General features: G+C 41.1%; 16 non-coding genes across 16 annotated transcripts; all 16 read right to left on the bottom strand.

Moving 5' to 3' along the window:
* Positions 1–2091: 2091 nt before the first annotated feature.
* On the bottom strand, positions 2092–2156 carry LOC132647885 (small nucleolar RNA SNORD109A). Its single transcript, XR_009586226.1, has one exon. It is a non-coding gene; the product is annotated as a small nucleolar RNA SNORD109A (small nucleolar RNA).
* A 5311-nt stretch (positions 2157–7467) lies between these two features.
* Positions 7468–7532, bottom strand: LOC132647329 (small nucleolar RNA SNORD109A). The gene has a single exon (XR_009585697.1). It is a non-coding gene; the product is annotated as a small nucleolar RNA SNORD109A (small nucleolar RNA).
* A 3531-nt stretch (positions 7533–11063) lies between these two features.
* LOC132647644 (small nucleolar RNA SNORD109A) lies at positions 11064–11128 on the bottom strand. Its single transcript, XR_009585990.1, has one exon. It is a non-coding gene; the product is annotated as a small nucleolar RNA SNORD109A (small nucleolar RNA).
* A 3527-nt stretch (positions 11129–14655) lies between these two features.
* LOC132647366 (small nucleolar RNA SNORD109A) lies at positions 14656–14720 on the bottom strand. Its single transcript, XR_009585734.1, has one exon. It is a non-coding gene; the product is annotated as a small nucleolar RNA SNORD109A (small nucleolar RNA).
* Positions 14721–18229: 3509 nt separating this feature from the next.
* LOC132647432 (small nucleolar RNA SNORD109A) lies at positions 18230–18294 on the bottom strand. Its single transcript, XR_009585800.1, has one exon. It is a non-coding gene; the product is annotated as a small nucleolar RNA SNORD109A (small nucleolar RNA).
* A 3484-nt stretch (positions 18295–21778) lies between these two features.
* Positions 21779–21843, bottom strand: LOC132647886 (small nucleolar RNA SNORD109A). Its single transcript, XR_009586227.1, has one exon. It is a non-coding gene; the product is annotated as a small nucleolar RNA SNORD109A (small nucleolar RNA).
* Positions 21844–25357: 3514 nt separating this feature from the next.
* LOC132647887 (small nucleolar RNA SNORD109A) lies at positions 25358–25422 on the bottom strand. The gene has a single exon (XR_009586228.1). It is a non-coding gene; the product is annotated as a small nucleolar RNA SNORD109A (small nucleolar RNA).
* A 3523-nt stretch (positions 25423–28945) lies between these two features.
* Positions 28946–29010, bottom strand: LOC132647888 (small nucleolar RNA SNORD109A). The gene has a single exon (XR_009586229.1). It is a non-coding gene; the product is annotated as a small nucleolar RNA SNORD109A (small nucleolar RNA).
* Positions 29011–32527: 3517 nt separating this feature from the next.
* LOC132647889 (small nucleolar RNA SNORD109A) lies at positions 32528–32592 on the bottom strand. The gene has a single exon (XR_009586230.1). It is a non-coding gene; the product is annotated as a small nucleolar RNA SNORD109A (small nucleolar RNA).
* Positions 32593–36115: 3523 nt separating this feature from the next.
* LOC132647891 (small nucleolar RNA SNORD109A) lies at positions 36116–36180 on the bottom strand. Its single transcript, XR_009586232.1, has one exon. It is a non-coding gene; the product is annotated as a small nucleolar RNA SNORD109A (small nucleolar RNA).
* A 3489-nt stretch (positions 36181–39669) lies between these two features.
* LOC132647782 (small nucleolar RNA SNORD109A) lies at positions 39670–39734 on the bottom strand. Its single transcript, XR_009586125.1, has one exon. It is a non-coding gene; the product is annotated as a small nucleolar RNA SNORD109A (small nucleolar RNA).
* Positions 39735–43221: 3487 nt separating this feature from the next.
* LOC132647892 (small nucleolar RNA SNORD109A) lies at positions 43222–43286 on the bottom strand. Its single transcript, XR_009586233.1, has one exon. It is a non-coding gene; the product is annotated as a small nucleolar RNA SNORD109A (small nucleolar RNA).
* A 5327-nt stretch (positions 43287–48613) lies between these two features.
* On the bottom strand, positions 48614–48678 carry LOC132647715 (small nucleolar RNA SNORD109A). The gene has a single exon (XR_009586059.1). It is a non-coding gene; the product is annotated as a small nucleolar RNA SNORD109A (small nucleolar RNA).
* Positions 48679–52247: 3569 nt separating this feature from the next.
* On the bottom strand, positions 52248–52312 carry LOC132647764 (small nucleolar RNA SNORD109A). Its single transcript, XR_009586107.1, has one exon. It is a non-coding gene; the product is annotated as a small nucleolar RNA SNORD109A (small nucleolar RNA).
* Positions 52313–55846: 3534 nt separating this feature from the next.
* On the bottom strand, positions 55847–55911 carry LOC132647728 (small nucleolar RNA SNORD109A). Its single transcript, XR_009586071.1, has one exon. It is a non-coding gene; the product is annotated as a small nucleolar RNA SNORD109A (small nucleolar RNA).
* Positions 55912–59457: 3546 nt separating this feature from the next.
* On the bottom strand, positions 59458–59522 carry LOC132647645 (small nucleolar RNA SNORD109A). Its single transcript, XR_009585991.1, has one exon. It is a non-coding gene; the product is annotated as a small nucleolar RNA SNORD109A (small nucleolar RNA).
* Between the last annotated feature and the right edge of the window lie 1465 nt (positions 59523–60987).

The raw sequence follows: 60987 nt of genomic DNA on the forward strand, positions 1-60987 counted from the left end.
CGTTAAATAAATCTCATCTCTTGTGGTACACAGTAGGTAAATATTTAGTCAGGCGAGAATGCAGCCTGTCTACAAACAAAAGACACAATGGGAAGCAGCGTCACTTACCTGTCCTGCCAGAAGGGAAGCACCTCTCCAAGTTTTAGCCTGCAACATAATAAGTATGAAGGTTATCAGAAAAGGAAATGCGTCTAGGCAACCTTGACTTTCTAAAGTGTCCCGACCTTCAAGTCTGCCAGCAGTTGAGTCTTTCCCAGAACCCACTATTGAATTCATTTCCTCCCTTCCAATCCCCTCAGATTTTAGCCACTGTGGCAAGGATTTCACTTCTTCTGATGACTTCCTCAGAAGCTGTCTGTGAGAGCATCTTTGCCAGTGCCAGCAGGCACAGTGTGGACGCCTCTCAGTGGGCAGCGAGGAAGTTGGACAAAGCAAAGAAGAAGCAGTGAGTATAGCATTGCAGTATGGTCATTCTTAACTCCTCCTTTCTAAAAGTCAAAACGACCAAGTTGCACAGAGGTGAAAGTCAGTAAGCCCAATGGTATCTTTGAGATTTCAGGGTGTCATTGAAATTTGTCCTCTGTGCATGGAATTCTCTCCTTGTTTATTCAACAGAGTGTTCCATAATTGACTTTAGATTTCTTCCCTGCCATGCAACCTCATCTTGGAAGAGAGGGGAATCCAAAGGTACCTTTTTGTCTACATGTATGTTACCATGTCTCGATTCATGGAACTGAAGTCTTCCACTTGGAAGAGCGTTGGAATCATCAACCATGCTTCAGGTTAAATCTTATGAAAAGAAGATGTTTTCTACGCACTAACTGACTAGCCCGTGGTCAAATACAATGGGTTGCTTTTTATCGAGTATGTTGTACTACACATCTGATATTACATGATGTCCTTCATTGGATATTCAAGCTTCAACCATGGCTTTAGAAATTGTGTATCCAACAAGTGTTACCAAGAGTCCTATACTCCAGCTTCGTAAAAGTCTCTTAGTAGCAAGATATATATATATATATATATATATATATATATATATATATACATATATGTGTGTGTCAGTTCTGAATTAATTGTGTTCATCATGAGGATGTTAAGAATATTCAGGGTGTGGTTCTTTCTTGTTTCATTGGAGAGTTAGCACGTCTGATCCATTATCAGGATTGTGGGTCTACCAGCTAGCAACATGTTCTTTAGAAATATCTTTCCTTATTTCATAAAGGATTAGTTGTTTTCATAGATCTTGGGTAACACGCAAATTTTGTTAGAATAGATGATTTGCATCTGTGTGAGAGTGGCAATAAGAGGATGAATGTACCCAGGAGGAAAACAGAAACAACAACAACAAATAACAGAAAGCAAAGCCCAATTTTCATTTCTCATGATGGATCAACTGAGATGGTTTCCATGCGAGAGAGAGATAGGTAAACACAACATGCTCTGGAAGATTTTGGCAGCTAAGACATAAATGATGAACACCAATAAAACTAGGGAATGTCTCCAACAGGTGCCCTGGCTTCTCACCTAGCCATTATTATCTAGAATTTACCCAGCCTCCAACAGGAAAGACCATTTCAATTTTCCCTCTATATAAATTGAATGATCCTTTAATTATTAGTTATACGTCAGCCTTTACACAACTTTGGGTAAAGTTCGAGGGCAGTCATTGTCCTCCAATATTCTTGGGACTACTGGCATGAGCCCTAACCTCCCCTCCTGACACTTTACCACATATGTGCAAGGGTACATCGCCGGAGACTAGGAATGAGCAGCACGTTCTTACATATAATTCATCAGTTCTTACATATTTTTTGAGTACGTCATTTGCACCTACAGTCATCTCTACCTGATATATGTGCCTACTCCTATAGTAAAGGTTGTCTCCCTATCACTTGGAATCATTGCTATCTCTTTGAAAATAGAAAGCAATGAAGATTGTATCAAACCAAGTATGGGTACTGTTATGAGGCCTTTTTCGAAAAATCTCAGAATCTGATGCCATACTGCACAGTTCTCATCCTCTCTGAAGAGGGAAGAGTGCAAGGCAGGCTCTGAAATCCTCATGGGTATCACGAGGACCTCATATCTGGACCTCAGATCGCATCTGTTCAAGTCAGTCAACGTCCTCAGAGACCTGTTGTCATCATAGATCCAGAAAGGCCTTCGCTCAACACATGAGTTTTCACCTACCAAGTGAAACCCCAGAGAGCTAGACTCCCGGGCCTTGACAAGGAAGTTCAAAATGTACAGGAGGCATGTAGCTCATTCTGTCAAAGGTTCTGGGGAAACACAGAGGACAGGATTAAAGAGCCTTTCCCCTTTGACACCATATGAGAAAAATAGAGGTCAACACATTGCCTTTGGTGGGTGTCACTGGCCCCAAATCGGGTACCTGTGAATGTTCCCTGAACTTATGTATTTAATCTTTACAACAAAGATTTGGTAAGAATAGAGAAAACATTCAAGAAAGAAAAATGACTTTTTTTCCTATCTAGATAAGATTTTTTCAACATCCTAATTTGCGGTTTCGATTCTATGCTCCTCATGTTAACCCGCCTTTACACTTCCTCCTCCTGTTCCCTGTCTTCCATGTATGTTCCTCTCCATCTTTCAGTGCCCAGTATTGAGCCTTCCAGTTGTCCTGCAATTGTCAATGCTCTGGAGGATTTTGTGATGTATGTCGCATGACCACCAGCTCCTTCCATATTTCCTTGGACAACAAAAAGCAACACACAGGCCAAGCTACATTTTGGTCCATATACATCACCAGGTATCCCACAGGACATTGACAGGGACAGGAGTTGGGTTCTGTGTGCCTGATTCCTGAACCTTCTCTTCGTATCACCTCTCATGTCATGTTTCTTCAAATGAACTCAACCCCACCCAGTTTCCAAGATGAAGGAAGGCATTGCATTTAATACCAAAAATATTCTTAGTTTTGTTTTGTTCTGACAATGGACAGAACTAGATTTCTGGCTCAACATAATCCATAATCATTTATAAAAAGAATAAATATGGTTCATTGTCAGCTCTGTTTGGGTTTTCGAAAACTTTATGGCAATTCACCTGAATTTTAGAGGGCAAGATTGCATGTTTCCATGCTACTTACAAGGAAGTGAAAACGCATGGGTGGCTCTCTTAGTATCCACGCCAGAGGATCAAGGATAGATGAAATTTGTGAGGGTTATTGTTCTGTGCTCTAGGGGTCTAGACTCCTAACACCCTATCATCTTCCTTTGGGTTCCACACCTGTCAGGGCAGAAATAAGAGTTTAATTCTTTGAGCTTGAATGTCGATAAGGGAAGGAGCTGGGAGAAAGCTTTTCTTAGTCCTTCTGGATATATTTTTTAGAATTGGAAGCTTCAATGGTAGCTTCAAAAGAAAGTCAAATATGCCAATAACTTTACCCAACTGTTGGTTTTCCAAATGCACCTCAAAATACTAATGGTATTAGGTAATATCCTTGTCACTTGCTTGGGGTGGGACTACCTAGCTAAGTCCCCTACAATGCCAGGGCCATAGCCAGTGTTCCACCATCAAGAGGCAAGACGAAGCCTAGGTTGTTTAGCCATGAGAGGGACGTTAAATAATTCTCATCTCTTGTGGTACACAGTAGGTAAATATTTAGTCAGGCGAGAATGCAGCCTGCCTACAAACAAAAGACACAATGGGAAGCAGCGTCACTTACCTGTCCTGCCAGAAGGGAAGCACCTCTCCAAGTTTTAGCCTGCAACATAATAAGTATGAAGGTTATCAGAAAAGGAAATGCGTCTAGGCAACCTTGACTTTCTAAAGTGTCCCGACCTTCAAGTCTGCCAGCACTTCAGTCTTTCCCAGAACCCACTATTGAATTCATTTCCTCCCTTCCAATCCCCTCAGATTTTAGCCACTGTGGCAAGGATTTCTCTTCTTCTGATGACTTCCTCAGAAGCTGTCTGTGAGAGCAACTTTGCCAGTGCCAGCAGACACAGTGTGGACGCCTCTCAGTGGGCAGCAGGGAAGTTGGACAAAGCAAAGTAGAGGCACTGCCTATAGCATTGCAGTATGGTCATTCTTTTTTTTTTTTTTTTTTCAATGCTGTTTATTCAGGAACATTGAAGAATCCTCGGGCCCTGGGGAAAGTCAGCCCACAGCTTAAATAGCCTCTGGGTAGCCAACCCAGGCGTGCCACGTGGGCAATGCAGATAGGTCCACATACATGGAAGCAAGCCAGATCCTCGGCCTTAGCCAAATGTGGAGTTGTTCGTGACAGAGAGCACTCACCATCAGGAAGGTGAAAGGCGGAAACCAGCTCCATCTTTAAGGCATAGCATTCCGCAGCTCTCTACAGTTCCCCCTTTTTGTTTTAGACGCATCAGGCAAGAGTAGAGGTCTGATCTCTGATATTAGAAATAAATTGGGACTTTGTACAGATGTTCATTTAGGTGTCATCCACCCAAAGAGCATCAGACCCGTCCGATACCTTTTTCTCAGAGGCGGGACCTGGGGCATCAACCTGCATCCAATCAGACATGGTCTTCTCTGGGTCCAAAGCGGCTGACCCTGAGTGCAGTGCTTAGCCTCGCATCCTGAGCTTATCATTTTAGCTTTTTCTGGTATCCAACCATGCTTGGGGGAATGTCCTGCTTCATGGCTGTAAAGGCCTGAATGATCATGGCTGCAACACACTGTTGTGAGACTCTAATCTTGCATATATACCACAGGCAAACCAAGGAGACCAACACCAGAAGGCCTGCTAACACTCCCATGCCCGCCCATTCCTTCAGATGGTTCATTGCTGCAGCAATCCATGTTGATAATCCTGTGGCTAGTCCTGCGTCCACTCTGGTAGAATTTACTGTGACAATGGCCACTCTCAGCTGCTCCATCGTAGTATCGAATTCTCCAGTCCAATTATCTAAAATATAGCTCGACAATTGTTTAGACAGATTTGCAGCACAGGAAAAATTCTCATGTTGTATGCTAGTGACACAAAGTCCAGCATACTTTCATTGACAGCCAGGTTGAGCGATTTGCCATAGGGTATCTATTTGCTCCTACAAGAGGTCAATCCTCTGATTGAACACCATCAAGCTTCCTTTTAGTTGAGCATTAATTCCTTTATGTACAACAAAGGCATGAGCTACATTGGCTTAATGATTATTCAGGGTCTGAACTGACAGACTACAATAAGAAAGGAGAGGAGATCCTCCCCTATTAGTGGACTTGGGGAGTGGCATGCAAGCAGAGGGAGGAGGGAGGGTGGGATTGGGAGGAGAGGAGGGAGGGGCTAATGGGGGGATGCAGAATGAATAAAGTGTAATTGATGAAAAATTTAAGAAAAAAGGAAAAAAATAATTTAATAACCTTAAATGAATTTCAAAATTGGAGGAAAACATGGAGTTAGTCAATTGGCATGGAGCACGTCTCGCCCCTGGGGGCAATGGTCTCCTGAACTTACTCAGACCTCGGACACCACCACTGCTAGTTCTAGAACTGACGCAGGATGTTCCAACGAGGGGTTAAGGCTTCTCATAATATTTCCTATAAGCCCACACCTGTTTGTCTATATCCCCCATTTTTATTCATTATTAGCCAGATAGAGTCAAGTAATTGTGGTAATGATACTTGCTTTTTTGCCCAATGCTGGAATGCTAGTAAATTTAGGTATGCCCTGGTTACTCGCATGCCTCGCTGGGTGCCTGTGCCCATTGATGCCCCTCACGCTATGACTCTCTTCAGACAGAAAAGGGATCTTGGAACTACAGCCACCATTGTTACTACCATCTCACTGACAGCTGTTGGAGCTACCACCAGGGCATTAGCCATGAGTCATACTGTACAGTATGGTCATTCTTAACTCCTGGTTTCTCAAAGTCAAAATGAACAAGTTGCACAGAGGTGAAAGTCAGTAAGCCCTATGGTATCTTTGAGATTTCAGGGTGTCATTGAAATTTGTCCTCTGTGCATGGAATTCTCTCATGTTTATCCAACAGAGTGTTCCATAATTGACTTTAGATTTCTTCCCTGCCATGCAACCTCATCTTGGAAGAGAGGGGATTCCAAAGGTGCCTTTTTGTCTATATGTATGTTACCATGTATCGATTCATGGAACTCAAGTATTCCACTTGGAAGAGAGTTGGAATCATCTACCATGCTTCAGGTTAAATCTGATGAAAAGAAGATGTTTTCTACTCACTAACTGACTAGCCCGTGGTCAAATACTCATGGGTTGCTTTTTATCGAGTATGTTGTACTACAAATCTGAGATTACATGATGTCCTTGATTGGATATTCAAGCGTCCACCATGGCTTTAGAAATTGTGTATCCAGCAAGTGTTACCAAAAGTCCTATGCTCCTGCTTCCTAAAAGTCTGTTAGTAGTAAGATATATATATGTATATATATATATATATATATATATATATATATTTATATATATGTGTGTGTGTGTGTGTGTGTCAGTTCTGAATTAATTGTGTTCATCATGAGGATATTAAGAAGATTCAGTGTGTGGTTCTTTCTTGTTTCATTGGAGAGTTAGTGTGTCTGCTCCATTATCAGGACTGTGGGTCTACCAGCTAGCAACATGTTCTATAGACGTATCTTTCCTTTGTTTTTTAAAGGAATAGTTGTTTTCATAGATATTGGGTAACACGCAAATTTTGTTAAAAGAGATGATTTGCATCTGTGTGAGTGCAGCAATAAGAGGATGAATGTACCAAGGAGGAAAATAGAAACAAAAACAACGAATAACAGAAAGCAAAGCCCAATTGTCATTTCTCATGATGGATCAACTGAGAGGGTTTCCATGCGAGAGAGAGATAGGTAAACACAACATGCTCTGGAATATTTTGGCAGCTAAGACATACTTGATGAACACCATTAAAACTAGGGAATGTCTCAAACAGGTGCCCTGGCTTATCACCTAGCCATTATTATCTAGAATTTACCCAGGCTCCAACAGGAAAGATCATTTCAAATTTCCCTCTATATAAATTGAATGGTCCTGGAATTATTTGTTATACGTCAGCCTTTACACAACTTTGGGTAAAGGGCGAGGGAAGTCATTGTCCTCCAATATTCTTGGGACTACTGGCATGATCCATAACATCCCCTCCTGACACTTTACTACATATGTGCAAGGGTACATCGACCGAGACTAGGAATGAGCAGCACGTTCGAATTCATCAGTTCCTAGATAGTTGTTGAGTACGTCATTTCCACCTACAGTCATCTCTACCTGATATATGTGCCTACTCCTATAGTAAAGGCTCTCTCCCTATCACTTGAAATCATTTCAATCTCTTGGAAAATAGAACGCAATGAAGAATGTATCAAACCATGGATGGGTACTGTTATGAGGCCTTTTTCGAAAAATCTCAGAATCTGATGCCAAACTGCACAGTTCTCATCCTCTCTGAAGAGGGAAGAGTGCCAGGCAGACTCTGAAATCCTCATGGGTCTCACACGGACCTCATATCTGGACCTCATATCGCATCTGTTCTAGTCAGTCAACGTCCTCAGATACCTGTTGTCATCATAGATCCAGAAAGGCCTTTGATAAACACATGAGTTTTCACCTACCAAATGAAACCCCAGAGAGCTAGACTCCTGGGCCTTGACAAGGAATTTCAAAGCTGAGCAGGAGGCATGTAGCTCATTCTATCAAAGGTGGTGGGGAAACACAGAGGACAGGATTAAAGAGCCTTTCCCCTTTGACCCCATATGAGAAAAATAGAGGTCAAAACATTGCATTCGGTGGGTGTCACTGCCCCCAAATCGGGTGCCTCTCAATGTTCCCTGAACTTCTGTACTTAACCTTTACAACAGAGATTTTGGCAAGAATAGAGAAAACATTCAAGTAAGCAAAATGACTTTGTTCCTATCTAGATAAGATTTTTTCAACATCCTAATTTGCGGTTTTGATTCTATTCTCTTCCTCTTTACCCTCCTTTAGGATTCTTCCTCCTGTTCCCTGTCTTCCATGTATGTTCCTCTCTATCTTTCAGTGCCCAGTATTGAGCCTTCCAGTTGTCCTGCAATTGTCAATGCTCTGGAGGATTTTGTGATGTATGTCACATGACCACCAGCTCGTTCCATATTTCCTTGGACACAAACTGGAACAGAGAAACCAAGCTACATTTTGATCCATATATATCACCAGGTATCCCAAAGGACATTGACAGGGACAGGAGTTGGATTCTGTGTGCCTGATTCCTGAACCTGCTCTTCTTATCACCTCTCATGTCGTGTTTCTTCAAATGAACTCAAAACCACCCAGTTTCCAAGATGAAGGAAGGCATTGCATTTAATACCAAAAATATTCTTAGTTTTGTTTTGTTTTGTTTTTTTCTAACAATGGAAAACTAGATTTCTGGCTCAACATAATCCATAATCATTTATAAAAAGAATAATTATGGTTCATTATCAGCTCTGTTTGGGGCTACGAAAACTTTACGGCAATTCACCTGAATTTTGGAGGGCAGATTGCAAGTTTCCATGCTACTTACAAGGACTTGAAAATACATTGGTCGCTCTCTTAGTATCCACGCCAGAGGTACAAAGATAGATGAAATTTGTGAGGGTTATTGTTCTGTGCTCTAGGGGGCTAGACTCCTAACACCCTATCATCTTCCTTTGAGTTCCAACCTGCCAGGGCAGAAATAAGAGTTTAATTCTTTGAGCTTGAATGTCGATAAGGGAAGGAGCTGGGAAAAGACTTATCTTAGTATTTCTGGATATATTATTTAGAATTGGAAGCTTCAATGGTAGCTTCAAAAGAAAGTCAAATATGCCAATAACTTCACCCAACTGTTGGTTTTCCAAATGCACCTCAACATGCTAATGGTAATAGGTAGTATCCTTGCTTGGGTTGGGACTACCTAGCTAAGTCCCCTACAATGCAAAGGCCATAACAAGTGTTCCACCAGCAAGAGGCAAGATGAAGCCTAGGTTGTTTAGCCATAAGCGGGAAGTCAAATGATTCTCATCTCTAGAGGTACACAGTAGGTAAATATTTAGTCAGCCGAGACTGCAGCCTGCCTACAAACAAAAGACACCATGGGAAGCAGCGTCACTGCTTACCTGTCCTGCCAGAAGGGAAGCACCTCTCCAAGTTTTAACCTGCAACATAATAAGTATGAAGGTTATCAGAAAAGGAAATGCGTCTAGGCAACCTTGACTTTCTAAAGTTTCCCGACCTTCAAGTCTGCCAGCCGTTCAGTATTTCCCAGAACCAACTATTGAATTCATTTCCTCCCTTCCAATCCCCTCAGATTTTAGCCACTGTGGCAAAAATTTCTCTTCTTCTGATGGCTTCCTCAAAAGCTGTCTGTGAGAGCATCTTTGCGAGTGCCAGCAGACACAGTATGGATGCCTCTCAGTGGGCAGCAAGGAAGTTCAACAAAGCAAAGAAGAGGCACTGCCTATAGCATTGCAGTATGGTCATTCTTAACTCCTCCTCGTTTCTCAAAGTCAAAACGAACAAGTTGCACAGAGGTGAAAGTCAGTAAGCCCTATGGTATCTTTGAGATTTCAGGGTGTCATTGAAATTTATCCTCTGTGCATGGAATTCTTTCATTGTTTATCCAACAGAGTATTCCATAATTTACTATAGATTTCTTCCATGCCATGCAACCTCATCTTGGATGAGAGGGGAATCCAAAGGTGCCTTTTTGTCTACATGTATGTTACCATGTCTCAATTCACGGAACTCAAGTCTTCCACTTGGAAGAGCGTTGGAATCATCTACCATGCTTCAGGTTAAAACTGATGAAAAGAAGATGTTTTGTATGCACTAACTGACTAGCCTGTGGTCAAATACTCATGGGTTGCTTTTTAATAGAATATGTTGTACTACACATCTGAGATTACATGATTTCCTTGATTGGATATTCAAGTTTCAACCATGGTTGTAGAAATTGTGTATCCAGCAAGAGTTACCAAGAGTCCTATCCTCCTGCTTCCTAAAAGTCTGTTAGTAGTAAGATATATATATATATATATATATATATATATATATATATATATATATATCTGTGTGTGTGTGTGTGTGTCAGTTCTGAATTAATTATGTTCATCATGAGGATATTAAGAAGATTCAGTGTGTAGTTCTTTCTTGTTTCATTGGAGAGTTAGCGTGTCTGCTCCATTATCAGGACTGTGGGTCTACCAGCTAGCAACATGTTCTTTAGAAATATCTTTCCTTGTTTTTTAAAGGAATAGTTGTTTTCATAGATCTTGGGTAACACGCAAATTTTGTTAGAAGAGATGATGTGCATCTGTGTGAGAGCTGCAATAAGAGGAAGAATGTACACAGGTGGAAAACAGAAACAACAACAAGAAATAACAGAAAGCAAAGCCCAATTGTCATTTCCATGATGGATCAACTGAGATGGTTTCCATGCGAGAGAGAGAGATAGGTAAACACAACATGCTCTGGAAGATTTTGGCAGCTAAGACAGAATTGAAGAACAACAATAAAACTATTGAATGTCTCAAACAGGTGCCCTGGCTTATCACCTAGCCATTATTATCTAGAATTTACCCAGCCTCCAACAGGAAAGACCATTTCAATTTTCCCTCTATCTAAATTGAATGATCCTGGAATTATTTGTTATACGTCAGCCTTTACACAACTTTGGGTAAAGGGCGAGGGCAGTCATTGTCCTCCAATATTCTTGGGACTACTGGCATGAGCCATAAAATCCGCTCCTGACACTTTACCACATATGTGCAAGGGTACATCGACCGAGACTAGGAATGAGCACCACGTTCGAATTCATCAGTTCTTAGATATTTTTTGAGTATATCATTTGCACCTACAGTCATCTCTACCTGATATATGTGCCTACTCCTATAGTAAAGGCTGTCTCCCTATCACTTGGAATCATTTCAATCTTTTTGAAAATAGAAAGCAATGAAGAAAGTATCAAACCAAGTATGGGTACTGTTATGAGGCCTTTTTCGAAAAATCTCAGAATCTGATGCCAAACTGCACAGTTCTCATCCTCTCTGAAGAGGGAAGAGTGCCAGGCAGGCTCTGAAATCCTCATGGGTCTCACGAGGTCCTCATATCTGGACCTCAGATTACATCTGCTCAAGTCAGTCAACGTCCTCAGATACCTGTTGTCATCATAGATCCAGAAAGGCCTTCGCTCAACACATGAGTTTTCACCTACCAAGTGAAACCCCAGAGAGCTAGACTCCTGGGCCTTGACAAGAAAGTTCAAAACTATGCAGGAGGCATGTAGCTCATTCTGTCAAAGGTGGTGGGTAAACACAGTGACAGGATTGAAGAGCCTTTCCCCTCTGACACCTTATGAGAAAAATAGAGGTCAAAACATTGCATTTGGTCGGTGTCACTGGCCCCAAGTCGGGTAGCTGTGAATGTTCCCTGAAATTATGTACTTAATCTTTACAACAGAGATTTTGGTAAGAATAGAGAAAACATTCAAGTAAGCAAAATGACTTTGTTCCTATCTAGATAAGATTTTGTCAACATCCTAATTTGCGGTTTTGATTCTATGCTCTTCCTCTTAACCCTACTTTAGGATTCCTCCTCCTGTTCCTTTCTTCCATGTATGTTCCTCTCCATCTTACAGTGCCCAGTATTGAGCCTTCCAGTTGTCCTGCAATTGTCAATGCTCTGGAGGATTTTGTGATGTATGTCACATGACCACCAGCTCGTTCCATATTTCCTTGGACAACAAATTGGAACACACAAGCCAAGCTACATTTTGGTCCATTTACATTTCCAGGTATCCCACAGGACATTGACAGGGACAGGAGTTGGGTTCTGTGTTCCTGATTCCTGAACCTTCTCTTCTTATCACCTCTCATGTCATGTTTCTTCAAATGAACTCAAATCCACCCAGTTTCCAAGATGAAGGAAGGCATTGCATTTAATACCAAAAATATTCTTCGTTTTGTTTTGTTTTGTTCTGACAATGGACAACTAGATTTCTGGCTCAACATAATCCATAATCATTTATAAAAAGAATAATTATGGTTCATTGTCAGCTCTGTTTGGGGCTGCGAAAACTTTATGGCAATTCACCTGAATTTTAGAGGGCAAGATTGCAAGTTTCCATGCTACTTACAAGGACGTGAAAACGCATGGGTTGCTCTCTTAGTATCCACGCCAGAGGATCAAGGATAGATGAAATTTGTGAGGGTTATTGTTTTGTGCTCTAGGGGTCTAGACTCCTAACACCCTATCATCTTCCTTTGGGTTCCACACCTGTCAGGGCAGAAAGAAGAGTTTAATTCTTTGAGCTTGAATGTCCATAAGGGAAGGAGCTGGGAGAAGGCTTTTCTTAGTACTTCTGGATATATTATTTAGAATTGGAAGCTTCAAGGGTAGCTACAAAAGAAAGTCACATAGTCCAATAACTTCACCCAACTAATGGTTTTCCAAATGCACATCAACATACTAATGGTATTAGGTAGTATCCTTGTCACTTGCTTGGGTTGGGACTACCTAGCTAAGTCCCCTACAATGCCAGGGCCATAACAAGTGTTCCACCAGCAAGAGGCAAGATGAAGCCTAGGTTGTTTAGCCATAAGAGGGACGTCAAATGATTCTCATCTCTAGAGGTACACAGTAGGTAAATATTTAGTCAGCCGAGACTGCAGCCTGCCTACAAACAAAAGACACCATGGGAAGCAGCGTCACTGCTTACCTGTCCTGCCAGAAGGGAAGCACCTCTCCAAGTTTTAGCCTGCAACATAATAAGTATGAAGGTTATCAGAAAAGGAAATGCGTCTAGGCAACCTTGACTTTCTAAAGTGTCCCGACCTTCAAGTCTACCAGCTGTTCAGTATTTCCCAGAACCAACTATTGAATTCATTTCCTCCCTTCCAATCCCCTCAGATTTTAGCCACTGTGGCAAAAATTTTCTTCTTCTGATGGCTTCCTCAAAAGCTGTCTGTGAGAGCATCTTTGCCAGTGCCAGCAGACACAGTGTGGACGCCTCTCAGTGGGCAGCAAGGAAGTTCAACAAAGCAAAGAAGAGGCACTGCCTATAGCATTGCAGTATGGTCATTCTTAACTCCTCCTCGTTTCTCAAAGTAAAAACGAACAAGTAGCAAAGAGGTGAAAGTCAGTAAGCCCTATGGTATCTTTGAGATTTCAGGGTGTCATTGAAATTTATGCTCTGTGCATGGAATTCTTTCCTTGTTTATCCAACAGAGTATTCCATAATTGACTTTAGATTTCTTCCATGCCATGCAACCTCATCTTGGAAGAGAGGGGAATCCAAAGGTGCCTTTTTGTCTACATGTATGTTACCATGTCTCGATTCATGGAACTCAAGTTTTCCACTTGGAAGAGCGTTGGAATCATCTACCATGCTTCAGGTTAAATCTCATGAAAAGAAGATGTTTTGTACGCACTAACTGACTAGCCTGTTGTCAAATACTCATGGGTTGCTTTTTAATAGAGTATGTTGTACTACACATCTTAGATTACATGATGTCCTTGATTGGATATTCAAGTTTCAACCATGGTTGTAGAAATTGTGTATCCAGCAAGAGTTACCAAGAGTCCTATCCTCCTGCTTCCTAAATGTCTGTTAGTAGTAAGATATATATATGTATATATATATATATATATTTATATATATGTGTGTGTGTGTGTGTGTGTCAGTTCTGAATTAATTATGTTCATCATGAGGATATTAAGAAGATTCAGTGTGTGGTTCGTTCTTGTTTCATTGGAGAGTTAGCGTGTCTGCTCCATTATCAGGACTGTGGGTCTACCAGCTAGCAACATGTTCTTTAGAAATATCTTTCCTCTTTTTTTAAAGGAATAGTTGTTTTCATAGATCTTGGGTAACACGCAAATTTTGTTAGAAGAGATGATGTGCATCTGTGTGAGAGCTGCAATAAGAGGAAGAATGTACGCAGGTGGAAAACAGAAACAACAACAAGAAATAACAGAAAGCAAAGCCCAGTTGTCATTTCCATGATGGATCAACTGAGATGGTTTCCATGCGAGAGAGAGAGAGATAGGTAAACACAACATGCTCTGGAAGATTTTGGCAGCTAAGACATAATTGAAGAACACCAATAAAACTAGGGAATGTCTCAAACAGGTGCCCTAGCTTATCACCTAGCCATTATTATCTAGAATTTACCCAGCCTCCAACAGGAAAGACCATTTCAATTTTCCCTCTATCTAAATTGAATAATCCTGGAATTATTTGTTATACGTCAGCCTTTACACAACTTTGGGTAAAGGGCGAGGGAAGTCATTGTCCTCCAATATTCTTGGGACTACTGGCATGAGCCATAAAAGCCGCTCCTGACACTTTACCACATATGTGCAAGGGTACATCGACCGAGACTAGGAATGAGCACCACGTTCGAATTCATCAGTTCTTAGATATTTTTTGAGTATATCATTTGCACCTACAGTCATCTCTACCTGATATATGTGCCTACTCCTATAGTAAAGGCTGTCTCCCTATCAATTGGAATCATTTCTATCTCTTTGAAAATAGAAAGCAATGAAGAAAGTATCAAACCAAGTATGGGTACTGTTATGAGGCCTTTTTCGAAAAATCTCAGAATCTGATGCCAAACTGCACAGTTCTCATCCTCTCTGAAGAGGGAAGAGTGCCAGGCAGGCTCTGAAATCCTCATGGGTCTCACGAGGTCCTCATATCTGGACCTCAGATCACATCTGCTCAAGTCAGTCAACGTCCTCAGATACCTGTTGTCATCAGAGATCCAGAAAGGCCTTCGCTCAACACATGAGTTTTCACCTACCAAGTGAAACCCCAGAGAGCTAGACTCCTGGGCCTTGACAAGGAAGTTCAAAACTGTGCAGGAGGCATGTAGCTCATTCTGTCAAAGGTTGTGGGGAAACACAGTGACAGGATTGAAGAGCCTTTCCCCTCTGACACCATATGAGAAAAATAGAGGTCAAAACATTGCATTTGGTGGGTGTCACTGGCCCCAAATCGGGTAGCTGTGAATGTTCCCTGAAATTATGTACTTAATCTTTACAACAGAGATTTTGGTAAGAATAGAGAAAACATTCAAGTAAGCAAAATGACTTTATTCCTATCTAGATAAGATTTTTTCAACATCCTAATTTGCGGTTTTGATTCTATGCTCTTCCTCTTAACCCTACTTTAGGATTCCTCCTCCTGTTCCTTTCTTCCATGTATGTTCCTCTCCATCTTACAGTGCCCAGTATTGAGCCTTCCAGTTGTCCTGCAATTGTCAATGCTCTGGAGGATTTTGTGATGTATGTCACATGACCACCAGCTCGTTCCATATTTCCTTGGACAACAAATTGGAACACACAAGCCAAGCTAAATTTTGGTCCATATACATTTCCAGGTATCCCACAGGACATTGACAGGGACAGGAGCTGGGTTCTGTGTTCCTGATTCCTGAACCTGCTCTTCTTATCACCTCTCATGTCATGTTTCTTCAAATGAACTCAAATCCACCCAGTTTCCAAGATGAAGGAAGGCATTGCATTTAATACCAAAAATATTCTTCGTTTTGTTTTGTTTTGTTTTGATTTTTCCAACAATGGACAACTAGATTTCTGGCTCAACATAATCCATAATCATTTATAAAAAGAATAATTATGGTTCATTGTCAGCTCTGTTTGGGGCTGCGAAAACTTTATGGCCATTCACCTGAATTTTAGAGGGCAAGATTGCAAGTTTCCATGCTACTTACAAGGACGTGAAAACGCATGGGTGGCTCTCTTAGTATCCACGCCAGAGGATCAAGGATAGATGAAATTTGTGAGGGTTATTGTTCTGTGCTCTAGGGGTCTAGACTCCTAACACCCTATCATATTCCTTTGGGTTCCACACCTGTTAGGGCAGAAAGAAGAGTTTAATTCTTTGAGCTTGAATGTCCATAAGGGAAGGAGCTGGGAGAAGGCTTTTCTTAGTACTTCTGGATATATTATTTAGAATTGGAAGCTTCAAGGGTAGCTACAAAAGAAAGTCACATAGTCCAATAACTTCACCCAACTAATGGTTTTCCAAATGCACATCAACATACTAATGGTATTAGTTAGTATCCTTGTCACTTGCTTGGGTTGGGACTACCTAGCTAAGTCCCCTACAATGCCAGGGCCATAACAAGTGTTCCACCAGCAAGAGGCAAGATGAAGCCTAGGTTGTTTAGCCATAAGAGGGACGTCAAATGATTCTCATCTCTAGAGGTACACAGTAGGTAAATATTTAGTCAGCGGAGACTGCAGCCTGCCTACAAACAAAAGACACCATGGGAAGCAGCGTCACTGCTTACCTGTCCTGCCAGAAGGGAAGCACCTCTCCAAGTTTTAGCCTGCAACATAATAAGTATGAAGGTTATCAGAAAAGGAAATGCGTCTAGGCAACCTTGACTTTCTAAAGTGTCCCGAACTTCAAGTCTGCCAGCCGTTCAGTATTTCCCAGAACCAACTTTTGAATTCATTTCCTCCCTTCCAATCCCCTCAGATTTTAGCCACTGTGGCAAAAATTTCTCTTCTTCTGATGGCTTCCTCAAAAGCTGTCTGTGAGAGCATCTTTGCCAGTGCCAGCAGACACAGTGTGGACGCCTCTCAGTGGGCAGCAAGGAAGTTCAACAAAGCAAAGAAGAGGCACTGCCTATAGCATTGCAGTATGGTCATTCTTAACTCCTCCTCGTTTCTCAAAGTCAAAACGACCAAGTTGCACAGAGGTTAAAATCAGTAAGCCCTATGGTATCTTTGAGATTTCAGGGTGTCATTGAAATTTATGCTCTGTGCATGGAATTCTTTCCTTGTTTATCCAACAGAGTATTCCATAATTGACTTTAGATTTCTTCCATGCCATGCAACCTCATCTTGGAAGAGAGGGGAATCCAAAGGTGCCTTTTTGTCTACATGTATGTTACCATGTCTCGATTCATGGAACTGAAGTCTTCCACTTGGAAGAGCGTTGGAATCATCTACCATGCTTCAGGTTAAATCTGATGAAAAGAAGATGTTTTGTACGCACTAACTGACTAGCCCGTGGTCAAATACACATGGGTTGCTTTTTTTCAAGTATGTTGTACTACACATCTGAGATTACATGATGTCCTTGATTGGATATTCAAGCTTCAACCATGGCTTTAGAAATTGTGTATCCAGCAAGTGTTACCAAGAGTCCTATGCTCCAGCTTCGTAAAAGTCTGTTAGTAATAAGATATATATATATATATATATACATATATGTGTGTGTCATTTCTAAATTAATTGTGTTCATCATGAGGATGTTAAGAAGATTCAGTGTGTGGTTCTTTCTTGTTTCATTGGAGAGTTAGCACGTCTGATCCATTATCAGGATTGTGGGTCTACCAGCTAGCAACATGTTCTTTAGAAATATCTTTCCTTGTTTTCTAAAGGAATAGTTGTTTTCATAGATCTTGGGTAACACGCAAATTTTGTTAGAATAGATGATTTGCATCTGTGTGAGAGCGGCAATAAGAGGATGAATGTACCCAGGAGGAAAACAGAAACAACAACAACAAATAACAGAAAGCAAAGCCCAATTGTCATTTCTCAAGATGGATCAACTGAGATGGTTTCCATGCAAGAAAGAGATAGGTAAACACAACATGCTCTGGAAGATTTTGGCAGCTAAGGCATAAATGATGAACACCAATAAAACTAGGGAATGTCTCAAACAGGTGCCCTGGTTTCTCACCTAGCCATTATTATCTAGAATTTACCCAGCCTCCAACAGGAAAGACCATTTCAATTTTCTCTCTATAAAAATTGAATTATCCTTTAATTTTTTGTTATACGTCAGCCTTTACACAACTTTGGGAAAAGTGCGAGGGCAGTCATTGTCCTCCAATATTCTTGGGACTACTGGCATGAGCCCTAACCTCCCCTCCTGACACTTTACCACATATGTGCAAGGGTACATCGCCGGAGACTAGGAATGAGCAGCACGTTCTAATTCATCAGTTCTTACATATTTTTTGAGTACGTCATTTGCACCTACAGTCATCTCTACCTGATATATGTGCCTACTCCTATAGTAAAGGTTGTCGCCCTATCAATTGGAATCATTTCTATCTCTTTGAAAATAGAAAGCAATGAAGATTGTATCAAACCAAGTATGGGTACTGTTATGAGGCCTTTTTCGAAAAATCTCAGAATCTGATGCCATACTGCACAGTTCTCATCCTCTCTGAAGAGGGAAGAGTGCAAGGCAGGCTCTGAACTCCTCATGGGTCACACGAGGACCTCATATCTGGACTTCAGATCGCATCTGTTCAAGTCAGTCAACGTCCTCAGAGACCTGTTGTCATCATAGATCCAGAAAGGCCTTCGCTCAACACATGAGTTTTCACCTACCAAGTGAAACCCCAGAGAGCTAGACTCCTGGGCCTTGACAAGGAAGTTCAAAACTGTGCAGGAGGCATGTAGCTCATTCTGTCAAAGGTTCTGGGGAAACACAGAGGACAGGATTAAAGAGCCTTTCCCCTTTGGCACCACATGAGAAAAATAGAGGTCAACACATTGCATTTGGTGGGTGTCACTGGCCCCAAATCAGGTACCTGTAAATGTTCCCTGAACTTATGTATTTAATCTTTACAACAAAGATTTGGTAAGAATAGAGAAAACATTCAAGAAAGCAAAATTACTTTTTTTCCTATCTAGATAAGATTTTTTCAACATCCTAATTTGCGGTTTTGATTCTATGCTCGTCATGTTAAGCCGCCTTTACACTTTCTCCTCCTGTTCCCTGTCTTCCATGTATGTTCCTCTCCATCTTACAGTGCCCAGTATTGAGCCTTCCAGTTGTCCTGGAATTGTCAATGCTCTGGAGGATTTTGTGATGTATGTCGCATGACCACCAGCTCCTTCCATTTTTCCTTGGACAACAAAAAGCAACACACAGGCCAAGCTACATTTTGGTCCATATACATCACCAGGTATCCCACAGGACATTGACAGGGACAGGAGTTGGGTTCTGTGTGCCTGATTCCTGAACCTTCTCTTCTTATCACCTCTCATGTCATGTTTCTTCAAATGAACTCAACACCACCCAGGTTCCAAGATGAAGGAAGGCATTGCATTTAATACCAAAAATATTCTTAGTTTTGTTTTGTTTTGTTCTGACAATGGACAACTAGATTTCTGGCTCAACATAATCCATAATCATTTATAAAAAGAATAAATATGGTTCATTGTCAGCTCTGTTTGGGTTTTCGAAAACTTTATGGCAATTCACCTGAATTTTAGAGGGCAATATTGCATGTTTCCATGCTACTAACAAGGAAGTGAAAACGCATGGGTTGCTGTCTTAGTATCCACGCCAGAGGATCAAGGATAGATGAAATTTTTGAGGGTTATTGTTCTGTGCTCTAGGGGTCTAGACTCCTAACACCCTATCATCTTCCTTTGGGTTCCACATATGTCAGGGCAGAAATAAGAGTTTAATTCTTTGAGCATGAATGTCGATAAGGGAAGGAGCTGGGAGAAGGCTCCTTATCAATTATTTAGAATTGGAAGCTTCAATGGTAGCTTCAAAAGAAAGTCAAATATGCCAATAACTTCACCCAACTGTTGGTTTTCCAAATGCACCTCAAAATACTAATGGTATTAGTTAGTATCCTTGTCACTTGCTTGGGTTTAGTCAACCTAGCTAAGTCCCTTACAATGCCAGGGCCATAGCAAGTGTTCCACCATCAATAGGCAAGATGAAGCCTAGGTTGTTTAGCCATGAGAGGGATGTTAAATAAATCTCATCTCTTGTGGTACACAGTAGGTAAATATTTCGTCAGGCGAGAATGCAGCCTGTCTACAAACAAAAGACACAATGGGAAGCAGCATCACTTACCTGTCCTGCCAGAAGGGAAGCACCTCTCCAAGTTTTAGCCTGCAACATAATAAGTATGAAGGTTATCAGAAAATCAAATGCGTCTAGGCAACCTTGACGTTCTAAAGTGTCCCGACCTTCAAGTCTGCCAGCAGTTCAGTCTTTCCCAGAACCAACTATTGAATTCATTTCCTCCCTTCCAATCCCCTCAGATTTTAGCCACTGTGGCAAGGATTTCTCTTCTTCTGATGACTTCCTCAGAAGCTGTCTGTGAGAGCATCTTTGCCAGTGCCAGCAGGCACAGTGTGGACGCCTCTCAGTGGGCAGCGAGGAAGTTGGACAAAGCAAAGAAGAAGCAGTGAGTATAGCATTGCAGTATGGTCATTCTTAACTCCTCCTTTCTCAAAGTCAAAACGACCAAGTTGCACAGAGGTGAAAGTCAGTAAGCCCAATGTTATCTTTGAGATTTCAGGGTGTGATTGAAATTTGTCCTCTGTGCATGGAATTCTCTCCTTGTTTATCCAACAGAGTGTTCCATAATTGACTTTAGATTTCTTCCCTGCCATGCAACCTCATCTTGGAAGAGAGGGGAATCCAAAGGTACCTTTTTGTCTACATGTATGTTACCATGTCTCGATTCATAAAAACTCAAGTCTTCCACTTGGAAGAGCGTTGGAATCATCTACCATGCTTCAGGTTAAATCTGATGAAAAGAAGATGTTTTCTACGCACTAACTGACTAGCCCGTGGTCAAATACACATGGGTTGCTTTTTATCGAGTATGTTGTACTACACATCTGAGATTACATGATGTCCTTGATTGGATATTCAAGCTTCAAACATGGCTTTAGAAATTGTGTATCCAGCAAGTGTTACCAAGAGTCCTATGCTACAGCTTCGTAAAAGTCTGTTAGTAGTAAGATATATATATATATATATATATACATATATGTGTGTGTCAGTTCTGAATTAATTGTGTTCATCATGAGGATGTTAAGAAGATTCAGTGTGTGGTTCTTTCTTGTTTCATTGAAGAGTTAGCGCATCTGATCCATTATCAGGATTGTGGGTCTACCAGCTAGCAACATGTTCTTTAGAAATATCTTTCCTTGTTTCATAAAGGAATAGTTGTTTTCATAGGTCTTGGGTAACACGCAAATTTTGTTAGAATAGATGATTTGCATCTGTGTGAGAGCGGCAATAAGAGGATGAATGTACCCAGGAGGAAAAGAAAAACACCAACAACAAGTAACAGAAAGCAAAGCCCAATTGTCATTTCTCATGATGGATCAACTGAGATGGTTTCCATGCGAGAAAGAGATAGGTAAACACAACATGCTCTGGAAGATTTTGGCAGCTAAGACATAAATGATGAACACCAATAAAACTAGGGAATGTCTCAAACAGGTGCCCTGGTTTCTCACCTAGCCATTATTATCTAGAATTTACCCAGCCTCCAACAGGAAAGACCATTTCAATTTTCCCTCTATATAAATTGAATGATCCTTTAATTATTAGTTATACGTCAGCCTTTACACAACTTTGGGAAAAGTGCGAGGGCAGTCATTGTCCTCCAATGTTCTTGGGACTACTGGCATGGGCCCTAACCTCCCAGCCTGACACTTTACCACATATGTGCAAGGGTACATCGCCGAGACTAGGAATGAGCAGCACGTTCGAATTCATCAATTCTTACATATTTTTTGAGTACGTCATTTGCACCTACAGTCATCTCTACCTGATATATGTGCCTACTCCTATAGTAAAGGTTGTCTCCCTATCACTTGGAATCATTTCTATCTCTTTGAAAATAGAAAGCAATGAAGATTGTATCAAACCAAGTATGGGTATTGTTATGAGGCCTTTTTCGAAAAATCTCAGAATCTGATGCCATACTGCACAGTCTCATCCTCTCTGAAGAGGGAAGAGTGCAAGGCAGGCTCTAAACTCCTCATGGGTCTCACGAGGACCTCATATCTGGACCTCAGATCGCATCTGTTCAAGTCAGTCAACGTCCTCAGAGACCTGTTGTCATCATAGATCCAGAAAGGACTTCGCTCAACACATGAGTTTTCACCTACCAAGTGAAATCCCAGAGAGCTAGACTCCTGGGCCTTGACAAGGAAGTTCAAAACTGTGCAGGAGGCATGTAGCTCATTCTGTCAAAGGTTCTGGGGAAACACAGAGGACAGGATTAAAGAGCCTTTCCCCTTTGACACCATATGAGAAAAATAGAGGTCAACACATTGCCTTTGGTGGGTGTCACTGGCCCCAAATCGGGTACCTGTGAATGTTCCTTGAATTTATGTATTTAATCTTTACAACAAAGATTTGGTAAGAATAGAGAAAACATTCAAGAAAGCAAAATGACTATTTTCCTATCTAGATAAGATTTTTCAACATCCTAATTTGCGGTTTTGATTCAATGCTCGTCATGTTAGTTGCCTTTACACTTCCTCCTCAGGTTCCCTGTCTTCCATGTATGTTCCTCTCCATCTTACAGTGCACAGTATTGAGCCTTCCAGTTTTCCTGCAATTGTCAATGCTCTGGAGGATTTTGTGATGTATGTCCCATGACCACCAGCTCCTTCCATATTTCCTTGGACAACAAAAAGCAACACACAGGCCAAGCTATATTTTGGTCCATATATATCACCAGGTATCCCACAGGACATTGACAGGGACAGGAGTTGGGTTCTGTGTGCCTGATTCCTGAACCTTCTCTTCTTATCACCTCTCATGTCATGTTTCTTCAAATGAACTCAACACCACCCAGGTTCCAAGATGAAGGAAGGCATTGCATTTAATACCAAAAATATTCTTAGTTTTGTTTTGTTTTGTTCTGACAATGGACAACTAGATTTCTGGCTCAACATAATCCATAATCATTTATAAAAAGAATAAATATGGTTCATTGTCAGCTCTGTTTGGGTTTTTGAAAACTTTATGGCAATTCACCTGAATTTTAGAGGGCAAGATTGCATGTTTCCATGCTACTTACAAGGAAGTGAAAACGCATGGGTTGCTCTCTTAGTATCCACGCCAGAGGATCAATGATAGATGAAATTTGTGAGGGTTATTGTTCTGTGCTCTAGGGGTCTAGACTCCTAACACCCTATCATCTTCCTTTGGGTTCCACACCTGTCAGGGCAGAAATAAAAGTTTAATTCTTTGAGCTTGAATGTCGATAAGGGAAGGAGCTGGGAGAAGGCTTTTCTTAGTACTTCTCGATATATTATTTAGAATTGGAAGCTTCAATGGTAGCTTCAAAAGAAAGTCAAATATGCCAATAACTTCACCCAACTGTTGGTTTTCCAAATGCACCTCAAAATACTAATGGTATTAGTTAGTATCCTTGTCACTTGCTTGGGTATGGTCTACCTAGCTAAGTCCCCTACAATGCCAGGGCCATAGCAAGTGTTCCACCATCAATAGGCAAGATGAAGCCTAGGTTGTTTAGCCATGAGAGGGACGTTAAATAAATCTCATCTCTTGTGGTACACAGTAGGTAAATATTTCGTCAGGCGAGAATGCAGCCTGTCTACAAACAAAAGACACAATGGGAAGCAGCGTCACTTACCTGTCCTGCCAGAACGGAAGCACCTCTCTAAGTTTTAGCCTGCAACATAATAAGTATGAAGGTTATCAGAAAATGAAATGCGTCTAGGCAACCTTGACTTTCTAAAGTGTCCCGACCATCAAGTCTGCCAGCAGTTCAGTCTTTCCCAGAACCAACTATTGAATTAATTTCCTCCCTTCAAATCCCCTCAGATTTTAGCCACTGTGGCAAGGATTTCTCTTCTTCTGATGACTTCCTCAGAAGCTGTCTGTGAGAGCATCTTTGCCAGTGCCAGCAGGCACAGTATGGACGCTTGTCAGTGGGCAGTGAGGAAGTTGGACAAAGCAAAGAAGAAGCAGTGAGTATAGCATTGCAGTATGGTCATTCTTAACTCCTCCTTCCTCAAAGTCAAAACGACCAAGTTGCACAGAGGTGAAAGTCAGTAAGCCCAATGGTATCTTTGAGATTTCAGGGTGTCATTGAAATTTGTCCTCTGTGCATGGAATTCTCTCCTTGTTTATCCAACAGAGTGTTCCATAATTGACTTTAGATTTCTTCCCTGCCATGCAACCTCATCTTGGAAGAGAGGGGAATCCAAAGGTACCTTTTGGTCTACATGTATGTTACCATGTCTCGATTCATAAAAACTCAAGTCTTCCACTTGGAAGAGCGTTGGAATCATCTACCATGCTTCAGGTTAAATCTGATGAAAAGAAGATGTTTTCTACGCACTAACTGACTAGCCAGTGGTCAAATACACATGGGTTGCTTTTTATTGAGTATGTTGTACTACACATCTGAGATTACATGATGTCCTTGATTGGATATTCAAGCTTCAAACATGGCTTTAGAAATTGTGTATCCAGCAAGTGTTACCAAGAGTCCTATGCTACAGCTTCCTAAAAGTCTGTTAGTAGTAAGATATATATATATATATATATATATATATATATATATATATACATATATGTGTGTGTCAGTTCTGAATTAATTGTGTTCATCATGAGGATGTTAAGAAGATTCAGTGTGTGGTTCTTTCTTTTTTCATTGAAGAGTTAGCGCATCTGATCCATTATCAGGATTGTAGGTCTACCAGCTAGCAACATGTTCTTTAGAAATATCTTTCCTTGTTTCATAAAGGAATAGTTGTTTTCATAGATCTTGGGTAACACGCAAATTTTGTTAGAATAGATGATTTGCATCTGTGTGAGAACGGCAATAAGAGGATGAATGTACCCAGGAGGAAAACAGAAACAACAACAACAAATAACAGAAAGCAAAGCCCAATTGTCATTTCTCATGATGGATCAACTGAGATGGTTTCCATGCGAGAGAGAGAAAGGTAAACACAACATGCTCTGGAAGATTTTGGCAGCTAAGACATAAATGATGAACACCAATAAAACTAGGGAATGTCTCCAACAGGTGCCCTGGCTTCTCACCTAGCCATTATTATCTAGAATTTACCCAGCCTCCAACAGGAAAGACCATTTCAATTTTCACTCTATATAAATTGAATGATCCTTTAATTATTAGTTATTCGTCAGCCTTTACACAACTTTGGGTAAAGTGCGATGGCAGTCCTTGTCCTCCAATATTCTTGGGACTACTGGCATGAGCCCTAACCTCCCCTCCTGACACTTTCCCAAATATGTGCAAGGGTACATCGCCGGAGACTAGGAATGAGCAGCACGTTCGAATTCATCAGTTCTTACATATTTTTTGAGTACGTCATTTGCACCTACAGTCATCTCTACCTGATATATGTGCCTACTCCTATAGTAAAGGTTGTCTCCCTATCACTTGGAATCATTTCTATCTCTTTGAAAATAGAAAGCAATGAAGATTGTATCAAACCAAGTATGGGTACTGTTATGAGGCCTTTTTTGAAAAATCTCAGAATCTGATGCCATACTGCACAGTTCTCATCCTCTCTGAAGAAGGAAGAGTGCAAGGCAGGCACTGAACTCCTCATGGGTCTCACGAGGACCTCATATCTGGACCTCAGATCGCATCTGTTCAAGTCAGTCAACGTCCTCAGAGACCTGTTGTCATCATAGATCCAGAAAGGCCTTCGCTCAACACATGAGTTTTCACCTACCAAGTGAAATCCCAGAGAGCTAGACTCCTGGGCCTTGACAAGGAAGTTCAAAACTGTGCAGGAGGCATGTAGCTCATTCTGTCAAAGGTTCTGGGGAAACACAGAGGACAGGATTAAAGAGCCTTTCCCCTTTGACACCATATGAGAAAAATAGAGGTCAACACATTGCCTTTGGTGGGTGTCACTGGCCCCAAATCGGGTACCTGTGAATGTTCCTTGAATTTATGTATTTAATCTTTACAACAAAGATTTGGTAAGAATAGAGAAAACATTCAAGAAAGCAAAATGACTTTTTTCCTATCTAGATAAGATTTTTCAACATCCTAATTTGCGGTTTTGATTCTATGCTCGTCATGTTAACCCGCCTTTACACTTCCTCCTCAGGTTCCCTGTCTTCCATGTATGTTCCTCTCCATCTTACAGTGCACAGTATTGAGCCTTCCAGTTGTCCTGCAATTGTCAATGCTCTGGAGGATTTTGTGATGTATGTCCCATGACCACCAGCTCCTTCCATATTTCCTTGGACAACAAAAAGCAACACACAGGCCAAGCTATATTTTGGTCCATATACATCACCAGGTATCCCACAGGACATTGACAGGGACAGGAGTTGGGTTCTGTGTGCCTGATTCCTGAACCTTCTCTTCTTATCACCTCTCATGTCATGTTTCTTCAAATGAACTCAACACCACCCAGGTTCCAAGATGAAGGAAGGCATTGCATTTAATACCAAAAATATTCTTTGTTTTGTTTTGTTTTGTTCTGACAATGGACAACTAGATTTCTGGCTCAACATAATCCATAATCATTTATAAAAAGAATAAATATGGTTCATTGTCAGCTCTGTTTGGGTTTTTGAAAACTTTATGGCAATTCACCTGAATTTTAGAGGGCAAGATTGCATGTTTCCATGCTACTTACAAGGAAGTGAAAACGCATGGGTTGCTCTCTTAGTATCCACGCCAGAGGATCAAGGATAGATGAAATTTGTGAGGGTTATTGTTCTGTGCTCTAGGGGTCTAGACTCCTAACACCCTATCATCTTCCTTTGGGTTCCACACCTGTCAGGGCAGAAATAAAAGTTTAATTCTTTGAGCATGAATGTCGATAAGGGAAGGAGCTGGGAGAAGGCTTTTCTTAGTACTTCTGGATATATTATTTAGAATTGGAAGCTTCAATGGTAGCTTCAAAAGAAAGTCAAATATGCCAATAACTTCACCCAACTGTTGGTTTTCCAAATGCACCTCAAAATACTAATGGTATTAGTTAGTAACCTTGTCACTTGCTTGGGTTTGGTCTACCTAGCTAAGTCCCCTACAATGCCAGGGCCATAGCAAGTGTTCCACCATCAATAGGCAAGATGAAGCCTAGGTTGTTTAGCCATGAGAGGGATGTTAAATAAATCTCATCTCTTGTGGTACACAGTAGGTAAATATTTCGTCAGGCGAGAATGCAGCCTGTCTACAAACAAAAGACACAATGGGAAGCAGCGTCACTTACCTGTCCTGCCAGAAGGGAAGCACCTCTCCAAGTTTTAGCCTGCAACATAATAAGTATGAAGGTTATCAGAAAATGAAATGCGTCTAGGCAACCTTGACGTTCTAAAGTGTCCCTACCTTCAAGTCTGCCAGCACTTCAGTCTTTCCCAGAACCAACTATTGAATTCATTTCCTCCCTTCCAATCCCCTCAGATTTTAGCCACTGTGGCAAGGATTTCTCTTCTTCTGATGACTTCCTCAGAAGCTGTCTGTGAGAGCATCTTTGCCAGTGCCAGCAGGCACAGTGTGGACGCCTCTCAGTGGGCAGCAAGGAAGTTGGACAAAGCAAAGAAGAAGCAGTGAGTATAGCATTGCAGTATGGTCATTCTTAACTCCTCCTTTCTCAAAGTCAAAACGACCAAGTTGCACAGAGGTGAAAGTCAGTAAGCCCAATGGTATCTTTGAGATTTCAGGGTGTGATTGAAATTTGTCCTCTGTGCATGGAATTCTCCCCTTGTTTATCCAGCAGAGTGTTCCATAATTGACTTTAGATTTCTTCCCTTCCATGCAACCTCATCTTGGAAGAGAGGGGAATCCAAAGGTACCTTTTTGTCTACATGTATGTTACCATGTCTCGATTCATAAAAACTCAAGTCTTCCACTTGGAAGAGCGTTGGAATCATCTACCATGCTTCAGGTTAAATCTGATGAAAAGAAGATGTTTTCTACGCACTAACTGACTAGCCCGTGGTCAAATACAAATGGGTTGCTTTTTATCGAGTATGTTGTACTACACATCTGAGATTACATGATGTCCTTGATTGGATATTCAAGCTTCAAACATGGCTTTAGAAATTGTGTATCCAGCAAGTGTTACCAAGAGTCCTATGCTACAGATTCGTAAAAGTCTGTTAGTAGTAAGATATATATATATATATATATATATATATATATATATATATATATATATATATATGTGTGTTTGTCAGTTCTGAATTAATTGTGTTCATCATGAGGATGTTAAGAAGATTCAGTGTGTGGCTCTTTCTTGTTTCATTGAAGAGTTAGCGCATCTGATCCATTATCAGGATTGTGGGTCTACCAGCTAGCAACATGTTCTTTAGAAATATCTTTCCTTGTTTCATAAAGGAATAGTTGTTTTCATAGATCTTGGGTAACACGCAAATTTTGTTAGAATAGATGATTTGCATCTGTGTGAGAGCGGCAATAAGAGGATGAATGTACCCAGGAGGAAAAGAAAAACAACAACAACAAGTAACAGAAAGCAAAGCCCAATTGTCATTTCTCATGATGGATCAACTGAGATGGTTTCCATGCGAGAAAGAGATAGGTAAACACAACATGCTCTGGAAGATTTTGGCAGCTAAGACATAAATGATGAACACCAATAAAACTAGGGAATGTCTCAAACAGGTGCCCTGGTTTCTCACCTAGCCATTATTATCTAGAATTTACCCAGCCTCCAACAGGAAAGACCATTTCAATTTTCCCTCTATATAAATTGAATGATCCTTTAATTATTAGTTATACGTCAGCCTTTACACAACTTTGGGAAAAGTGCGAGGGCAGTCCTTGTCCTCCAATATTCTTGGGACTACTGGCATGAGCCCTAACCTCCCAGCCTGACACTTTACCACATATGTGCAAGAGTACATCGCCGGAGACTAGGAATGAGCAGCACGTTCTAATTCATCAGTTCTTACATATTTTTTGAGTACGTCATTTGCACCTACAGTCATCTCTACCTGATATATGTGCCTACTCCTATAGTAAAGGTTGTCTCCCTATCACTTGGAATCATTTCTATCTCTTTGAAAATAGAAAGCAATGAAGATTGTATCAAACCAAGTATGGGTATTGTTATGAGGCTTTTTTCGAAAAATCTCAGAATCTGATGCCATACTGCACAGTTCTCATCCTCTCTGAAGAGGGAAGAGTGCAAGGCAGGCTCTGAACTCCTCATGGGTCTCACGAGGACCTCATATCTGGACCTCAGATCGCATCTGTTCAAGTCAGTCAACGTCCTCAGAGACCTGTTGTCATCATAGATCCAGAAAGGCCTTCGCTCAACACATGAGTTTTCACCTACCAAGTGAAATCCCAGAGAGTTAGACTCCTGGGCCTTGACAAGGAAGTTCAAAACTGTGCAGGAGGCATGTAGCTCATTCTGTCAAAGGTTTTGGGGAAACACAGAGGACAGGATTAAAGAGCCTTTCCCCTTTGACACCATATGAGAAAAATAGAGGTCAACACATTGCCTTTGGTGGGTGTCACTGGCCCCAAATCGGGTACCTGTGAATGTTCCTTGAATTTATGTATTTAATCTTTACAACAAAGATTTGGTAAGAATAGAGAAAACATTCAAGAAATCAAAATGACTTTTTTCCTATCTAGATAAGATTTTTCAACATCCTAATTTGCGGTTTTGATTCAATGCTCGTCATGTTAGTTGCCTTTACACTTCCTCCTCAGGTTCCCTGTCTTCCATGTATGTTCCTCTCCATCTTACAGTGCACAGTATTGAGCCTTCCAGTTGTCCTGCAATTGTCAATGCTCTGGAGGATTTTGTGATGTATGTCCCATGACCACCAGCTCCTTCCATATTTCCTTGGACAACAAAAAGCAACACACAGGCCAAGCTATATTTTGGTCCATATACATCACCAGGTATCCCACAGGACATTGACAGGGACAGGAGTTGGGTTCTGTGTGCCTGATTCCTGAACCTTCTCTTCTTATCACCTCTCATGTCATGTTTCTTCAAATGAACTCAACACCACCCAGGTTCCAAGATGAAGGAAGGCATTGCATTTAATACCAAAAATATTCTTAGTTTTGTTTTGTTTTGTTCTGACAATGGACAACTAGATTTCTGGCTCAACATAATCCATAATCATTTATAAAAAGAATAAATATGGTTCATTGTCAGCTCTGTTTGGGTTTTTGAAAACTTTATGGCAATTCACCTGAATTTTAGAGGGCAAGATTGCATGTTTCCATGCTACTTACAAGGAAGTGAAAACGCATGGGTTGCTCTCTTAGTATCCACGCCAGAGGATCAATGATAGATGAAATTTGTGAGGGTTATTGTTCTGTGCTCTAGGGGTCTAGACTCCTAACACCCTATCATCTTCCTTTGGGTTCCACACCTGTCAGGGCAGAAATAAAAGTTTAATTCTTTGAGCTTGAATGTCGATAAGGGAAGGAGCTGGGAGAAGGCTTTTCTTAGTACTTCTGGATATATTATTTAGAATTGGAAGCTTCAATGGTAGCTTCAAAAGAAAGTCAAATATGCCAATAACTTCACCCAACTGTTGGTTTTCCAAATGCACCTCAAAATACTAATGGTATTAGTTAGTATCCTTGTCACTTGCTTGGGTTTGGTCTACCTAGCTAAGTCCCCTACAATGCCAGGGCCATAGCAAGTGTTCCACCATCAATAGGCAAGATGAAGCCTAGGTTGTTTAGCCATGAGAGGGACGTTAAATAAATCTCATCTCTTGTGGTATACAGTAGGTAAATATTTCGTCAGGCGAGAATGCAGCCTGTCTACAAACAAAAGAAACAATGGGAAGCAGCGTCACTTACCTGTCCTGCCAGAAGGGAAGCACCTCTCTAAGTTTTAGCCTGCAACATAATAAGTATGAAGGTTATCAGAAAATGAAATGCGTCTAGGCAACCTTGACTTTCTAAAGTGTCCCGACCCTCAAGTCTGCCAGCAGTTCAGTCTTTCCCAGAACCAACTATTGAATTAATTTCCTCCCTTCAAATCCCCTCAGATTTTAGCCACTGTGGCAAGGATTTCTCTTCTTCTGATGACTTCCTCAGAAGCTGTCTGTGAGAGCATCTTTGCCAGTGCCAGCAGGCACAGTATGGACGCCTCTCAGTGGGCAGCGAGGAAGTTGGACAAAGCAAAGAAGAAGCAGTGAGTATAGCATTGCAGTATGGTCATTCTTAACTCCTCCTTTCTCAAGTCAAAACGACCAAGTTGCACAGAGGTGAAAGTCAGTAAGCCCAATGGTATCTTTGAGATTTCAGGGTGTCATTGAAATTTGTCCTCTTCATGGAATTCTCTCCTTGTTTATCCAACAGAGTGTTCCATAATTGACTTTAGATTTCTTCCCTGCCATGCAACCTCATCTTGGAAGAGAGGGGAATCCAAAGGTACCTTTTTGTCTACATGTATGTTACCATGTCTCGATTCATAAAAACTCAAGTCTTCCACTTGGAAGAGCGTTGGAATCATCTACCATGCTTCAGGTTAAATCTGATGAAAAGAAGATGTTTTCTACGCACTAACTGACTAGCCCGTGGTCAAATACACATGGGTTGCTTTTTATCGAGTATGTTGTACTACACATCTGAGATTACATGATGTCCTTGATTGGATATTCAAGCTTCAAACATGGCTTTAGATATTGTGTATCCAGCAAGTGTTACCAAGAGTCCTATGCTACAGCTTCCTAAAAGTCTGTTAGTAGTAAGATATATATATATATATATATATATATATATATATATATATATATATACATATATGTGTGTGTCAGTTCTGAATTAATTGTGTTCATCATGAGGATGTTAAGAAGATTCAGTGTGTGGTTCTTTCTTGTTTCATTGAAGAGTTAGCGCATCTGATCCATTATCAGGATTGTGGGTCTACCAGCTAGCAACATGTTCTTTAGAAATATCTTTCCTTGTTTCATAAAGGAATAGTTGTTTTCATAGATCTTGGGTAACACGCAAATTTTGTTAGAATAGATGATTTGCATCTGTGTGAGAGCGGCAATAAGAGGATGAATGTACCCAGGAGGAAAAGAAAAACAACAACAACAAGTAACAGAAAGCAAAGCCCAATTGTCATTTCTCATGATGGATCAACTGAGATGGTTTCCATGCGAGAAAGAGATAGGTAAACACAACATGCTCTGGAAGATTTTGGCAGCTAAGACATAAATGATGAACACCAATAAAACTAGGGAATGTCTCAAACAGGTGCCCTGGTTTCTCACCTAGCCATTATTATCTAGAATTTACCCAGCCTCCAACAGGAAAGACCATTTCAATTTTCCCTCTATATAAATTGAATGATCCTTTAATTATTAGTTATATGTCAGCCTTTTCACAACTTTGGGAAAAGTGCGAGGGCAGTCATTGTCCTCCAATATTCTTGGGACTACTGGCATGAGCCCTAACCTCCCAGCCTGACACTTTACCACATATGTGCAAGGGTACATCGCCGGAGACTAGGAATGAGCAGCACGTTCTAATTCATCAGTTCTTACATATTTTTTGAGTACGTCATTTGCACCTACAGTCATCTCTACCTGATATATGTGCCTACTCCTATAGTAAAGGTTGTCTCCCTATCACTTGGAATCATTTCTATCTCTTTGAAAATAGAAAGCAATGAAGATTGTATCAAACCAAGTATGGGTATTGTTATGAGGCCTTTTTCGAAAAATCTCAGAATCTGATGCCATACTGCACAGTTCTCATCCTCTCTGAAGAGGGAAGTGTGCAAGGCAGGCTCTGAACTCCTCATGGGTCTCACGAGGACCTCATATCTGGACCTCAGATCGCATCTGTTCAAGTCAGTCAACGTCCTCAGAGACCTGTTGTCATCATAGATCCAGAAAGGCCTTCGCTCAACACATGAGTTTTCACCTACCAAGTGAAATCCCAGAGAGTTAGACTCCTGGGCCTTGACAAGGAAGTTCAAAACTGTGCAGGAGGCATGTAGCTCATTCTGTCAAAGGTTTTGGGGAAACACAGAGGACAGGATTAAAGAGCCTTTCCCCTTTGACACCATATGAGAAAAATAGAGGTCAACACATTGCCTTTGGTGGGTGTCACTGGCCCCAAATCGGGTACCTGTGAATGTTCCTTGAATTTATGTATTTAATCTTTACAACAAAGATTTGGTAAGAATAGAGAAAACATTCAAGAAAGCAAAATGACTTTTTTCCTATCTAGATAAGATTTTTCAACATCCTAATTTGCGGTTTTGATTCAATGCTCGTCATGTTAACCCGCCTTTACACATCCTCCTCAGGTTCCCTGTCTTCCATGTATGTTCCTCTCCATCTTACAGTGCACAGTATTGAGCCTTCCAGTTGTCCTGCAATTGTCAATGCTCTGGAGGATTTTGTGATGTATGTCCCATGACCACCAGCTCCTTCCATATTTCCTTGGACAACAAAAAGCAACACACAGGCCAAGCTATATTTTGGTCCATATACATCACCAGGTATCCCACAGGACATTGACAGGGACAGGAGTTGGGTTCTGTGTGCCTGATTCCTGAACCTTCTCTTCTTATCACCTCTCATGTCATGTTTCTTCAAATGAACTCAACACCACCCAGGTTCCAAGATGAAGGAAGGCATTGCATTTAATACCAAAAATATTCTTACTTTTGTTTTGTTTTGTTCTGACAATGGACAACTAGATTTCTGGCTCAACATAATCCATAATCATTTATAAAAAGAATAAATATGGTTCATTGTCAGCTCTGTTTGGGTTTTTGAAAACTTTATGGCAATTCACCTGAATTTTAGAGGGCAAGATTGCATGTTTCCATGCTACTTACAAGGAAGTGAAAACGCATGGGTTGCTCTCTTAGTATCCACGCCAGAGGATCAATGATAGATGAAATTTGTGAGGGTTATTGTTCTGTGCTCTAGGGGTCTAGACTCCTAACACCCTATCATCTTCCTTTGGGTTCCACACCTGTCAGGGCAGAAATAAAAGTTTAATTCTTTGAGCTTGAATGTCGATAAGGGAAGGAGCTGGGAGAAGGCTTTTCTTAGTACTTCTGGATATATTATTTAGAATTGGAAGCTTCAATGGTAGCTTCAAAAGAAAGTCAAATATGCCAATAACTTCACCCAACTGTTGGTTTTCCAAATGCACCTCAAAATACTAATGGTATTAGTTAGTATCCTTGTCACTTGCTTGGGTTTGGTCTACCTAGCTAAGTCCCCTACAATGCCAGGGCCATAGCAAGTGTTCCACCATCAATAGGCAAGATGAAGCCTAGGTTGTTTAGCCATGAGAGGGACGTTAAATAAATCTCATCTCTTGTGGTACACAGTAGGTAAATATTTCGTCAGGCGAGAATGCAGCCTGTCTACAAACAAAAGACACAATGGGAAGCAGCGTCACTTACCTGTCCTGCCAGAAGGGAAGCACCTCTCTAAGTTTTAGCCTGCAACATAATAAGTATGAAGGTTATCAGAAAATGAAATGCGTCTAGGCAACCTTGACTTTCTAAAGTGTCCCGACCCTCAAGTCTGCCAGCAGTTCAGTCTTTCCCAGAACCAACTATTGAATTAATTTCCTCCCTTCAAATCCCCTCAGATTTTAGCCACTGTGGCAAGGATTTCTCTTCTTCTGATGACTTCCTCAGAAGCTGTCTGTGAGAGCAACTTTGCCAGTGCCAGCAGGCACAGTGTGGACGCCTCTCAGTGGGCAGCGAGGAAGTTGGACAAAGCAAAGAAGAAGCAGTGAGTATAGCATTGCAGTATGGTCATTCTTAACTCCTCCTTTCTCAAAGTCAAAACGACCAAGTTGCACAGAGGTGAAAGTCAGTAAGCCCAATGGTATCTTTGAGATTTCAGGGTGTCATTGAAATTTGTCCTCTGAGCATGGAATTCTCTCCTTGTTTATCCAACAGAGTGTTCCATAATTGACTTTAGATTTCTTCCCTGCCATGCAACCTCATCTTGGAAGAGAGGGGAATCCAAAGGTACCTTTTTGTCTACATGTATGTTACCATGTCTCGATTCATAAAAACTCAAGTCTTCCACTTGGAAGAGCGTGGGAATCATCTACCATGCTTCAGGTTAAATCTGATGAAAAGAAGATGTTTTCTACGCACTAACTGACTAGCCCGTGGTCAAATACACATGGGTTGCTTTTTATCGAGTATGTTGTACTACACATCTGAGATTACATGATGTACTTGATTGGATATTCAAGCTTCAAACATGGCTTTAGAAATTGTGTATCCAGCAAGTGTTACCAAGAGTCCTATGCTACAGCTTCCTAAAAGTCTGTTAGTAGTAAGATATATATATATATATATATATATATATATATATATATATGTATATATACATATATGTGTGTGTCAGTTCTGAATTAATTGTGTTCATCATGAGGATGTTAAGAAGATTCAGTGTGTGGTTCTTTCTTGTTTCATTGAAGAGTTAGCGCATCTGATCCATTATCAGGATTGTGGGTCTACCAGCTAGCAACATGTTCTTTAGAAATATCTTTCCTTGTTTCATAAAGGAATAGTTGTTTTCATAGATCTTGGGTAACACGCAAATTTTGTTAGAATAGATGATTTGCATCTGTGTGAGAGCGGCAATAAGAGGATGAATGTACCCAGGAGGAAAAGAAAAACAACAACAACAAGTAACAGAAAGCAAAGCCCAATTGTCATTTCTCATGATGGATCAACTGAGATGGTTTCCATGCAAGAAAGAGATAGGTAAACACAACATGCTCTGGAAGATTTTGGCAGCTAAGACATAAATGATGAACACCAATAAAACTAGGGAATGTCTCAAACAGGTGCCCTGGTTTCTCACCTAGCCATTATTATCTAGAATTTACCCAGCCTCCAACAGGAAAGACCATTTCAATTTTCCCTCTATATAAATTGAATGATCCTTTAATTATTAGTTATACGTCAGCCTTTTCACAACTTTGGGAAAAGTGCGAGGGCAGTCATTGTCCTCCAATATTCTTGGGACTACTGGCATGAGCCCTAACCTCCCAGCCTGACACTTTACCACATATGTGCAAGGGTACATCGCCGGAGACTAGGAATGAGCAGCACGTTCTAATTCATCAGTTCTTACATATTTTTTGAGTACGTCATTTGCACCTACAGTCATCTCTACCTGATATATGTGCCTACTCCTATAGTAAAGGTTGTCTCCCTATCACTTGGAATCATTTCTATCTCTTTGAAAATAGAAAGCAATGAAGATTGTATCAAACCAAGTATGGGTATTGTTATGAGGCCTTTTTCGAAAAATCTCAGAATCTGATGCCATACTGCACAGTTCTCATCCTCTCTGAAGAGGGAAGAGTGCAAGGCAGGCACTGAACTCCTCATGGGTCTCACGAGGACCTCATATCTGGACCTCAGATCGCATCTGTTCAAGTCAGTCAACGTCCTCAGAGACCTGTTGTCATCATAGATCCAGAAAGGCCTTCGCTCAACACATGAGTTTTCACCTACCAAGTGAAATCCCAGAGAGCTAGACTCCTGGGCCTTGACAAGGAAGTTCAAAACTGTGCAGGAGGCATGTAGCTCATTCTGTCAAAGGTTCTGGGGAAACACAGAGGACAGGATTAAAGAGCCTTTCCCCTTTGACACCATATGAGAAAAATAGAGGTCAACACATTGCCTTTGGTGGGTGTCACTGGCCCCAAATCGGGTACCTGTGAATGTTCCTTGAATTTATGTATTTAATCTTTACAACAAAGATTTGGTAAGAATAGAGAAAACATTCAAGAAAGCAAAATGACTTTTTTCCTATCTAGATAAGATTTTTCAACATCCTAATTTGCGGTTTTGATTCTATGCTCTTCATGTTAACCCGCCTTTACACTTCCTCCTCAGGTTCCCTGTCTTCCATGTATGTTCCTCTCCATCTTACAGTGAACAGTATTGAGCCTTCCAGTTGTCCTGCAATTGTCAATGCTCTGGAGGATTTTGTGATGTATGTCCCATGACCACCAGCTCCTTCCATATTTCCTTGGACAACAAAAAGCAACACACAGGCCAAGCTATATTTTGGTCCATATACATCACCAGGTATCCCACAGGACATTGACAGGGACAGGAGTTGGGTTCTGTGTGCCTGATTCCTGAACCTTCTCTTCTTATCACCTCTCATGTCATGTTTCTTCAAATGAACTCAACACCACCCAGGTTCCAAGATGAAGGAAGGCATTGCATTTAATACCAAAAATATTCTTAGTTTTGTTTTGTTTTGTTCTGACAATGGACAACTAGATTTCTGGCTCAACATAATCCATAATCATTTATAAAAAGAATAAATATGGTTCATTGTCAGCTCTGTTTGGGTTTTTGAAAACTTTATGGCAATTCACCTGAATTTTAGAGGGCAAGATTGCATGTTTCCATGCTACTTACAAGGAAGTGAAAACGCATGGGTTGCTCTCTTAGTATCCACGCCAGAGGATCAATGATAGATGAAATTTGTGAGGGTTATTGTTCTGTGCTCTAGGGGTCTAGACTCCTAACACCCTATCATCTTCCTTTGGGTTCCACACCTGTCAGGGCAGAAATAAAAGTTTAATTCTTTGAGCATGAATGTCGATAAGGGAAGGAGCTGGGAGAAGGCTTTTCTTAGTACTTCTGGATATATTATTTAGAATTGGAAGCTTCAATGGTAGCTTCAAAAGAAAGTCAAATATGCCAATAACTTCACCCAACTGTTGGTTTTCCAAATGCACCTCAAAATACTAATGGTATTAGTTAGTATCCTTGTCACTTGCTTGGGTTTGGTCTACCTAGCTAAGTCCCCTACAATGCCAGGGCCATAGCAAGTGTTCCACCATCAATAGGCAAGACGAAGCCTAGGTTGTTTAGCCATGAGAGGGACGTTAAATAAATCTCATCTCTTGGGGTACACAGTAGGTAAATATTTAGTCAGGCGAGAATGCAGCCTGTCTACAAACAAAAGACACAATGGGAAGCAGCGTCACTTACCTGTCCTGCCAGAAGGGAAGCTCCTCTCCAAGTTTTAGCCTGCAACATAATAAGTATGAAGGTTATCAGAAAAGGAAATGCGTCTAGGCAACCTTGACTTTCTAAAGTGTCCCGACCTTCAAGTCTGCCAGCACTTCAGTCTTTCCCAGAACCAACTATTGAATTCATTTCCTCCCTTCCAATCCCCTCAGACTTTAGCCACTGTGGCAAGGATTTCTCTTCTTCTGATGACTTCCTCAGAAGCTGTCTGTGAGAGCATCTTTGCCAGTGCCAGCAGGCACAGTGTGGACGCCTCTCAGTGGGCAGCGAGGAAGTTGGACAAAGCAAAGAAGAAGCAGTGAGTATAGCATTGCAGTATGGTCATTCTTAACTCCTCCTTTCTCAAAGTCAAAACGACCAAGTTGCACAGAGGTGAAAGTCAGTAAGCCCAATGGTATCTTTGAGATTTCAGGGTGTCATAGAAATTTGTCCTCTGTGCATGGAATTCTCTCCTTGTTTATCCAACAGAGCGTTCCATAATTGACTTTAGATTTCTTCCCTGCCATGCAACCTCATCTTGGAAGAGAGGGGAATCCAAAGGTACCTTTTTGTCTACATGTATGTTACCATGTCTCGATTCATAAAAACTCAAGTCTTCCACTTGGAAGAGCGTGGGAATCATCTACCATGCTTCAGGTTAAATCTGATGAAAAGAAGATGTTTTCTACGCACTAACTGACTAGCCCGTGGTCAAATACACATGGGTTGCTTTTTATCGAGTATGTTGTACTACACATCTGAGATTACATGATGTCCTTGATTGGATATTCAAGCTTCAAACATGGCTTTAGAAATTGTGTATCCAGCAAGTGTTACCAAGAGTCCTATGCTACAGCTTCGTAAAAGTCTGTTAGTAGTAAGATATATATATATATACATATATGTGTGTGTCAGTTCTGAATTAATTGTGTTCATCATGAGGATGTTAAGAAGATTCAGTGTGTGGTTCTTTCTTGTTTCATTGAAGAGTTAGCGCATCTGATCCATTATCAGGATTGTGGGTCTACCAGCTAGCAACATGTTCTTTAGGAATATCTTTCCTTGTTTCATAAAGGAATAGTTGTTTTCATAGATCTTGGGTAACACGCAAATTTTGTTAGAATAGATGATTTGCATCTGTGTGAGAGCGGCAATAAGAGGATGAATGTACCCAGGAGGAAAAGAAAAACAACAACAACAAGTAACAGAAAGCAAAGCCCAATTGTCATTTCTCATGATGGATCAACTGAGATGGTTTCCATGCAAGAAAGAGATAGGTAAACACAACATGCTCTGGAAGATTTTGGCAGCTAAGACATAAATGATGAACACCAATAAAACTAGGGAATGTCTCAAACAGGTGCCCTGGTTTCTCACCTAGCCATTATTATCTAGAATTTACCCAGCCTCCAACAGGAAAGACCATTTCAATTTTCCCTCTATATAAATTGAATGATCCTTTAATTATTAGTTATACGTCAGCCTTTTCACAACTTTGGGAAAAGTGCGAGGGCAGTCATTGTCCTCCAATATTCTTGGGACTACTGGCATGAGCCCTAACCTCCCAGCCTGACACTTTACCACATATGTGCAAGGGTACATCGCCGGAGACTAGGAATGAGCAGCACGTTCTAATTCATCAGTTCTTACATATTTTTTGAGTACGTCATTTGCACCTACAGTCATCTCTACCTGATATATGTGCCTACTCCTATAGTAAAGGTTTTCTCCCTATCACTAGGAATCATTTCTATCTCTTTGAAAATAGAAAGCAATGAAGATTGTATCAAACCAAGTATGGGTATTGTTATGAGGCCTTTTTCGAAAAATCTCAGAATCTGATGCCATACTGCACAGTTCTCATCCTCTCTGAAGAGGGAAGAGTGCAAGGCAGGCACTGAACTCCTCATGGGTCTCACGAGGACCTCATATCTGGACCTCAGATCGCATCTGTTCAAGTCAGTCAACGTCCTCAGAAACCTGTTGTCATCATAGATCCAGAAAGGCCTTCGCTCAACACATGAGTTTTCACCTACCAAGTGAAATCCCAGAGAGCTAGACTCCTGGGCCTTGACAAGGAAGTTCAAAACTGTGCAGGAGGCATGTAGCTCATTCTGTCAAAGGTTCTGGGGAAACACAGAGGACAGGATTAAAGAGCCTTTCCCCTTTGACACCATATGAGAAAAATAGAGGTCAACACATTGCCTTTGGTGGGTGTCACTGGCCCCAAATCGGGTACCTGTGAATGTTCCTTGAATTTATGTATTTAATCTTTACAACAAAGATTTGGTAAGAATAGAGAAAACATTCAAGAAAGCAAAATGAGTTTTTTCCTATCTAGATAAGATTTTTCAACATCCTAATTTGCGGTTTTGATTCTATGCTCTTCATGTTAACCCGCCTTTACACTTCCTCCTCAGGTTCCCTGTCTTCCATGTATGTTCCTCTCCATCTTACAGTGAACAGTATTGAGCCTTCCAGTTGTCCTGCAATTGTCAATGCTCTGGAGGATTTTGTGATGTATGTCCCATGACCACCAGCTCCTTCCATATTTCCTTGGACAACAAAAAGCAACACACAGGCCAAGCTATATTTTGGTCCATATACATCACCAGGTATCCCACAGGACATTGACAGGGACAGGAGTTGGGTTCTGTGTGCCTGATTCCTGAACCTTCTCTTCTTATCACCTCTCATGTCATGTTTCTTCAAATGAACTCAACACCACCCAGGTTCCAAGATGAAGGAAGGCATTGCATTTAATACCAAAAATATTCTTAGTTTTGTTTTGTTTTGTTCTGACAATGGACAACTAGATTTCTGGCTCAACATAATCCATAATCATTTATAAAAAGAATAAATATGGTTCATTGTCAGCTCTGTTTGGGTTTTTGAAAACTTTATGGCAATTCACCTGAATTTTAGAGGGCAAGATTGCATGTTTCCATGCTACTTACAAGGAAGTGAAAACGCATGGGTTGCTCTCTTAGTATCCACGCCAGAGGATCGATGATAGATGAAATTTGTGAGGGTTATTGTTCTGTGCTCTAGGGGTCTAGACTCCTAACACCCTATCATCTTCCTTTGGGTTCCACACCTGTCAGGGCAGAAATAAAAGTTTAATTCTTTGAGCATGAATGTCGATAAGGGAAGGAGCTGGGAGAAGGCTTTTCTTAGTACTTCTGGATATATTATTTAGAATTGGAAGCTTCAATGGTAGCTTCAAAAGAAAGTCAAATATGCCAATAACTTCACCCAACTGTTGGTTTTCCAAATGCACCTCAAAATACTAATGGTATTAGTTAGTATCCTTGTCACTTGCTTGGGTTTGGTCTACCTAGCTAAGTCCCCTACAATGCCAGGGCCATAGCAAGTGTTCCACCATCAATAGGCAAGACGAAGCCTAGGTTGTTTAGCCATGAGAGGGACGTTAAATAAATCTCATCTCTTGGGGTACACAGTAGGTAAATATTTAGTCAGGCGAGAATGCAGCCTGTCTACAAACAAAAGACACAATGGGAAGCAGCGTCACTTACCTGTCCTGCCAGAAGGGAAGCACCTCTCCAAGTTTTAGCCTGCAACATAATAAGTTTGAAGGTTATCAGAAAAGGAAATGCGTCTAGGCAACCTTGACTTTCTAAAGTGTCCCGACCTTCAAGTCTGCCAGCACTTCAGTCTTTCCCAGAACCAACTATTGAATTCATTTCCTCCCTTCCAATCCCCTCAGACTTTAGCCACTGTGGCAAGGATTTCTCTTCTTCTGATGACTTCCTCAGAAGCTGTCTGTGAGAGCATCTTTGCCAGTGCCAGCAGGCACAGTGTGGACGCCTCTCAGTGGGCAGCGAGGAAGTTGGACAAAGCAAAGAAGAAGCAGTGAGTATAGCATTGCAGTATGGTCATTCTTAACTCCTCCTTTCTCAAAGTCAAAACGACCAAGTTGCACAGAGGTGAAAGTCAGTAAGCCCAATGGTATCTTTGAGATTTCAGGGTGTCATAGAAATTTGTCCTCTGTGCATGGAATTCTCTCCTTGTTTATCCAACAGAGCGTTCCATAATTGACTTTAGATTTCTTCCCTGCCATGCAACCTCATCTTGGAAGAGAGGGGAATCCAAAGGTACCTTTTTGTCTACATGTATGTTACCATGTCTCGATTCATAAAAACTCAAGTCTTCCACTTGGAAGAGCGTGGGAATCATCTACCATGCTTCAGGTTAAATCTGATGAAAAGAAGATGTTTTCTACGCACTAACTGACTAGCCCGTGGTCAAATACACATGGGTTGCTTTTTATCGAGTATGTTGTACTACACATCTGAGATTACATGATGTCCTTGATTGGATATTCAAGCTTCAAACATGGCTTTAGAAATTGTGTATCCAGCAAGTGTTACCAAGAGTCCTATGCTACAGCTTCGTAAAAGTCTGTTAGTAGTAAGATATATATATATACATATATGTGTGTGTCAGTTCTGAATTAATTGTGTTCATCATGAGGATGTTAAGAAGATTCAGTGTGTGGTTCTTTCTTGTTTCATTGAAGAGTTAGCGCATCTGATCCATTATCAGGATTGTGGGTCTACCAGCTAGCAACATGTTCTTTAGAAATATCTTTCCTTGTTTCATAAAGGAATAGTTGTTTTCATAGATCTTGGGTAACACGCAAATTTTGTTAGAATAGATGATTTGCATCTGTGTGAGAGCGGCAATAAGAGGATGAATGTACCCAGGAGGAAAAGAAAAACAACAACAACAAGTAACAGAAAGCAAAGCCCAATTGTCATTTCTCATGATGGATCAACTGAGATGGTTTCCATGCAAGAAAGAGATAGGTAAACACAACATGCTCTGGAAGATTTTGGCAGCTAAGACATAAATGATGAACACCAATAAAACTAGGGAATGTCTCAAACAGGTGCCCTGGTTTCTCACCTAGCCATTATTATCTAGAATTTACCCAGCCTCCAACAGGAAAGACCATTTCAATTTTCCCTCTATATAAATTGAATGATCCTTTAATTATTAGTTATACGTCAGCCTTTTCACAACTTTGGGAAAAGTGCGAGGGCAGTCATTGTACTCCAATATTCTTGGGACTACTGGCATGAGCCCTAACCTCCCAGCCTGACACTTTACCACATATGTGCAAGGGTACATCGCCGGAGACTAGGAATGAGCAGCACGTTCTAATTCATCAGTTCTTACATATTTTTTGAGTACGTCATTTGCACCTACAGTCATCTCTACCTGATATATGTGCCTACTCCTATAGTAAAGGTTGTCTCCCTATCACTTGGAATCATTTCTATCTCTTTGAAAATAGAAAGCAATGAAGATTGTATCAAACCAAGTATGGGTATTGTTATGAGGCCTTTTTCGAAAAATCTCAGAATCTGATGCCATACTGCACAGTTCTCATCCTCTCTGAAGAGGGAAGAGTGCAAGGCAGGCACTGAACTCCTCATGGGTCTCACGAGGACCTCATATCTGGACCTCAGATCGCATCTGTTCAAGTCAGTCAACGTCCTCAGAGACCTGTTGTCATCATAGATCCAGAAAGGCCTTCGCTCAACACATGAGTTTTCACCTACCAAGTGAAATCCCAGAGAGCTAGACTCCTGGGCCTTGACAAGGAAGTTCAAAACTGTGCAGGAGGCATGTAGCTCATTCTGTCAAAGGTTCTGGGGAAACACAGAGGACAGGATTAAAGAGCCTTTCCCCTTTGACACCATATGAGAAAAATAGAGGTCAACACATTGCCTTTGGTGGGTGTCACTGGCCCCAAATCGGGTACCTGTGAATGTTCCTTGAATTTATGTATTTAATCTTTACAACAAAGATTTGGTAAGAATAGAGAAAACATTCAAGAAAGCAAAATGACTTTTTTCCTATCTAGATAAGATTTTTCAACATCCTAATTTGCGGTTTTGATTCTATGCTCTTCATGTTAACCCGCCTTTACACTTCCTCCTCAGGTTCCCTGTCTTCCATGTATGTTCCTCTCCATCTTACAGTGAACAGTATTGAGCCTTCCAGTTGTCCTGCAATTGTCAATGCTCTGGAGGATTTTGTGATGTATGTCCCATGACCACCAGCTCCTTCCATATTTCCTTGGACAACAAAAAGCAACACACAGGCCAAGCTATATTTTGGTCCATATACATCACCAGGTATCCCACAGGACATTGACAGGGACAGGAGTTGGGTTCTGTGTGCCTGATTCCTGAACCTTCTCTTCTTATCACCTCTCATGTCATGTTTCTTCAAATGAACTCAACACCACCCAGGTTCCAAGATGAAGGAAGGCATTGCATTTAATACCAAAAATATTCTTAGTTTTGTTTTGTTTTGTTCTGACAATGGACAACTAGATTTCTGGCTCAACATAATCCATAATCATTTATAAAAAGAATAAATATGGTTCATTGTCAGCTCTGTTTGGGTTTTTGAAAACTTTATGGCAATTCACCTGAATTTTAGAGGGCAAGATTGCATGTTTCCATGCTACTTACAAGGAAGTGAAAACGCATGGGTTGCTCTCTTAGTATCCACGCCAGAGGATCAATGATAGATGAAATTTGTGAGGGTTATTGTTCTGTGCTCTAGGGGTCTAGACTCCTAACACCCTATCATCTTCCTTTGGGTTCCACACCTGTCAGGGCAGAAATAAAAGTTTAATTCTTTGAGCATGAATGTCGATAAGGGAAGGAGCTGGGAGAAGGCTTTTCTTAGTACTTCTGGATATATTATTTAGAATTGGAAGCTTCAATGGTAGCTTCAAAAGAAAGTCAAATATGCCAATAACTTCACCCAACTGTTGGTTTTCCAAATGCACCTCAAAATACTAATGGTATTAGTTAGTATCCTTGTCACTTGCTTGGGTTTGGTCTACCTAGCTAAGTCCCCTACAATGCCAGGGCCATAGCAAGTGTTCCACCATCAAGAGGCAAGACGAAGCCTAGGTTGTTTAGCCATGAGAGGGACGTTAAATAATTCTCATCTCTTGTGGTACACAGTAGGTAAATATTTCGTCAGGCGAGAATGCAGCCTGTCTACAAACAAAAGACACAATGGGAAGCAGCGTCACTTACCTGTCCTGACAGAAGGGAAGCACCTCTCCAAGTTTTAGCCTGCAACATAATAAGTATGAAGGTTATCAGAAAAGGAAATGCGTCTAGGCAACCTTGACTTTCTAAAGTGTCCCGACCTTCAAGTCTGCCAGCAGTTCAGTCTTTCCCAGAACCAACTATTGAATTCATTTCCTCCCTTCCAATCCCCTCAGATTTTAGCCACTGTGGCAAGGATTTCTCTTCTTCTGATGACTTCCTCAGAAGCTGTCTGTGAGAGCATCTTTGCAAGTGCCAGCAAACACAGTGTGGACGCCTCTCAGTGGGCAGCAGGGAAGTTGGACAAAGCAAAGAAGAGGCACTGCCTATAGCATTGCAGTATGGTCATTCTTTTTTTTTTTTTTTTTTCAATGCTGTTTATTCAGGAACATTGAAGAATCCTCGGGCCCTGGGGAAAGTCAGCCCACAGCTTAAATAGCCTCTGGGTAGCCAACCCAGGCGTGCCACGGGGGCAATGCAGATAGGTCCACATACATGGAAGCAAGCCAGATCCTCGGCCTTAGCCAAATGTGGAGTTGTTCGTGACAGAGAGCACTCACCATCAGGAAGGTGAAAGGCGGAAACCAGCTCCATCTTTAAGGCATAGCATTCCGCAGCTCTCTACAGTTCCCCCTTTTTGTTTTAGACGCATCAGGCAAGAGTAGAGGTCTGATCTCTGATATTAGAAATAAATTGGGACTTTGTACAGATGTTCATTTAGGTGTCATCCACCCAAAGAGCATCAGACCCGTACGATACCTTTTTCTCAGAGGCAGGACCTGGGGCATCAACCTGCATCCAATCAGACATGGTCTTCTCTGGGTCCAAAGCGGCTGACCCTGAGTGCAGTGCTTAGCCTCGCATCCTGAGCTTATCATTTTAGCTTTTTCTGGTATCCAACCATGCTTGGGGGAATGTCCTGCTTCATGGCTGTAAAGGCCTGAATGATCATGGCTGCATCACACTGTTGTGAGACTCTAATCTTGCATATATACCACAGGCAAACCAAGGAGACCAAAACCAGAAGGCCTGCTAACACTCCCATGCCCGCCCATTCCTTCAGATGGTTCATTGCTGCAGCAATCCATGTTGATAATCCTGTGGCTAGTCCTGCGTCCACTCTGGTAGAATTTACTGTGACAATGGCCACTCTCAGCTGCTCCATCGTAGTATCGAATTCTCCAGTCCAATTATCTAAAATATAGCTCGACAATTGTTTAGACAGATTTGCAGCACAGGAAAAATTCTCATGTTGTATGCTAGTGACACAAAGTCCAGCATACTTTCATTGACAGCCAGGTTGAGCGATTTGCCATAGGGTATCTATTTGCTCCTACAAGAGGTCAATCCTCTGATTGAACACCATCAAGCTTCCTTTTAGTTGAGCATTAATTCCTTTATGTACAACAAAGGCATGAGCTACATTGGCTTAATGATTATTCAGGGTCTGAACTGACAGACTACAATAAGAAAGGAGAGGAGATCCTCCCCTATTAGTGGACTTGGGGAGTGGCATGCAAGCAGAGGGAGGAGGGAGGGTGGGATTGGGAGGAGAGGAGGGAGGGGCTAATGGGGGGATGCAGAATGAATAAAGTGTAATTGATGAAAAATTTAAGAAAAAAGGAAAAAAAATAATTTAATAACCTTAAATGAATTTCAAAATTGGAGGAAAACATGGAGTTAGTCAATTGGCATGGAGCACGTCTCGCCCCTGGGGGCAATGGTCTCCTGAACTTACTCAGACCTCGGACACCACCACTGCTAGTTCTAGAACTGACGCAGGATGTTCCAACGAGGGGTTAAGGCTTCTCATAATATTTCCTATAAGCCCACACCTGTTTGTCTATATCCCCCATTTTTATTCATTATTAGCCAGATAGAGTCAAGTAATTGTGGTAATGATACTTGCTTTTTTGCCCAATGCTGGAATGCTAGTAAATTTAGGTATGCCCTGGTTACTCGCATGCCTCGCTGGGTGCCTGTGCCCATTGATGCCCCTCACGCTATGACTCTCTTCAGACAGAAAAGGGATCTTGGAACTACAGCCACCATTGTTACTACCATCTCATTGACAGCTGTTGGAGCTACCACCAGGGCATTAGCCATGAGTCATACTGTACAGTATGGTCATTCTTAACTCCTGGTTTCTCAAAGTCAAAATGAACAAGTTGCACAGAGGTGAAAGTCAATAAGCCCTATGGTATCTTTGAGATTTCAGGGTGTCATTGAAATTTGTCCTCTGTGCATGGAATTCTCTCATGTTTATCCAACAGAGTGTTCCATAATTGACTTTAGATTTCTTCCCTGCCATGCAACCTCATCTTGGAAGAGAGGGGAATCCAAAGGTGCCTTTTTGTCTATATGTATGTTACCATGTATCGATTCATGGAACTCAAGTATTCCACTTGGAAGAGCGTTGGAATCATCTACCATGCTTCAGGTTAAATCTGATGAAAAGAAGATGTTTTCTACTCACTAACTGACTAGCCCGTGGTCAAATACTCATGGGTTGCTTTTTATCGAGTATGTTGTACTACAAATCTGAGATTACATGATGTCCTTGATTGGATATTCAAGCGTCAACCATAGCTTTAGAAATTGTGTATCCAGCAAGTGTTACCAAAAGTCCTATGCTCCTGCTTCCTAAAAGTCTGTTAGTAGTAAGATATATATATATATATATATATATATATGTATATATATATATATATATATGTGTGTGTGTGTGTGTGTGTGTGTGTGTGTGTGTGTGTCAGTTCTGAATTAATTATGTTCATCATGAGGATATTAAGAAGATTCAGTGTGTAGTTCGTTCTTGTTTCATTGGAGAGTTAGCGTGTCTGCTCCATTATCAGGACTGTGGGTCTACCAGCTAGCAACATGTTCTTTAGAAATATCTTTCCTTGTTTTTTAAAGGAATAGTTGTTTTCATAGATCTTGGGTAACATGGAAATTTTGTTAGAAGAGATGATGTGCATCTGTGTGAGAGCTGCAATAAGAGGAAGAATGTACACAGGTGGAAAACAGAAACAACAACAAGAAATAACAGAAAGCAAAGCCCAAATGTCATTTCCATGATGGATCAACTGAGATGGTTTCCATGCGAGAGAGAGAGATAGGTAAACACAACATGCTCTGGAAGATTTTGGCAGCTAAGACATAATTGAATAACACCAATAAAACTAGGGAATGTCTCAAACATGTGCCCTGGCTTATCACCTAGCCATTATTATCTAGAATTTACCCAGCCTCCAACAGGAAAGACCATTTCAATTTTCCCTCTATCTAAATTGAATGATCCTGGAATTATTTGTTATACGTCAGCCTTTACACAACTTTGGGTAAAGGGCGAGGGCAGTCATTGTCCTCCAATATTCTTGGGACTACTGGCATGAGCCATAAAAGCCGCTCCTGACACTTTACCACATATGTGCAAGGGTACATCGACCGAGACTAGGAATGAGCACCACGTTCGAATTCATCAGTTCTTAGATATTTTTTGAGTATATCATTTGCACCTACAGTCATCTCTACCTGATATATGTGCCTACTCCTATAGTAAAGGCTGTCTCCCTATCACTTGGAATCATTTCAATCTCTTTGAAAATAGAAAGCAATGAAGAAAGTATCAAACCAAGTATGGGTACTGTTATGAGGCCTTTTTCGAAAAATCTCAGAATCTGATGCCAAACTGCACAGTTCTCATCCTCTTTGAAGAGGAAGAGTGCCAGGCAGGCTCTGAAATCCTCATGGGTCTCACGAGGTCCTCATATCTGGACCTCAGATCACATCTGCTCAAGTCAGTCAACGTCCTCAGATACCTGTTGTCATCATAGATCCAGAAAGGCCTTCGCTCAACACATGAGTTTTCACCTACCAAGTGAAACCCCAGAGAGCTAGACTCCTGGGCCTTGACAAGGAAGTTCAAAACTGTGCAGGAGGCATGTAGCTCATTCTGTCAAAGGTGGTGGGGAAACACAGTGACAGGATTGAAGAGCCTTTCCCCTCTGACACCATATGAGAAAAATAGAGGTCAAAACATTGCATTTGGTCGGTGTCACTGGCCCCAAGTCGGGTAGCTGTGAATGTTCCCTGAAATTATGTACTTAATCTTTACAACAGAGATTTTGGTAAGAATAGAGAAAACATTCAAGTAAGCAAAATGACTTTGTTCCTATCTAGATAAGATTTTGTCAACATCCTAATTTGCGGTTTTGATTCTATGCTCTTCCTCTTAACCCTACTTTAGGATTCCTCCTCCTGTTCCTTTCTTCCATGTATGTTCCTCTCCATCTTACAGTGCCCAGTATTGAGCTTTCCAGTTGTCCTGCAATTGTCAATGCTCTGGAGGATTTTGTGATGTATGTCACATGACCACCAGCTCGTTCCATATTTCCTTGGACAACAAATTGGAACACACAAGCCAAGCTACATTTTGGTCCATATACATTTCCAGGTATCCCACAGGACATTGACAGGGACAGGAGTAGGGTTCTGTGTTCCTGATTCCTGAACCTTCTCTTCTTATCACCTCTCATGTCATGTTTCTTCAAATGAACTCAAATCCACCCAGTTTCCAAGATGAAGGAAGGCATTGCATTTAATACCAAAAATATTCTTCGTTTTGTTTTGTTTTGTTTTGATTTTTCCGACAATGGACAACTAGATTTCTGGCTCAACATAATCCATAATCATTTATAAAAAGAATAATTATGGTTCATTGTCAGCTCTGTTTGGGGCTGCGAAAACTTTATGGCAATTCACCTGAATTTTAGAGGGCAAGATTGCAAGTTTCCATGCTACTTACATGGACGTGAAAACGCATGGGTTGCTCTCTTAGTATCCACGCCAGAGGATCAAGGATAGATGAAATTTGTGAGGGTTATTGTTCTGTGCTCTAGGGGTCTAGACTACTAACACCCTATCATCTTCCTTTGGGTTCCACACCTGTCAGGGCAGAAAGAAGAGTTTAATTCTTTGAGCTTGAATGTCCATAAGGGAAGGAGCTGGGAGAAGGCTTTTCTTAGTACTTCTGGATATATTATTTAGAATTGGAAGCTTCAAGGGTAGCTACAAAAGAAAGTCACATAGTCCAATAACTTCACCCAACTAATGGTTTTCCAAATGCACATCAACATACTAATGGTATTAGGTAGTATCCTTGTCACTTGCTTGGGTTGGGACTACCTAGCTAAGTCCCCTACAATGCCAGGGCCATAACAAGTGTTCCACCAGCAAGAGGCAAGATGAAGCCTAGGTTGTTTAGCCATAAGAGGGACGTCAAATGATTCTCATCTCTAGAGGTACACAGTAGGTAAATATTTAGTCAGCCGAGACTGCAGCCTGCCTACAAACAAAAGACACCATGGGAAGCAGCGTCACTGCTTACCTGTCCTGCCAGAAGGGAAGCACCTCTCCAAGTTTTAGCCTGCAACATAATAAGTATGAAGGTTATCAGAAAAGGAAAGGTGTCTAGGCAACCTTGACTTTCTAAAGTGTCCCGACCTTCAAGTCTGCCAGCCGTTCAGTATTTCCCAGAACCAACTATTGAATTCAAATCCTCCCTTCCAAACCCCTCAGATTTTAGCCACTGGGGCAAAAATTTCTCTTCTTCTGATGGCTTCCTCAAAAGCTGTCTGTGAGAGCATCTTTGCCAGTGCCAGCAGACACAGTGTGGACGCCTCTCAGTGGGCAGCAAGGAAGTTCAACAAAGCAAAGAAGAGGCACTGCCTATAGCATTGCAGTATGGTCATTCTTAACTCCTCCTCGTTTCTCAAAGTCAAAACAAACAAGTTGCATAGAGGTGAAAGTCAGTAAGCCCTATGGTATCTTTGAGATTTCAGGGAGTCATTGAAATTTATGCACTGTGCATGGAATTCTTTCCTTGTTTATCCAACAGAGTATTCCATAATTGACTTTAGATTTCTTCCATGCCATGCAACCTCATCTTGGAAGAGAGGGGAATCCAAAGGTGCCTTTTTGTCTACATGTATGTTACCATGTCTCGATTCATGGAACTCAAGTCTTCCACTTGGAAGAGCGTTGGAATCATCTACCATGCTTCAGGTTAAATCTGATGAAAAGAAGATGTTTTGTACGCACTAACTGACTAGCCTGTGGTCAAATACTCATGGGTTGCTTTTTAATAGAGTATGTTGTACTACACATCTGAGATTACATGATGTCCTTGATTCGATATTCAAGTTTCAACCATGGTTGTAGAAATTGTGTATCCAGCAAGAGTTACCAAGAGTCCTATCCTCCTGCTTCCTAAATGTCTGTTAGTAGTAAGATATATATATATATATATATATATATATATATATATATATATATATATGTGTGTGTGTGTGTGTGTGTGTGTGTGTGTGTGTGTGTGTGTGTGTCAGTTCTGAATTAGTTATGTTCATCATGAGGATATTAAGAAGATTCAGTGTGTGGTTCGTTCTTGTTTCATTGGAGAGTTAGCGTGTCTGCTCCATTATCAGGACTGTGGGTCTACCAGCTAGCAACATGTTCTTTAGAAATATCTTTCCTTGTTTTTTAAAGGAATAGTTGTTTTCATAGATCTTGGGTAACACGCAAATTTTGTTAGAAGAGATGATGTGCATCTCTGTGTGAGCTGCAATAAGAGGAAGAATGTACGCAGGTGGAAAACAGAAACAACAGCAAGAAATAACAGAAAGCAAAGCCCAATTGTCATTTCCATGATGGATCAACTGAGATGGTTTCCATGCGAGAGAGAGAGATAGGTAAACACAACATGCTCTGGAAGATTTTGGCAGCTATGGCATAATTGAAGAACACCAATAAAACAAGGGAATGTCTCAAACAGGTGCCCTGGCTTATCACCTAGCCATTATTATCTAGAATTTACCCAGCCTCCAACAGGAAAGGCCATTTCAATTTTCCCTCTATCTAAATTGAATGATCCTGGAATTATTTGTTATACGTCAGCCTTTACACAACTTTGGGTAAAGGGAGAGGGTAGTCATTGTCCTCCAATATTCTTGGGACTACTGGCATGAGCCATAAAATCCGCTCCTGACACTTTACCACATATGTGCAAGGGTACATCGACCGCGACTAGGAATGAGCACCACGTTCGAATTCATCAGTTCTTAGATATTTTTTGAGTATATCATTTGCACCTACAGTCATCTCTACCTGATATATGTGCCTACTCCTATAGTAAAGGCTGTCTCCCTATCACTTGGAATCATTTCAATCTCTTTGAAAATAGAAAGCAATGAAGAATGCATCAAACCAAGTATGGGTACTTTTATGAGGCCTTTTTCGAAAAATCTCAGAATCTGATGCCAAACTGCACAGTTCTCATCCTCTCTGAAGAGGGAAGAGTGCCAGGCAGGCTCTGAAATCCTCATGGGTCTCACAAGGTCCTCATATCTGGACCTTAGATTACATCTGCTCAAGTCAGTCAACGTCCTCAGATACCTGTTGTCATCATAGATCCAGAAAGACCTTCGCTCAACACATGAGTTTTCACCTACCAAGTGAAACCCCAGAGAGCTAGACTCCTGGGCCTTGACAAGGAAGTTCACAACTGTGCAGGAGGCATGCAGCTCATTCTGTCAAAGGTGGTGGGGAAACACAGTCACAGGATTGAAGAGCCTTTCCCCTCTGACACCATATGAGAAAAATAGAGGTCAAAACATTGCATTTGGTGGGTGTCACTGGCCCCAAATCGGGTAGCTGTGAATGTTCCCTGAAATTATGTACTTAATCTTTACAACAGAGATTTTGGTAAGAATAGAGAAAACATTCAAGTAAGCAAAATGACTATTCCTATCTAGATAAGATTTTTTCAACATCCTAATTTGCGGTTTTGATTCTATGCTCTTCCTCTTAACCCTACTTTAGGATTCCTCCTCCTGTTCCTTTCTTCCATGTATGTTCCTCTCCATCTTACAGTGCCCAGTATTGAGCCTTCCAGTTGTCCTGCAATTGTCAATGCTCTGGAGGATTTTGTGATGTATGTCACATGACCACCAGCTCGTTCCATATTTCCTTGGACAACAAATTGGAACACACAAGCCAAGCTACATTTAGGTCCATATACATTTCCAGGTATCCCACAGGACATTGACAGGGACAGGAGTCGGGTTCTGTGTTCCTGATTCCTGAACCTTCTCTTCTTATCACCTCTCATGTCATGTTTCTTCAAATGAACTCAAATCCACCCAGTTTCCAAGATGAAGGAAGGCATTGCATTTAATACCAAAAATATTCTTCGTTTTGTTTTGTTTTGTTTTGATTTTTCCAACAATGGACAACTAGATTTCTGGCTCAACATAATCCATAATCATTTATAAAAAGAATAATTATGGTTCATTGTCAGCTCTGTTTGGGGCTGCGAAAACTTTATGGCAATTCACCTGAATTTTAGAGGGCAAGATTGCAAGTTTCCATGCTACTTACAAGGACGTGAAAACGCATGGGTTGCTCTCTTAGTATCCACGCCAGAGGATCAAGGATAGATGAAATTTGTGAGGGTTATTGTTCTGTGCTCTAGGGGTCTAGACTACTAACACCCTATCATCTTCCTTTGGGTTCCACACCTGTCAGGGCAGAAAGAAGAGTTTAATTCTTTGAGCTTGAATGTCCATAAGGGAAGGAGCTGGGAGAAGGCTTTTCTTAGTACTTCTGGATATATTATTTAGAATTGGAAGCTTCAAGGGTAGCTACAAAAGAAAGTCACATAGTCCAATAACTTCACCCAACTAATGGTTTTCCAAATGTACATCAACATACTAATGGTATTAGGTAGTATCCTTGTCACTTGCTTGGGTTGGGACTACCTAGCTAAGTCCCCTACAATGCCAGGGCCATAACAAGTGTTCCACCAGCAAGAGGCAAGATGAAGCCTAGGTTGTTTAGCCATAAGAGGGACGTCAAATGATTCTCATCTCTAGAGGTACACAGTAGGTAAATATTTAGTCAGCCGAGACTGCAGCCTGCCTACAAACAAAAGACACCATGGGAAGCAGCGTCACTGCTTACCTGTCCTGCCAGAAGGGAAGCACCTCTCCAAGTTTTAGCCTGCAACATAATAAGTATGAAGGTTATCAGAAAAGGAAATGCGTCTAGGCAACCTTGACTTTCTAAAGTGTCCCGACCTTCAAGTCTGCCAGCCGTTCAGTATTTCCCAGAACCAACTATTGAATTCATTTCCTCCCTTCCAATCCCCTCAGATTTTAGCCACTGGGGTAAAAATTTCTCTTCTTCTGATGGCTTCCTCAAAAGCTGTTTGTGAGAGCATCTTTGCCAGTGCCAGCAGACACAGTGTGGACGCCTCTCAGTGGGCAGCAAGGAAGTTCAACAAAGCAAAGTAGAGGCACTGCCTATAGCATTGCAGTATGGTCATTCTTAACTCCTCCTCGTTTCTCAAATTCAAAACGAACAAGTTGCACAGAGGTGAAAGTCAGTAAGCCCTATGGTATATTTGAGATTTCAGGGTGTCAATGAAATTTATGCTCTGTGCATGGAATTCTTTCCTTGTTTATCCAAGAGTATTCCATAATTGACTTTAGATTTCTTCCCTGCCATGCAACCTCATCTTGGAAGAGAGGGGAATCCAAAGGTGCCTTTTTGTCTACATGTATGTTACCATGTCTCGATTCATGGAACTCAAGTCTTCCACTTGGAAGTGCGTTGGAATCATGTACCATGCTTCAGGTTAAATCTGATGAAAAGAAGATGTTTTGTACGCACTAACTGACTAGCCTGTGGTCAAATACTCATGGGTTGCTTTTTAATAGAGTATGTTGTACTACACATCTGAGATTACATGATGTCCTTGATTGGATATTCAAGTTTCAACCATGGTTGTAGAAATTGTGTATCCAGCAAGAGTTACCAAGAGTCCTATCCTCCTGCTTCCTAAAAGTCTGTTAGTAGTATATATATATATATATATATATATATATATATATATATATATATATATCTGTGTGTGTGTGTGTGTAAGTTCTGAATTAATTATGTTCATCATGAGGATATTAAGAAGATTCAGTGTGTGGTTCGTTCTTGTTTCATTGGAGAGTTAGCGTGTCTGCTCCATTATCAGGACTGTGGGTCTACCAGCTAGCAACATGTTCTTTAGAAATATCTTTCCTTGTTTTTTAAAGGAATAGTTGTTTTCATAGATCTTGGGTAACACGCAAATTTTGTTAGAAGAGATGATGTGCATCTGTGTGAGAGCTGCAATAAGATGAAGAATGTACGCAGGTGGAAAACAGAAACAACAACAAGAAATAAAAGAAAGCAAAGCCCAATTGTCATTTCCATGATGGATCAACTGAGATGGTTTCCATGCGAGAGAGAGAGATAGGTAAACACAACATGCTCTGGAAGATTTTGGCAGCTAAGACATAAATGACTAACACCAATAAAACTAGGGAATGTCTCAAACAGGTGCCCTGGCTTATCACCTAGCCATTATTATCTAGAATTTACCCAGCCTCCAACAGGAAAGACCATTTCAATTTTCCCTCTATCTAAATTGAATGATCCTGGAATAATTTGTTATACGTCAGCCTTTACACAACTTTGGGTAAAGGGCGAGGGCAGTCATTGTCCTCCAATATTCTTGGGACTACTGGCATGAGCCATAAAATCCGCTCCTGACACTTTACCACATATGTGCAAGGGTACATCGACCGAGACTAGGAATGAGCACAACGTTCGAATTCATCAGTTCTTAGATATTTTTTGAGTATATCATTTGCACCTTCAGTCATCTCTACCTGATATATGTGCCTACTCCAATAGTAAAGGCTGTCTCCCTATCACTTGGAATCATTTCAATCTCTTTGAAAATAGAAAGCAATGAAGAATGCATCAAACCAAGTATGGGTACTTTTATGAGGCCTTTTTCGAAAAATTTCATAATCTGATGCCAAACTGCACAGTTCTCATCCTCTCTGAAGAGGGAAGAGTGCCAGGCAGGCTCTGAAATCCTCATGGGTCTCACAAGGTCCTCATATCTGGACCTCAGATTACATCTGCTCAATTCAGTCAACGTCCTCAGATACCTGTTGTCATCATAGATCCAGAAAGACCTTCGCTCAACACATGAGTTTTCACCTACCAAGTGAAACCCCAGAGAGCTAGACTCCTGGGCCTTGACAAGGAAGTTCACAACTGTGCAGGAGGCATGTAGCTCATTCTGTCAAAGGCGGTGGGGAAACACAGTGACAGGATTGAATAGCCTTTCCCCTCTGACACCATATGAGAAAAATAGAGGTCAAAACATTGCATTTGGTGGGTGTCACTGGCCCCAAATCAGGTACCTGTGAATGTTCCCTGAACTTATGTACTTAATCTTTACAACAGAGATTTTGGTAAGAATAGAGAAAACATTCAAGTAAGCAAAATGACTTTTTTCCTATCTAGATAAGATTTTTTCAACATCCTAATTTGCGGTTTTGATTCTATGCTCTTCCTCTTAACCCTACTTTAGGATTCCTCCTCCTGTTCCTTTCTTCCATGTATGTTCCTCTCCATCTTACAGTGCCCAGTATTGAGCCTTCCAGTTGTCCTGCAATTGTCAATGCTCTGGAGGATTTTGTGATGTATGTCACATGACCACCAGCTCGTTCCATATTTCCTTGGACAACAAATTGGAACACACAAGCCAAGCTACATTTAGGTCCATATATATTTCCAGGTATCCCACAGGACATTGACAGGGACAGGAGTCGGGTTCTGGGTTCCTGATTCCTGAACCTTCTCTTCTTATCACCTCTCATGTCATGTTTCTTCAAATGAACTCAAATCCACCCAGTTTCCAAGATGAAGGAAGGCATTGCATTTAATACCAAAAATATTCTTCGTTTTGTTTTGTTTTGTTTTGATTTTTCTGACAATGGACAACTAGATTTCTGGCTCAACATAATCCATAATCATTTATAAAAAGAATAATTATGGTTCATTGTCAGCTGTGTTTGGGGCTGCGAAAAATTTATGGCAATTCACCTGAATTTTAGAGGGCAAGATTGCAAGTTTCCATGCTACTTACAAGGACGTGAAAACGCATGGGTTGCTCTCTTAGTATCCACGCCAGAGGATCAAGGATAGATGAAATTTGTGAGGGTTATTGTTCTGTGCTCTAGGGGTCTAGACTCCTAACACCCTATCATCTTCCTTTGGGTTCCACACCTGTCAGGGCAGAAAGAAGAGTTTAATTCTTTGAGCTTGAATGTCGATAAGGGAAGGAGCTGGGAGAAGGCTTTTCTTAGTACTTCTGGATATATTATTTAGAATTGGAAGCTTCAAGGGTAGCTACAAAAGAAAGTCACATAGTCCAATAACTTCACCCAACTAATGGTTTTCCAAATGCACATCAACATACTAATGGTATTAGGTAGTATCCTTGTCACTTGCTTGGGTTGGGACTACCTAGCTAAGTCCCCTACAATGCCAGGGCCATAACAAGTGTTCCACCAGCAAGAGGCTAGATGAAGCCTAGGTTGTTTAGCCATAAGAGGGACGTCAAATGATTCTCATCTCTAGAGGTACACAGTAGGTAAATATTTAGTCAGCCGAGACTGCAGCCTGCCTACAAACAAAAGACACCATGGGAAGCAGCGTCACTGCTTACCTGTCCTGCCAGAAGGGAAGCACCTCTCCAAGTTTTAGCCTGCAACATAATAAGTATGAAGGTTATCAGAAAAGGAAATGCGTCTAGGCAACCTTGACTTTCTAAAGTGTCCCGACCTTCAAGTCTGCCAGCCGTTCAGTATTTCCCAGAACCAACTATTGAATTCATTTCCTCCCTTCCAATCCCCACAGATTTTAGCCACTGTGGCAAAAATTTCTCTACTCTGATGGCTTCCTCAAAAGCTGTCTGTGAGTGCATCTTTGCCAGTGCCAGCAGACACAGTGTGGACGCCTCTCAGTGGGCAGCAAGGAAGTTCAACAAAGCAAAGAAGAGGCACTGCCTATAGCATTGCAGTATGGTCATTCTTAACTCCTCCTCGTTTCTCAAAGTCAAAACGAACAAGTTGCACAGTGGTGAAAGTCAGTAAGCCCTATGGTATCTTTGAGATTTCAGGGTGTCATTGAAATTTATGCTCTGTGCATGGAATTCTTTCCTTGTTTATCCAAGAGTATTCCATAATTGACTTTAGATTTCTTCCCTGCCATGCAACCTCATCTTGGAAGAGAGGGGAATCCAAAGGTGCCTTTTTGTCTACATGTATGTTACCATGTCTCGATTCATGGAACTCAAGTCTTCCACTTGGAAGTGCGTTGGAATCATGTACCATGCTTCAGGTTAAATCTGATGAAAAGAAGATGTTTTGTACGCACTAACTGACTAGCCTGTGGTCAAATACTCATGGGTTGCTTTTTAATAGATTATGTTGTACTACACATCTGAGATTACATGATGTCCTTGATTGGATATTCAAGTTTCAACCATGGTTGTAGAAATTGTGTATCCAGCAAGAGTTACCAAGAGTCCTATCCTCCTGCTTCCTAAAAGTCTGTTAGTAGTAAGATATATATATATATATATATATATATATATATATATATATATATATATATATATATCTGTGTGTGTGTGTGTGTAAGTTCTGAATTAATTATGTTCATCATGAGGATATTAAGAAGATTCAGTGTGTGGTTCGTTCTTGTTTCATTGGAGAGTTAGCGTGTCTGCTCCATTATCAGGACTGTGGGTCTACCAGCTAGCAACATGTTCTTTAGAAATATCTTTCCTTGTTTTTTAAAGGAATAGTTGTTTTCATAGATCTTGGGTAACACGCAAATTTTGTTAGAAGAGATGATGTGCATCTGTGTGAGAGCTGCAATAAGATGAAGAATGTACGCAGGTGGAAAACAGAAACAACAACAAGAAATAACAGAAAGCAAAGCCCAATTGTCATTTCCATGATGGATCAACTGAGATGGTTTCCATGCGAGAGAGAGAGATAGGTAAACACAACATGCTCTGGAAGATTTTGGCAGCTAAGACATAAATGAAGAACACCAATAAAACTAGGGAATGTCTCAAACAGGTGCCCTGGCTTATCACCTAGCCATTATTATCTAGAATTTACCCAGCCTCCAACAGGAAAGACCATTTCAATTTTCCCTCTATCTAAATTGAATGATCCTGGAATAATTTGTTATACGTCAGCCTTTACACAACTTTGGGTAAAGGGCGAGGGCAGTCATTGTCCTCCAATATTCTTGGGACTACTGGCATGAGCCATAAAATCCGCTCCTGACACTTTACCACATATGTGCAAGGGTACATCGACCGAGACTAGGAATGAGCACAACGTTCGAATTCATCAGTTCTTAGATATTTTTTGAGTATATCATTTGCACCTTCAGTCATCTCTACCTGATATATGTGCCTACTCCAATAGTAAAGGCTGTCTCCCTATCACTTGGAATCATTTCAATCTCTTTGAAAATAGAAAGCAATGAAGAATGCATCAAACCAAGTATGGGTACTTTTATGAGGCCTTTATCGAAAAATTTCATAATCTGATGCCAAACTGCACAGTTCTCATCCTCTCTGAAGAGGGAAGAGTGCCAGGCAGGCTCTGAAATCCTCATGGGTCTCACAAGGTCCTCATATCTGGACCTCAGATTACATCTGCTCAAGTCAGTCAACGTCCTCAGATACCTGTTGTCATCATAGATCCAGAAAGACCTTCGCTCAACACATGAGTTTTCACCTACCAAGTGAAACCCCAGAGAGCTAGACTCCTGGGCCTTGACAAGGAAGTTCACAACTGTGCAGGAGGCATGTAGCTCATTCTGTCAAAGGCGGTGGGGAAACACAGTGACAGGATTGAATAGCCTTTCCCCTCTGACACCATATGAGAAAAATAGAGGTCAAAACATTGCATTTGGTGGGTGTCACTGGCCCCAAATCAGGTACCTGTGAATGTTCCCTGAACTTATGTACTTAATCTTTACAACAGAGATTTTGGTAAGAATAGAGAAAACATTCAAGTAAGCAAAATGACTTTTTTCCTATCTAGATAAGATTTTTTCAACATCCTAATTTGCGGTTTTGATTCTATGCTCTTCCTCTTAACCCTACTTTAGGATTCCTCCTCCTGTTCCTTTCTTCCATGTATGTTCCTCTCCATCTTACAGTGCCCAGTATTGAGCCTTCCAGTTGTCCTGCAATTGTCAATGCTCTGGAGGATTTTGTGATGTATGTCACATGACCACCAGCTCGTTCCATATTTCCTTGGACAACAAATTGGAACACACAAGCCAAGCTACATTTAGGTCCATATATATTTCCAGGTATCCCACAGGACATTGACAGGGACAGGAGTCGGGTTCTGGGTTCCTGATTCCTGAACCTTCTCTTCTTATCACCTCTCATGTCATGTTTCTTCAAATGAACTCAAATCCACCCAGTTTCCAAGATGAAGGAAGGCATTGCATTTAATACCAAAAATATTCTTCGTTTTGTTTTGTTTTGTTTTGATTTTTCTGACAATGGACAACTAGATTTCTGGCTCAACATAATCCATAATCATTTATAAAAAGAATAATTATGGTTCATTGTCAGCTCTGTTTGGGGCTGCGAAAAATTTATGGCAATTCACCTGAATTTTAGAGGGCAAGATTGCAAGTTTCCATGCTACTTACAAGGACGTGAAAACGCATGGGTTGCTCTCTTAGTATCCACGCCAGAGGATCAAGGATAGATGAAATTTGTGAGGGTTATTGTTCTGTGCTCTAGCGGTCTAGACTCCTAACACCCTATCATCTTCCTTTGGGTTCCACACCTGTCAGGGCAGAAAGAAGAGTTTAATTCTTTGAGCTTGAATGTCGATAAGGGAAGGAGCTGGGAGAAGGCTTTTCTTAGTACTTCTGGATATATTATTTAGAATTGGAAGCTTCAAGGGTAGCTACAAAAGAAAGTCACATAGTCCAATAACTTCACCCAACTAATGGTTTTCCAAATGCACCTCAACATACTAATGGTATTAGGTAGTATCCTTGTCACTTGCTTGGGTTGGGACTACCTAGCTAAGTCCCCTACAATGCCAGGGCCATAACAAGTGTTCCACCAGCAAGAGGCTAGATGAAGCCTAGGTTGTTTAGCCATAAGAGGGACGTCAAATGATTCTCATCTCTAGAGGT

This window comes from Meriones unguiculatus, chromosome 14, assembly GCF_030254825.1.
Source record: "Meriones unguiculatus strain TT.TT164.6M chromosome 14, Bangor_MerUng_6.1, whole genome shotgun sequence".
Taxonomy (NCBI): domain Eukaryota; kingdom Metazoa; phylum Chordata; class Mammalia; order Rodentia; family Muridae; genus Meriones; species Meriones unguiculatus.